General features: G+C 40.3%; 1 protein-coding gene and 1 pseudogene across 2 annotated transcripts; one reads left to right on the top strand and one right to left on the bottom strand.

Annotated features, from left to right (window-relative positions):
• Positions 1-1494: 1494 nt before the first annotated feature.
• ZNF169 (zinc finger protein 169) lies at positions 1495-51367 on the bottom strand. 2 transcript variants are annotated; one of them, XM_060301146.2, is made up of 5 exons: positions 51230-51367; positions 38443-38530; positions 21115-21241; positions 20539-20634; positions 1495-3044 (listed from the first exon to the last, which is right to left on the bottom strand). In XM_060301146.2, exons 2-5 carry the CDS (start codon positions 38473-38475, stop codon positions 1495-1497), a joined length of 1806 nt encoding a protein of 601 aa, XP_060157129.2. In that variant the 5' UTR covers positions 38476-38530; positions 51230-51367. The 2 variants fall into 2 exon arrangements, with proteins under 2 accessions (XP_060157129.2, XP_060157132.2); XM_060301149.2 differs by having other exon boundaries at positions 51127-51231.
• On the top strand, positions 51231-54780 carry LOC132597533 (heterogeneous nuclear ribonucleoproteins A2/B1-like; annotated as a pseudogene).
• Positions 54781-72089: the final 17309 nt, after the last annotated feature.

A 72089-nucleotide genomic window follows, 5' to 3' on the forward strand; every position in this document is an offset into this window, starting at 1 on the left:
AACTAAGCCTGTGTGCCACAAGTACTGAGCTTGCACTCTAGAGCCTATAAGGCACAACTACTGAGCCCTTTTGCCACAACTACTGAAGCCCACATGCCACAACTACTGAAGCCTACGTGCCTAGAGCCCATGCTCCACAACAAGAGAAGCCACCTCAATGAGAAGCACGCGCAACACAACGAAGAGTAGCCCCCACTCGCCGCAACTTGAGAAAGTGCGTACGCAACAAAGAAGACCCAACACAGCCAAAAATAAATAAAATAAATAAATAAATAAATAAGACAGAGAGGTAAGTTTGGAACCAGTCAACCATCTTAGTAGAACTAAAGGTGACCTAGATGGGACAGAATGAAGGCAGGCTGTCAGATTTCTGAGATTCTACAAGAAGGGAAAATAGAGCTATCTATCTGACTACAAACACATTATCCATCAAGAAAAGGAAAGAATGACCCCAAAGGTGAAAGAGAGACCAGCAGGTCTGCCATTTCCAAAACAGGCCCAGAGAATAAATGTCTGAGGAGCCGTATGGTTCTTCCATGGTTTCAGTGGGCCAGGTATCACCGCTGCCTTCCCAGTGAGACCAGAAGGTGGGGCTGCCACCCCAGTGGGACCAGAGGGCAGGATACATAGCTAAAGATTATTCTCAAGCCTTAACAACTAACATAATTTGCCTTGCAAGGTTTTAAACTTGCTTGGGACCCAGCAATCCTTCTTTCCACTTTTAGAATGGAAATGTGAATTCTCTGATTATCCTATCATTGTATTTTGGAAGCGAATAACTTGTCTGGTTCACAGGTTCACAGCTGGAAAGAAATTGTGCCAAAGGATGAAACATACCTCTACTCTCATCCACACTCAATTTAGAAGAGATTTAGGTGAGATTTTGAATTTAGAGTTGATACTGGAATGGGTTAAGATGTTTGCAGCTTTTAAGATGGGGTGAATGTATTTTGTATGTGAAGAATATGAATCTGGGGGGTCCAGAGGGCTGAGTTGTTAAGACTGAATTGTTCCCCCAAATTCATACGTTGAAGCCATAACCTACAATGTGACTTTTAAAGGTAAATATTATGAGGTTATAGGGTGGAGCCCTAACCCACTATGGCTGGTGTCCTCAGAAGAAGAGAGATACCAGGGAAGCACACACACAGAAAAAAGGCCATTCAGGACTCAGCAAGAATGCAATCATCTGCAAGCCAAGGGGCGAGACTTCAGTAAAAACCAAACTGCCTACACATTGATCTTAGACTTCCAGTCTCAAGAACTTTGAAAAAACAAACTTCTGTTCTTTAAGCCACCACGTCTGTGGTATTTTGTTATGGCAGCCCTAGCAAATTAAAACACAATGCTAGTGCAAGAAGTAAACCATAAATCAACTATCTTAAGATCACTGAAAGAATGCAACATTTTTTTCCTCGACTGAATTTAAGGAAAGTGGAACATTTCCTAGTGATTTCTGCCATCTACACACTCATGGGGAAAAGAAAGGAAACGTCAAGAGAACAGCTCTTGTGGCAGGAGGTGATGGCCAGACTTGGTCCTCTTATGTCTGTGGAGGTGAGACTTCTGGCTAAAGCCACGACCGCACTCCCTGCACACATATGGCTTCTCTCCTGAATGGGTCCGCTGATGTCTGATGAGGGCTGACTTGAAGCCAAAGCCACGTCCACACTCATCACACACACACGGCTTTTCTCCTGAGTATGTCCTCTGGTCAGAGGTGAGGTGGGTCTTCTGACCAAGTCTTTGCTCACATACTCCGTACACATCAGCCTCCTCCCCTGAATGTGTCCTCTGGTGTCTGGTGAGGAGTGACTTGAAGCCAAAGGTACGTCCACACTCAGAGCACAGATAAGGCTTCTCCCCAGTATGCGTCCTCTGGTGTCTGATGAGGGTGACCTTCTGACCAAAACCACGCCCACACTCAGGGCACACATAAGGCTTCTCACCCGTGTGTGTCCTCTGGTGGCCCATGAGGGAGACTTTCTGGCTAAAGCCACGCCCACACTCAGAGCACATGTAAGGCTTCTCCCCTGTGTGTGTTCTCTGGTGTCTGATGAGAGTGACCTTTTGGCGAAAGCTGTGCCCACACTCGGCACAAACATAAGGCTTCTCCCCTGAGTGTGTGACTTGATGACTGAGGAGCAGTGACTGCTGCCTGAAGCCGCGCCCACACTCAAGGCACAAGAAGGGCCTCTCAGCCGAATGTGAGCTACGGTGTTGGAGGAGTGATGCCTTCTGGCAAAAGCCTCTTCCACACTCTGGACACACAAAAGGCTTCTCCTCCAAGTGTGTCCTCTGGTGCAGGATGAGGGCAATCTTCTGGCGAAAGCCTCGCCCACACTCCTGACATACAAAGGGTCTCTCCCCAGAGTGTATCCTCTTATGGTTAGTTAGGGAGGATGTATACCTGAAGTGTCGCCCACACTCCCTACACATGTAGGGCTTCTCCCCTGAGTGTTTCCTCTGGTGTATGGTGAGGGAGGACTTCCGGCCAAAGCCTCGCCCACACTCCCTACAACTATAGGGCTTCTCCCCCGTGTGTGTCCTCTGGTGCTTGATAAGGTCTGACCTCTGGTAGAAGCTTCTGCCACATTCAGGGCACACATGAAGCTTCTGGAGGCTAAAGAGGCTTGACTTTGTGCTAAGTCCTAGTCTGTATTTTTCACATATGACTGCTCCAGATTCTGAGATGTCTGCCCCTGTCAACATTGCATCTGTCTCCTCAGGGATCACCCCCTGATCTATTCCTCCACCACTGTTGCCTTCCTGGTCTACTGGCTGACCTTGAGATGGGCTGAAGAATGCCCTTGAAGTCCCGCTCAGCCGCGGCCTCCCAAACACAGTGCAAGAGCCTTCTCTCTCTCCATCTTCTGCTTTGTTACTCGAGCAGCTTGGAGCTTCTAGTAGGAAGTGGCTTCCTGCAGATGAACCTGGGAAGATCTGAGGGAAGTGACCGCAGAGCACATACTGATGGAGGAACTGTGGACTGGAAAAACTCACTGGGCAGGAGAGATGGGGCTGGAATTCTGTTCTTGGTTCTGCTGGAGAGAAAGTGTCGGTCAGAATCACCACAGGTACCTTGTGGATGGTAACACTTGTCCAGCAGTCATTCCTCAGATGTTCCCACAGCAAAGATTTCCTTCACAGACCTACCTTTCATCCCAGGGTGACACATTAATGTATATCCTTTTACAACACATAAAACCCACACAATGAGCCAGCTCTAAATATCAGCCCAGCTTAAATAGTTTTAAGAAAGCATCACAGGCAGCTCTAGCCCTATAAATTGCTGCCATTAGAGTTGTACATCTGCCCCCAATACAATTATCTTACAAGCCGCAGTCATTAACACTGATGTAAACAATATCTGCAAATATATGCTTTTACTGAGAGTTAAACTACATAACTTATTACAAATTTCTTTAGGGACATTTCCTACAAGAAAGGATGGAGTCAAAAAAGGGAGTCACTCCACCTAGAGGCCCCATGGTGGAGGCAATAGAGAGGACAGGTCAGAGACCCATGTGGGAAATGAACTGGAAGGTGTTTCCCCCATCCTAAACAAGTATTTCCTAGAGCATTATGCAGTGGGTTCTCTATCTGGGAGTGTGAATTCAGCAGTAAAACACAAAAACATAGTCTAGGCCTGCAACCCATTAAAGGATTTTGACTCCACCAAGACCTGCTTTTCGCAGTGTTGTTTTTTTTTTTTTAACTGTTGTAAATGGAAAAATTTCCACCTAAAATAGCTCTAACAGATATCAAATTTGTATGCCTTGCTCCATTACTCTGCTTCTATCTGCCAGAAGCCTTTGCAGACCTACCTGATTCTTTCTTCATCAATCAAAAGTATTTTATGAACCATCTATAATACTGGGCTGCAAACTACAGCCAACTAGGTGTTTTGTAAATAAAGGTCTATTAGACCACAGCCACACTCTGTCTTCATGTTGTGTCTATGGAAGCTTTCACATACAACAACAAAGGTGAGTAGTTGCAACACAGAACATAAAGGCTACAAAGACTAAAATATTTACGACCTGACCCTTTTACAGAAAACTACTCATTCCATCTGGTCTAAGAGGCTAGTTTTCAATACTAATAAGAAGAGCTACCATGAAACCCCTTCCTAACACTTAAAAGCCCCTCAGCAAACAATTCAGTAAATTTAGTTCTGTGTGTGTGTGTGTGTGTGTGTGTTGCTAGACCTAGAAGCTCCTGTGAAATGGCCTTGATAATCACAAGTGCTGACCCTGCTGGACTTTCACTGTGAAAGTGAACATCCTTTCAGTCAGGGGTCCCACCATGGTTGGTCTCTAGTTCAGCTCATTGAACTATCAGTCAGTTTATTTTGTTAAGCTAGGCTGTCCACATTTTCGAAATTCGTGGCATGTATGTACGTTTCTGGCCTGCAGTTTCCAAGAAATACTTTGTTGTAATTCTAAAGTTCTGACAGCTGAGCTTTCAGTATTGCACTACGGTCTCCTTGTCTGTGATGGGGAGAGAAAAGCAGCCCCTGCCTTCTCCTTGGCCTGTTTATTCTCCTGCCTAGGCATAAAGTCTAAGGCCAGTGGTAAATGGCACATCATTACAGGTGTGCCGTTCAGTGTCTTCTGTATAAAATACGGTGACTGATTTAAATAGTTAACGCTGCCCTTATCGGAACTATAGCCTCTAATATGACTACTCATTCATCATTTTTGTGCCTATCTAGTAATGTGGCAAATTTTAGCTAAAAGTGATTAAGAATTACAAAGTTCACTTTGGTTTTAAACATCCAGAAGTTCCTCAATAGAAGGAGAAATAAAAAACAAAATGTTACCAAGGTAATGCTTTTCACTTAGTCACAAAAATTTCCATGATGTAGAAAAAAGTTAATCAGTTTATAAATTCTTTTATAATCTACAGCTGCTCTCATGCCAATTGATTTTTCAGACCAGTAACTACTTCAGTAATTGTACATGAACTTAAACGTTCCAAAGGAAAAAAAAAATCCATGTCTAATGGCTCCTTAAAGAAATTTTGCCTTCTGCAGCTGCAGTTGTGAGAAAGGAAAGTATAGCAGTGAGTTAAACAAATGACCATAGACACTGGATTACAGCAGAAGAAGGAATGCTGTGCATTCACTGCTTTTAAACAATTTAAAGAATTTTAAGACTTGGTCCACAAATGTAGAAAGGGAACATGTTCAATATTAATCAGAATTAATCCCTGGAAATTGGACAACTTTCATAATATGCCATCTCTGTGATTTTAAGAAAATATAAAAGAAATATTAGCATATGTGATGGTTAATTTTATGTATTAACTTTGCTGGTCACAGGTTGCCATGACAGAGGAAAATTAGACTTCCTCAATATTAAATATCTGCTCATCAGAAGTTATTGTTAAGAAAATGAACAGAAAAGTTTCAGACTGAGAGGATGTTTGCAAAATGTACAAATGACAATGGACTGGTATCCAGGATTAATAAAGAACTCATAGAACTCAATAATAAAAACAATGCAGAAAAATTGGAAAAAGATTTGAATGTATACCTCACAAAGTAAGGTATATGATGCATATTAATGATCAAAAAGCATACAGAAGGTTTCACTGTCATTAAGTGTCAGCAAAATGGAAACCCCCATGAGATAACTCTACACATCCATCACCAGAAATAAAATGAAAACTGTCGGGGAAGATGTGAAGTGACAGGAACTCTCATGTGTTTGTTATTCATGGAAGTGAGAAATTGTACAACCACTCTGGAAAAGTTCTAGTCGTTTCTTATAAAACTACACATACAGTTACCCTATGACTCAGTGTACTGAGTTGAATGAATATTATCCCACCAAAATTAATATCAACCTGGAACATGTGAATGTGGCCTTCTTTTGAAATAGAGTCTTTGCAGATGTAATCAAGTTAAGATGAGGTTATACTGGATTAGAATGAGCTTTAATTCAATGACTGGAATCCTCACAAGGAGAGGGTGATTTGGATACAGATACATATAGAAGGAAGCAGCCTATGTAACCACAGAGGCAGAGATTAGAGTGATACGGCTACAAGCCAAGGAATACTAGGGATTGTAAGCAACCACCAGAACCTAAGGGAGACAAAGAACAGACTCCATTTCAAAACCTCCAGAAGGAACCAGCCCCTCCAGTATGTTGATGCTGAACTGTGAAAGAATAAATTTCTTTGTTTTAAGCCTCTAAGTTTGTGGTAATTTATTACAGCAACCCTAGAAAACTAATATACCCTAGGTATTTATCCAAAGGAAATGAAAACAAAGGTTTACCAAAAACAAACAAAAAATTCTCAGCAGAAGAATGTTAATAGCAACTTTTTTTTTTTTCTTTTTGCGGTACACGGGCCTCTCCCTGTTGTGGCCTCTCCCGTTGTGGAGCACAGGCTCCGAACGCGCAGGCTCAGCTGCCATGGCTCACGGGCCCAGCCGCTCTGCAGCATGTGGGATCTTCCCGGACCAGGGCACGAACCCATGTCCCCTGCATCGGCAGGCGGACTCTCAACCACTGCACCACCAGGGAAGCCCAATAGCAACTTTTTTAAAATGACTAAAAACTGGAAGCCATCAAGGTGTCTATTAAGGAGAATGAATAAACAGTCATATATTCATATAATTGAATGCTATTTGATGTTAAAAAAAAAGAACAGACTACTGATGTATGCAACAACATGGATGAAGTTTAAAAACTATACCGAGTCGGGCTTCCCTGGTGGTGCAGTAGTTGGGAGTCCACCTGCCGATGCAGGCGACACAGGTTCATGCCTCAGCCCGGGAATATCCCACATGCCACGGAGCGGCTAGGCCCGTGAGCCATGGCTGCTGAGCCTGCGCATCTGGAGCCTGTGCTCCACAACGGGAGAGGCCACAGCAGTGAGAGGCCCGCATACCGCAAGAAAAACAAAAACAAAAACAAAAAACAAACTACTGAGTGAAAGAAGCCTTAAACAAACAACATATTAAATGATTCCATTAATGCAAAATTGTATGGTGGGCCAAACTAATCAATGGTGAAATAAAATCAGAACAGTGGTACCTCTGAGGGGTAGGAGCAGGGGTTTACTGGGATGGGCCGCAAGGGAACTATGTGGATAACAGTAATGATCTGTATTTTGATAAAGTTTGGGTTTTGGAGGTATATGCATCGTTTGAACTCACAGACCAGTACACTTAAGATTTCACGGGTATTTTCAGGAAGACGGCGGAAGAGTAAGACGCAGAGATCACCTTCCTCCCCACAGATACATCAGAAATACATCTACATGTGGAACAACTCCTACAGAACACCTACTGAATGCTGGCAGAAGACCTAAGACCTTCCAAAAGGCAAGAAACTCCCCACATAACTGGGTAGGGCAAAAGAAACAAGAATAAACAGAGACAAAAGAATAGGGATGGGACCTGCACCAGTGGGAGGGAGCTATGAAGGAGGAAAGGTTTCCACACACTAGGAAGCCCCTTCCCGGGCGGAGACTGCAGTTGGCAGAGGGGGGAAGATTCGAGGCCGCGGAGGAGAGCATAGCAACAGGGGTGCAGAGGGCAAAGCGGAGAGATTCCTGCACAGAGGATCAGTGCCAACCAGCACTCATTAGCCTGAGAGGCTTCTCTGCTCACCCGCCGGGGTGGGCGGGGATGGGAGCTGAGGCTTGGGCTTTGGTTGGAGCGCAGGGAGAGGACTGGCGGCGTGAACACACCCTGAAGGGGTTAGTGCACGACGGCTAGCCAGGAGGGAGTCCGGGAAAAAGTTTGGACCTGCTGAAGAGGCAAGAGACTTTTTCTTCCCTTTTTGTTTCCTGGTGCACGAGGAGAGGGGATTAAGAGCGCTGCTTAAAGGAGCTCCAGAGACGGGCGCAAGCCGTGGCTACCAGCGCGGACCCCAGAGACGGGTATGAGACGCTAAGGCTGCTGCTGCCGCCACCAAGAAGCCTGTGTGCGAGCACAGGTCACTATCCACACCTCCCTTCCGGGTAGCCTGTGGAGCCTGCCACAGCCAGGGTCCTGGGATCCAGGGACAACTTCCCCGGGAGAACGCACAGTGCACCTCAGGCTGGTGCAACATCATGCCAGCCTCTGTCGCCGCAGGCTCGCCCCGCATCGTGCCCCTCCCTCTCCACAGCCTGTGTAAGCCAGAGCCCCCGAATCAGTGGCTTCTTTAACCTGTCCTGTCTGAGCGACGAACAGATGCCCTCCAGCGACCTACATGCAGAGGCGGGGCCAAATCCAAAGCTGAACCCAGGGAGCTGTGAGAACAAAGAAGACAAAGGGAAATCTCTCCCAGCAGCCTCAGGAGCAGCGGATTAAATCTCCAGTCAACTAGATACACCCAGCATCTGTGGAATACCTGAATAGACAATGAATCATCCCAAATTGAGGAGGTGGATGTTGAGAGCAACATTTATTATTTTTTCCCCTTTTGCTCTTTTTCTGAGTGTGTATGTGTATGCTTCTGTGTGAGCTTTACTCTGTATAGCTTTGCTTTCACCATTTGTCCTAGGGTTCTATCTGTCCGGTTTTTTTGTTTTACTTTCTAAAAACACTTTTTTCTTAATAATTATTTTTTATTTTAATAACTTTATTTTATCTTTATTTTATTTTCTTTCATCCTCTTTCTTTCCTTCTATATTTTCTCCCTTTTATTCTGAGCCGTGTGGATGAAACGCTCTTGGTGCTGCAGCCAGGAGTCAGTGCTGTGCCGCTGAGGTGGGAGAGCCAACTTCAGGACACTGGTCCACAAGAGACCTCCCAGGTGCACGTAATATCAAACAGCAAAAATCTCCCAGCGATCTCCATCTCAATACCAACACCCAGCTTCACTCAACGACAAGCAAGCTACAGTGCTGGACACCCTATGCCAAACAACTAGCAAAACAGGAACACAACCCCACCCATTAGCAGAGAGGCTGCCTAAAATCATAATAAGTCCACAGACATGCCAAAACACACCACCAGACATGGACCTGCCCACCAGAAAGACAGGATCCAGCCTCATCCACCAGAACACAGGCACGAGTCCCCTCCGCCAGGAAGCCTACACAACCCACGTTAACAACATTAGCCACTGGGGACAGATACCAAAAACAACGGGAACTATGAACCTGCAGCCTGCAATAAGGAGACCCCAAACACAGTAAGATAAGCAAAATGAGAAGACAGAAAAACACACAGCAGATGAAGGAGCAAGATAAAAACCCACCAGACCTAACAATGAAGAGGAAATAGGCAGTCTACTTGAAAAAGAATTCAGAATAATGGTAGTAAAGATGATCCAAAATCTTGGAAATAGAATAGACAAAATCAAGAAACATTTAACAAGGACCTAGAAGAACTAAAGAGGAAACAAGCAACGATGAACAACACAATAAATGAAATTAAAAATACTCTAGAAGGGACCAATAGCAGAATAACTGAGGCAGAAGAATGGATAAGTGACCTGGAAGATAAAATAGTGGAAATAACTACTGCCGAGCAGAATAAAGAAAAAAGAATGAAAAGAACTGAGGACCGTCTCAGAGACCTCTGGGACAACATTAAATGCACCAACAGTCGAATCATAGGGGTTCCAGAAGAAGAAGAGAAAAAGAAAGTGACTGAGAAAATATTTGAAGAGATTATAGTTGAAAACTTCCCTAATATGGGAAGGGAAATAGTTAATCAAGTCCAGGAAGCACAGAGAGTCCCATACAGAGTAAATCCAAGGAGAAACACACCAAGACACATATTAATCAAACTATCAAAAATTAAATACAAAGAAAACAGATTAAAAGCAGCAAGGGAAAAACAACAAATAACACATAAGGGAATCCCCATAAGGTTAACAGCTGATCTTTCAGCAGAAACTCTGCAAGCCAGAAGGGACTGGCAGGATATATTTAAAGTGATGAAGGAGAAAAACCTACAACCAAGATTACTCTACCCAGCAAGGATCTCATTCACATTTGATGGAGAAATTAAAACCTTTACAGACAAGCAAAAGCTGAGAGAGTTCAGCACCACCAAACCAGCTTTTCAACAAATGGTAAAGAACCTTTTCTAGGCAAGAAACACAAGAGAAAGAAAAGACCTACAATAACAAACCCAAAGCAATTAAGAAAATGGGAATAGGAACATACATATCGATAATTACCTTAAATGTAAATGGATTAAAAGCTCCGACCAGAAGACACAGACTGGCTGAATGGATACAAAAACAAGACCCATATATATGCTGTCTACAAGAGACCCACTTCAGACCTAGAGACACATACATACTGAAAGTGAGTGGATGGAAAAAGATATTACATGCAAATGAAAATCAAAACAAAGCTGGAGTAGCAATACACATATCAGACAAAATAGACTTTAAAATAAAGACTATTACAAGAGACAAGGAAGGACACTACATAATGATCAAGGGATCGATCCAAGAAGAACATATAACAATTGTAAATATTTGTGCACCCAACATAGGAGCACCTCAATACATAAGTCAAATACTAACAGCCATAAAATGGGAAATCAGCAGTAACACATTCATAGTAGGGGACTTTAACACCCCACTTTCACCAATGGACAGATCATCCAAAATGAAAATAAATAAGGAAACACAAGCTTTAAATGATACATTAAACAAGATGGACTTAATTGATATGTATAGGACATTCCATCCAAAAACAACAGAATACACATTTTTCTCAAGTCCTCATGGAACATTCTCCAGGATAGATCATATCTTGGATCACAAATCAAGCCTTGGTAAATTTAAGAAAATTGAAATCGTATCAAGTATCTTTTCCGACCACAATGCTATGAGACTAGATATCAATTACAGGAAAAGATCTGTAAAAAATACAAACACATGGAGGCTAAACAATACACTACTTAATAACGAGGTGATCACTGAAGAAATCAAAGAGGAAATCAAAAGATACCTAGAAACAAATGACAATGGAGACACGACAACCCAAAACTGATGGGATGCAGCAAAAGCAGTTCTAAGAGCGAAGTGTATAGCAATACAATCCTACCTTAAGAAACAGGAAACATCTTGAATAAACAACCTAAACTTGCACCTAAAGCAATTAGAGAAAGAAGAACAAAAAAACCCAAAGTTAGCAGAAGGAAAGAAATCATAAAAATCAGATCAGAAATAAATGAAGGGACTTCCCTGGTGGCGTGGTGGTTGGGAATCTGCCTGCCAACACAGGGGACACGGGTTCAAGCCCTGGCCTGGGAAGATCCCACATGCCCTGGCAACGAACAGTGGCTTCTGCTCGCCACAGCTAGAGAAAGCCCGCATGCCGCAGGGAAGGCCCAACACAGCCATAAATAAATTAATTAATTAAAAAAAAAAAGAAATAAATGAAAAAGAAATGAAGGAAATGATAGTAAAGATCAATAAAACTAAAAGCTGGTTGTTTGAGAAGATAAAAAAATTGATAAACCATTAGCCAGACTCATCAAGAAAAAAAGGGAGAAGACTCAAATCAATAGAATTAGAAATGAAAAAGGAGAAGTAATAACTGACAGTGCAGAAATACAAAAGATCACGAGAGATTACTACAAGCAACTCTATGCCAATAAAATGGACAACCTGGAAAAAATGGACAAGTTCTTAGAAATGCACAACCTGACAAGACTGAATCAGGAAGAAGTAGAAAATATGAACAGACCAATCACAAGCACTGAAATTGAAACTGTGATTAAAAATCTTCCAACAAACAAAAGCCCAGGACTGGATGGCTTCACAGGCGAATTCTATCAAACATTCAGAGAAGAGCTAACACCTATCCTTCTCAAACTCTTCCAAAATATAGCAGAGGGAGGAACACTCCCAAACTCATTCTACGAGGCCACCATCACCCTGATATCAAAACCAGACAAGGATATCACAAAGAAAGAAAACTACAGGCCAATATCATTGATGAACATAGATGCAAAAATCCTCAATAAAAACTAGCAAACATAATCCAACAGCACATTAAGAGGATCATACACCATGATCAAGTGGGGTTTATTCCAGGAATGCAAGGATTCTTCAATATACGCAAATCAATCAATGTGATACACCATATTAACAAACTGAAGGAGAAAAACCATATGGTCATCTCAATGGATGCAGAGAAAGCTTTCGACAAAGTTCAACACCCATGTATGATAAAAACCCTGCAGAAAGTAGGCATAGAGAGAACTTTCCTCAACATAATAAAAGACATATATGACAAACCCACAGCCAACATCGTCCTGAACGGTGAAAAACTGAAAGCATTTCCACTAAGATCAGGAACAAGACAAGGTTGCCCACTCTCACCACTATTATTCAACATAGTTCTGGAAGTTTTAGCCACAGCAATCAGAGAAGAAAAGGAAATAAAAGGGATCCAAATCGGAAAAGAAGAAATAAAGCTGTCACTGTTTGCAGAAGACATGATACTATACACAGAGAATCCTAAAGATGCTACCAGAAAACTACTAGAGCTAACCAATGAATTTGGTAAAGTAGCAGGATACAAAATTAATGCACAGAAATCTCTGGCATTCTTATATACTAAGGATGAAAAATCTGAAAGTGAAATCAAGAAAACACTCACATTTACCAATGCAACAAAAAGAATAAAATATCTAGGAATAAACCTACCTAAGGAGACAAAAGACATGTATGAAGAAAATTATAAGACACTGATGAAAGAAATTAAAGATGATACAAATAGATGGAGAGATATACCATGTTCTTGGATTGGTAGAATCAACATTGTGAAAATGACTCTACTACCCAAAGCAATCTACAGATTCAATGCAATCCCTATCAAACTACCACTGGCATTTTTCACAGAATTAGAACAAAAGTTTCACAATTTGTAATGGAGACACAAAAGATTCCGAATAGGCAAAGCAAGCTTGAGAACAAAAAACGGAGCTGGAGGAATCAGGCTCCCGGACTTCAGACTATACTACAAAGCTACCGTAATCAAGACAGTATGGTACTGGCACAAAAACAGAAATAGATCAATGGAACAGGATAGAAAGCCCAGAGTTAAACCCACGCACATATGGTCACTTATGTTTGACAAAGGATGCAGGAATGTACAGTGGAGAAAGAACAGCCTATTCAATAAGTGGTGCTGGGTAAAGTGGGCAGGTACATGTAAAAGTATGAGATTAGAACACTCTCTAACACCATACACAAAAATAAGCTCAAAATGGATTAAAGACCTAAACGTAAGGCCAGAAACTATCAAAGTCTTAGAGGAAAACATAGGCACAACACTCTATGACATAAATGACAGCAAGATCCTTTGTGACCCACCTCCTAGAGAAATGGAAATAAAAAGAACAATAACCAAATGGGACCTATTGAAACTTAAAAGCTTTTGCACAGCAAAGGAAAGCATAAACAAGACCAAAAGACAAATCTCAGAATGGGAGAAAATGTTGGCAAATGAAGCAACTGACAAAGGATTAATCTCCAAAATTTACAAGCAGCTCATGCAGCTCAATAACAAAAAAACAAACAACGCAATCCAAGAATGGGCAGAAGACCTAAATAGACATTTCTCCAAAGAAGATATACAGAGTTTGAACAAACACATGAAAGAATGCTCAACATCATTAATCATTAGAGTAATGCAAATCAAAAGTACAATGAGATATCATCTCACACCAGTCAGAATGGCCATCATCAAAAAATCTAGAAACAATAATGCTGGAGAGGGTGTGGAAGAAAGGGAACACTCTTGCACTGCTGGTGGGAATGTGAATTGGTACAGCCACTATGGAGAACAGTATGGAGGTTCCATAAAAAACTACAAATAGAACTACCATAGGACCCAGCAATCCCACTACTGGGCATATACCCTGAGGAAACCATAATTCAAAAAGAGTCATGTACCCGAATGTTCATTGCAGCTCTATTTACAATAGCCAGGAGATGGAAACAACCTAAGTGTCCATCAACGGATGAATGGATAAAGATGTGGCACATATATACAATGGAATATTACTCAGCCATAAAAAGAAACGAAATTGAGTTATTTGTAGTGAGGTGGATGGACCTAGAGTCTGTCATACAGAGTGAAGTAAGTCAGAAAGAGAAAAACAAATACCGTATGCTAACACATATATACGGAATCTAAGAAAAAAATAAATGTCATGAAGAACCTAGGGGTAAGACAGGAATAAAGACACAGATCTACTAGAGAATGGACTTGAGGATATGGGGAGGGGGAAGGGTAAGCTGTGACAAAGTGAGAGAGTGGCATGGACTTATATACACTACCAAATGTAAAACAGCTAGTGGGAAGCAGCCGCATAGCACAGGGAGATCAGCTCGGTGCTTTGTGACCACCTAGAGGGGTGGGATAGGGAGGGCGGGAGGGAGGGAGACACAAGAGGGAGAGATATGGGAACATATGTATATGTATAACTGATTCACTTTGTTATACAGCCGAAACTAACACACCATTGTAAAGCAATTATACTCCAATAAAGATGTAAAAAAAAAAAAAAATTTCACATTTCCTTTTAAGTTATTTCCACCTTAAACAAATAAACAACTCTAGGTAATCATACGCATGCTACCCATTACTCCTGGGGCCAACCACCTTTCATGGGGCCCACTAAGCTGAGATGAGCTGCCAGAAGTTGGCCCTTTTAAAACTGCAGTGTCTGGAGATGCTCAAGTGGACACCCTGGAACTGAGTCCATGGGTCCCTTCCTGCCAACCACTCACATGAGCTAACCCAGGAGTAGATTCTGCCTTTCCTCTCAGCACTTGTTAGATTGTCTTTGCCAGAACGATTTGCTGTTCAGATCAGATCTTAAGACACACTTATATCTGCCAGCCACCTGGGGATAAAGATCGTCTGAGCAGAATGAGTAGATGCTAAGGACATGCCATGAAGACCTCACAAAATGACAGCAATAGCCACCCATAAACAGGGACTCATGCTTTTTACCTACCCATGGGAGAACACAAGTCTCTTTCTAAGAAGAGTAAAGCCTTGATACAGTGCACTTAACTCAGATATGCTCAGCTACTCAGCTCTCTCCAGAGAGGAACTGCTTGCACTAAACTACTTACTCTTACCAACTAAGGAGATACTGCTAGAAATCTATTAGAATGGCTAAAATAAAAAATAGTGCTGGGACTTCCCTGGTGGCACAGTGGTTAAGGCTCCGCACTCCCAATGCAAGGGGCCCGGGTTCGACCCCTGCTCAGGGAACCAGATCCCACATGCATGCCACAATTAAGAGTTCGCATGCTGCAACTAAGGAGCCCGTGAGCCGCAACTAAGGAGCCCACCTGCTGCAATTAAGACCCGGTGCAACCAAATAAATAAATAAATGTTTTTTTTTTTAAAATAGTGCTAACACCAAATCCTGGCAAGAATGCAGACAAACTGGATCACTCAAACACTGCTGGTGGGAATGTAAAATGGTTTAGCCCTTCTGGAAATGAGTATGGCACTTTATTACAAAACTAAACATATTGATATATTTATACAAGCCAGAAACTTGCACTTTTGGGCATTTATGCCAGAAATGAAAACCTTACGTTCACACAAAAACCTATACACAAATGTCCATAGCAGCTCTATTCATAATAGCCAAAAACTATACAGAACCCAGATGTCCTTAAATGGATGAATGGTTTAACAAACTGTGGTACCTTCATACATTGGACTACTACTCAGCAATAAAAGGAATGGAATACTGATACATGCAACAATTTGGATGGATCTCAAAAGAAAATTATGCTGAGTGAAAAAAAGCAATCCCCAAAGGTAACATATGATATGACTTCTTCCATATAACATTCTTGAAGTGACAAAGTTATAGAGACAAAGAACAGATTAGTGGTTGCCAGAAGAAGAGAAGGGGAGGAGTGAGGGAGTTGGCTGTGACTATAAAAGGGTAGCAGAATGGATCCTCGTGATGGAACTGTCCTGTATCTTTGAATATAGTGGTAGTTACATGAATGTACATGTATAAAATTTCATAGAACTAAATAAACACACACATACACAAAAGTGAAGGTCAAACTGGTAAAATCTGAATAAGGTCAGTGCATTGCATTACAGAAATACAAGGCTGGTTTAAGAAGAAAAAAAACCCCTGTAATTTACCAAATTAAAAGACTAAAAAAGAAAAACACACATGATCATCTCTAAAGATGCCAAAAAAAAGTGGACAAAATCCAGCATTCATTCCCAATAAAAACTCATCAAACAAGGAATAGAAGGGAAGTTTGTCAAGCTGCTGAAGGGCAGCTATAAAACTTCCACTTAGGAGGACAGTATTCCCCATAAGATCAGGAAGAAGGAAAGGATGTCTACTCTCACCATTTAAATTCATCATTGCACTGATTTTCTCACCATGCAATGAGGCAAGAAAAAGAAATTAAAGACATAAAGAATGGAAAGAAGTAAACTATACTTACTTACAAATAACTTAATCATCTATTTAGAAAATCCTATACAATCTACAAAACCTGCTAGGACTGAGAAGTAAGTTTTGAAAATTTACCAGATACAAGATCATTATACATAAATTAATTGTATTTCTATATACTATCAACAAACAATTGAAAACTGAAATTTTAAAGTACCTTAAATAGCACCAAAAATATGAAACACAGAGGGATAAATCTGACAAGATGCATAAGACCTGTGTATGAAAAACTACAAAACAATGCTGACAAAAATTAAGAAGTCCCATAAAAATAGAGATCGACTGTGTTCATATACTGGATGACAGAGTATTATTTACACGTAAATTCTCCTCAAATTGATGTACATTCAACTCAGTCCCAATCAAAATCCCAGCAGGCCTTTTTTTTGTGAAAATTGCCAAGCTGAGTCTAAAATTCATGTGGAAATGCAAAGAATCTAGCACAACTTGAAAAAAGAAAAAATGTTAAAGGATTTATACTAAGTTCCAGACTTACTATAAAGCTTCAGTAATCAAGACTACATAGTATTGGGACTTCCCTGGTGGCACAGTGGTTAAGAATCTACCTGCCAATGCAGGGGAGATGGGTGTGAGCCCTGGTCCAGGAAGATCCCACATGCCACAGAGCAACTAAGCCCGCGCACCACAACTACTGAGCCTACTCTCTAGAGACCGCAAGCCACAACTACTGAACCCACATGCTGCAACTACTGAAACCCGCATGCCTAGAGCCTGTGCTCTGCAACAAGAGAAGCCACCGCAATGAGAAGCCCACACGCTGCCCCTATTCGCCGCAACTAGAGAAAGCCCGCACGCAGCAACAGAGACCCAATACAGCCAAAAAATAAATAAAATAAATAAATAGGGCTTCCCTGGTGGCACAGTGGTTAAGAATCCGCCTGCCAATGCAGGGTACATGGGTTCAAGCCCTGGTCTGGGAAGATCCCACATGCTGTGAAGCCACTAAGCCCGTGCACCACAACTACTGAGCCTGTGCTCTAGAGCCCGTGAGCCACAACTACTGAAGCCCGCGTGCCCTAGAGCCCATGCTCTGCAACAAGAGAAGCCACCGTAATGAGAAGCCTGCACACCACAATGAAGAGTAGCCCCCACTCGCTGCAACTAGAGAAAGCCTGCGCACCGCAACTAGAGAAAGCCCACACACAGCAATGAAGACCCAATGTGGCCAAAAAAAACCTAATAAAATAAAATTAATTAAAACTAATTAATTAATTAAAAAGACTATGTGGTATTGACATCAAGATAGATAAAGAAAGGAGTGAAAAAGAGTCTGGACATAGACCCATACACAACTGATTTACCACAAAGGTTCACAGGAAATTCAGTAAAGAAAGGGTTGTCTTTTCAATAAATGGTGCTGGAAAATTGGATATTTGTATACAAAAGAAAAGAAAGAAAGAAAAATTGTACTTAAATCCAGACCTGGTACCAAGTATAAAAATTTATTCAAGATATAGACCTAAATGTAAAGTAAAAATTATAAAACTTTTAGAAGAAAAAATATATGAAACTCTTTTTGGCCTTCATTTTGGGAAAGATTTCTTAAATATGTCACCAAAAGTGAAATTCATGAAAGAAAAAATTGAAACTTTAGACTTCACCAAAATTAAGAAATTCTCATTGAAAGACACTATTAAGAGAATAAAAAGCAAGCCACAGAGAAAATACTTGTAAATCAAATATCTGATACTGGAGTTCTATACAGAATATATGAAAAACTTGCAAAATTCAATAATAAAAACATAAGAAACCAACTTTTCAAATGGGCCAAAGATTTGAGAAGACATTTCACCAAAGAAGATACACAGATAGCAAATAAGCACTTGAAAAGGTTCTCAACATCACTAGTCATTAGAAAAATGTCAAGTAAAACCACATAAGATGCCACTACATGGCTATGAAAATGCTTAAAATTGAAATCATAATACCTAAGCGTTGACAAATATGTGGAGCATCCAGAATTCTCATATACTGCTGGTGGAAATGTGAAATAGTGCAGCCACTTTGTGAGTTTCATAAAGTTAAATATACCCTGTATCATCCAACCCCAGCCACTCCAGTCCCAGGTATTTATCCAAAAGAAATAAAAGCGTATGTTCACACAAAGACTTTTCATGAGTGTTCATACAGGCTTTATTTGTATTCATCAAAACTGGAGACTACTCAAATTTCTTTTAACAGGTGAGTGGCTAAATAATTGTGATATCTATATTACTACTCAGCAATAAAAAGAAATGAACTATTGATACATGCAACATTATGGATAAAATTCAAAATAATTATGTTAAGTGAAAGAATCCAGTATGTATTCTACATGATTCAATTTATATGAATTCTAAAAATGCAAACAAATCTATGACGGAAAGCAGATCAGTGGTTGCCTGGGTATGGGAGGAAGGGGAGGACTGGGAGAGGCAGGAGATAGAGATTACAGTGAGGCACAAGGAAACTTTGGGGTGAAAGGTATGCTCAGGATATCGATCATGACAATGGTTTCATGGCTGTGTAGATGTCAAAACTTACCAAATTATACACTTTAAATATATGTAGTTTATTACACTTTGATAATATACCTTACAATTATCCCTTAACTATTATACCATAATAACGTTTTTCTATTATAATTATAGTTTATATAATAGTTCTTTTTTAAAAAAAAAAAAGCACTGAGTTTGCTGTAAAGTACAAGTACAGATATATGGTTGTACTTAGAAGCAAATAAATAAATAAATAACAGAACAAAAATAAAATGCCAGGAATGTTGAAAATAAAAGAATGAAAAAAAAGGGCAGAAATTTATCCTTACCTCCCAACATTCACATAAAACTAATTCCACTTGGATTAAAGACCTAAATGTTCCCAGAATGTGTATGGAATTTCTACAAGTCAATGACAGAAATGGCCCAAATCAAAAGTAGGGAAATACCCTGAACAGTCAAATCACAGAAAAGGAAACACCGATGGCCAATCAACACAGGAAGAGATGCTCTTGCTCACTGGAAAGCAAAACCCATATGAGATTTCACCACAAACCTAACAGATGGGTGAAAAATGTGAGGATGTGGAACAAGAACTCATCACTGCTGCTGGGAGTATAAAATGGTGTTGAACAGCTTCAGAACACAATGTGGCAATCTAATCAAGTTGAGGCTACCCATGCCCATGAACCAGCCACTGTGCTCCTAGGTATGCATCTTGAGAGAAACTCTCGCATGTGTTTCCAAGGATGTAGCAAGAATATACAGCAACGTTATTTCATAGCCAAAAACTGGAGGTAACTCAAATGTCCAAAAGAAGGGACAAGATAATTCATTTGCATTAAAATATTCATATAATAGAATCATATATAACCATTTTTAAAAGTATAAACTAAACCTACACATTTTAATATGAATCTCACATAAAACTGGTGAAAAAAGGCATGTTCCAGAAGGAGGTATACAATATGATACTACGTGCAGAGATGTTTACAGACATGCAAAACACCTCTCTATATGGTTGAAAGACCTGCTGAATGGTTAAAAGGCTAAAGGCAATCATGGGCATGCTAATGCAGAAGTCGGATTCTCAGGGGCAGGAGGAGTGGGACATAACCAGGGGGTGTCACCTGGTCTTATAATGGTCTATTTCTTAGGCTGCAGGGAAGGCAGATTGGCACTCGTATAATTCTTCATACCCTGTTGTAATCTTAAATAACCCATCACTGAAGAAACAAAGTAATGGGGTAGAACCAATGCACAAAAACGTTACCAGGTTACTGGACAGAAATCTAGCAGGGTAGATGACTTAGTCTCAGAGGATAAGTGCTATGTTAAAGGTCAGGCCAACCAACAAAAGTTCAAGAATGGAGAGATCCTAGAAGTGCTGGACAAGGGACACCAAATGAGCGGAGTGTGGCTCTATGGGGGAGGAAAGAGGGGGTTGCCAGGGAAGCCCTCTCTGGGCTGAGTGGGATAGCATAGAAGGGAGGCCTGCAGAAGAGCTTTCTCCCCAGAAGCTCACAGATGCTCCTCTTTCCTCACCTGCTAAGCGCCTCACTGCCTTGTCTCCTTGTATGCCTGGTGTTTCCTACTTACCTGGACAAAGGTCCAAAAGACTTTCACTCTCCTCTCTCCAGGGCTCGTCCCCTTGCTCCAGTTGTATGATGAGTTTTGGTTTAGGAAAGGCAATTCCTACTCACAGGGGAAAAAAAACAAGGTGATCTTGGGTTAGTGACTTAAGAGGCTATCACAGAACTTGGACTCAGCTGGGGAATGCAATGACTAAGAGGGTAGGGAAGCATGCCAGGGCGGGTGGAGGGGGACAAAGTTTCTCTGAATGCTGAGAAAAGATGACTAAGGGGAGGGAGGAATCCTGGATCTAAAGGCAGTATATGATTCTCCCCTGTGCTTGAGTAAATACAAATATTTACCCATTTGAAGCAAGATCACTTTGGAGGAGGGCCCAGCCTTGGAAGAGGCCTGGAAATGCAACATCATAACCCCCCAGCAACACACACACACAAAACTTCACTATTTCCAACTCTATAGAATCCAGATACTCTCTGGGTGTAGGGAAAATATGTTTCTTTCTAAGCCCAAAGAATGGTGCCTGCTCCACAAAATCTTAAGATGCCCACAGGCAGTCTGAGACATGAGACAGGCCAACCTTACCCAGCGACACCATATGGCTGTAGTTCTCCAGCATTACATCCCGATACAGGGTCCTCTGAGCAGGACTCAGTAGCTTCCACTCCTTCTGGGTGAAGGCCACAGCCACATCCTTGAAGGCCATTAATGCCTGTAACACAAACACATCCCTGCTCACCCAGAAGCCACCCATGCCCACTAGTCAACTTAACCTAAGCCACTAACCAGAGCCATGGCAGCAGTAAGGCTAGCGTGGGGCACGCGGGTGAGATAGATAGATAGATCCTGCTTTCAACCTGAACCCTTTTGCCATGTGTTCAAGACTACTAATCCTTCTCCCACATTGCTGGTGGCTCTATTCAGGGGTTCTCTATTCTGTTGATCTTTATGTCTATGATGTTGTGAAAATCAGTTTTGATTACTGTAGATATCCTGTAGGTCTTGAAATCAGGTAGAGTGTTTCCTCCCCCTTTATTCTTCATTTTAAAGATATCTAACCTATTCTAAGGCATGTGCCTTTCCATATAAATTTTAGAATAATCTCATCTATATCTACCAAAAAACCCTGCTGGAATTTTGACAAGATTTGCATTAAACCTGTATATCAATTTAGGAAGAAATGACATCTTTACCATGTTGACTCTTCAAATCTATGAACATGAGATGTCTCTCCATTTACTGAGATGTTCTTTGATGTTTTTCATCAGCATGTTGTGGTTTTCAGCATACAAATCCTAAGTAGGTTTTGTTTAAAAACTGATCCCTAAAAATTCCTTCATTTTTCTTTTTTTTAGTGATTTTAATGGTATTATATTTTTAGTTCAGTTAAAAATGATGTAGATTTTGTTCATTGCTATGATATAGAAATAAATTGTATGCTTATCTTGAATCCTGCAACATGGCTGAACTCACTTATTAACTCTAGGAGTTTTTCTTCTCCTAGATTCCTTAAGATTTCCTATATAGACAATCATGGTATTTGCATATAGGGACAGATTTATTTCTTTCCTTATAATCTATATGTATTTTATTTCCTGTCTTGCCTTACTATAGAATTTCTAGCACAAAAGTGAATAAGAGTGGTGGGGGCTTCCCTGGTGGCGCAGTGGTTGAGAGTCTGCCTGCCGATGCAGGGGACACGGGTTCGTGCCCCGGTCCGGGAAGATCCCACATGCCGCGGAGTGGCTGGGCCCGTGAGCCATGGCCGCTGAGCCGGCGCGTCCGGAGCCTGTGCTCCTCAACGGGAGAGGCCACAACAGTGAGAGGCCCGTGTACCGCAGAAAAAAAAAAGAGTGGTGGGAGCAGACATCCTTTCCTTGTTCTTCATATGGGGAGGAAAACATAATGTCTCAAAGCATTAAGAATACTGTTCCACAAAGATACCACATCACACCCATTAGGATAGCTATTACCAAAGAAACAGAAAAAAACAGGTTTTGGGAGGGAGTGAAGAAACTGGAACCTTTGTGCACTGTTGTGGAAAAAGTAAAATGGTATGGTTTCTGTGGAAAAGAGTTCAGCAGCTCCTCAAAAAGTTAAACAAACAAAAAAAAAAAGTTAAACATACAATTTACCATATGATCCAGCAATTTTAATCCTCAGTATATATACCCCAAAGAATCAAAAGCAAGGACTCAGATACTCATACACCAATGCCCATAACAGCATTATGCACAATAGCTCAAAGGTGGCAACAACCCAAATGTCCATCAACAGATAAATAGATAAGAAAATGTAGTACATATATACAAAAAACTGTACATTATTCAGCCTTAAAAAGGAAGGAAATTCTGATACATGCTACATCAGAGATTAGCCTTGAAAACATTATGCTAAGTGAAATAAGCCAGTCACAAAGGACAAATATTGTTTGATTCCACTTATAGCAGGTACCTGGAATAGGCAAATTCATAGAGACAAAGTAAAATAAAGGTTACCAGGAGCTGGGGGGGAGTGGAGAATGGGGAGTTATTATATAATGGATAGAGTTTCAGTCTAGGAAGATGAAAAAGTTTTGGAAATGAAGAAAAGTGATGACTGCACAATGGTGTGAATGAACTTAATGCCAATGAACTGGACATTTTAAAATGGTGAAAATTTTGTTATGTATATTTTATATTTTAAAAAAAAAGAATTATGCTACTTATAGATGTTTTTGTAGATGTCCCTAATCAAGTAGAGGAGTTCCCCTGTTTCTATTGTTCTAAGGTGTTTTTTTCCCCCACAAATGGTTATTGAATTCTGCCAAATACTTGTACTGAATAAACTGATATTAATATAATCATGTGGTCTTTCTTCTTTAGCCTGTTAATATGGGGGATTACACTGATTGAGTTTCAAATATGAAACCAGTCTTGTGTCCCTGGAATAAATCACACTTGATAATGGTGTACAGTTATTTTTATATATTGTTGAATTCAATCTGCTAATAATTTAAGGATTTTCATGTCTATATTCATGAGAGAGGTTGAACTGTAGTTTTCATTTTTCCTATTATCCTTGTCTGGTTTTATTACCAGCGTAATATCCATAAAGTGAATTAGAAAGTGTTCCCTCCTATTTTCCGAAACAAAAATCATGTAGCATTGGTGTTTAAGTCTCCTGTAAAAATTTGGCAGAATTCCACAGTAAAATCACCTGGGCCTATAAATTTCTTTTGTGGAGTTTTTAAATTATAAATTGGATTTTCCTAATAGTTATAGCCCTGTTCAAATTATCTACTCCATATTGGTCAAGTTAAAGTACAACAGTTTGTTTTTCAAGGAAACCAGTCCTGTTTCATCTAAGTTGTCAAATTTATGGGTGGATATTCTGTTGATGGCTACAGAGTATGTAGTAATACCCCTTGTTTCATTCCTGATACTGGTAATTTGTGTCTACCCTTTTTTTCTTAGTCTTGCTAAAGTTTAGTCAATTTTATTGTTTTCAAAGAATCAGCTATTTCACTGATTTTCTCTATTCTTTTTATTTTCAATTTCATTGATTTTTGCCTTTATCACTATTATTTCCTTCCATTTTGTTCTGAGTTTACTTTGCTCTTATTTTTCTAGGTTCTTGAGGCAGAAGCCTGGATTATTGACTTGAGACTTCCTGTGTTCTAACATATACATTTAGTGCTACAGGTTTTTCTCTCAAGACTGCTTTAACTGCATCCCACATACTTTGATATCTCATAGTTTCCTTTTCATTCACTTTCATGCAGGTTTTTTTATTTCCCTTGAGATGTCATTTTTGATGCCCAGATTATTTAGCAGTGTGTTATTTTCTAAGTGCTTAGAGATTTTTCTGTTAACTTTCTCTTATTGATGTCAAGTTTGATTCCATTGTGGTCAGACAACATACTTTGCATGATTTAAATTTTTTTAATTCACTAAGGTAAACAAATTTTTTTGTTTCACGTGTTGTTTTGTGGCCCAGAATACATCTATCTTCATACAGTCATCCCTCAGTATCCACAGAGGACTGGTTCCAGAACCCCGCCTCAGATACCAAAATCCACAGATGCTCAAGTCCTGTATATTAAATGGCATGGTATTTGTATATAACCTCATACATCCTCCTGTATACTTTAAGTCATCTCTAGATTACTTATAATGCCTAATACAATGTAATGCCATGTAAATAGTTGTAAATATAATGTAAATGCTATGTAAATAGTTGCTGGCACACAGCAAATTCAAATTTTGCTTTTTGGAACTTTCAGGAAAAAATTTTTTTTTTAATTTTTGATCTGCAGTTGGTTGAATCTGCAGATGTGGAACCCATGGATATGGAGGGCTGACTGTAAGAATATGCATTTTGCTATCGTTAGGTGGAACGTTCTGTAAATGTTGATTAGATTCTGTTGGTTGATGGCGTTGTTGAGCTCCTACTGATTTGGGGTCTAATTATTCTATATAACATTGAGAGAAGGGTGTTGAAGTCTCTAATTGTTGATTTGTCTATTTCTCCTTTCAGTTTTCTCTTCACATCTTCTGAAGCTCAGTTATTTGATGCATACACATTAAGGATCCTATCTTTCTGATGAATTGACCAATTTATCACCCTCTGTATCTGGTAATTTTCTTTGAAGTCTATCTTACCTGATATTAATATAGCCACTCTTGCTTTCCTTTGATTAATGTCTGCATGATGTATCTCTTTTTTATGATTCCTCTTCATTTGTGAAAAATATTTTCATTTCATACAGGATTTGGCGTTTACAATTCTTTTACTTCAGTGCCTGAAAAACATCACACCACTTTCCATCTAGCCTCTCATTTCTGATGAGAAATTCACTACCATTCTAATAGTTTTCTTCCTCTGTAAGAAATGTGTTATTTTTTTTAGCTGATTTCAAGATGTTTTCTTCATTTTTAGTGTTCAGGAGTTTCATTATAATGTATCCTGGTGTGGATTTCAGTGGGCTTATCATGTTTGGTATACACTCAGCTTTTTGAATCTGTAGGTTTACATCTCTTGCCAAATTTAGGAACTTTTCAGCAATTAATTATTCTAATACTTTTTCAACCCTGCCCTTCTTTGCTTCTTCTTCCAGAACTGCAGTAACACAAATGTTAGATATTTTGTTATACTCTCACAATTCTTGAGACTCTGTTTGTCTTTTTCCCCATATATTTTCTTCCTGTTGCACAGATTGGGTAATTTCTATTATTCCATCTTATAGTCCAATAATTTCTCTGTTAACTCCAATCTGCTCTTAAGCCCATCTTCTGAACTTTTTCTTTCAGGTACATATTTCTCAGTTCTGAAATTTCCATATGCTTATTCATTACATCTTCTATTTCTTTGCAGAGGCTTTCTAATTTTTCATTTTTCTCAAGTCTGTTCTTTTAGTTCTGGATATCCAGTTGTCCAAGCACCACTTGTATAGACCGTTCTTTTTCAATTGAATAGTTTTGGCATCCTTGTCAAAAATCAATTGATCATATGTAAGAGGAATATTTTTCTGGGCTCTCAGTTCTATTCCAATGATCTATATGTTTATACTTATGGCAGTATAACACTGTTTTGCCGCTGTTTGTAGCTTGGAGCTAAGTATTGAAATCAAGCAAAGTGAGTCCTCCAACTTTCTTTTCCTTTTTCAAGATTGTTTTGACTATTCAGGGTCCTATGAGATTCCAAATGAATTTTAGGATAGGTTCTTCTATTTATGTAAAACATGAATGGTACTTTGATAGGGACTGTATTGAATCCATAGATCACTTTGGATATTACTGTCATCTTAGCAATATTGTCTTCCAATCCATAGCATGGGAAGTCTTTCCATTTATTTAGGTCTCCTTTAATTTCAGCAATGTTTTGCACTTTTCAGTGAACAAGGCTTTTGCCTGCTTGGTTTATTACTGAATATTTTATTATTTTTGATGCTATTGTAAGTGGGATTTTAAAAAATATTTGCTGTTTGAATAGTTCTTTGAAAACGTACATAAATACAACTGACTTTTGTGTGTTGATTTTGTGTCCTGAAACTTCGCTGAATTCATTTTTAGCTCTAACAATTTTTTTTGTGGATTCTAGGGTTGTATAGATTTGAGATAATGTCTGGAGGAAAGAAATAATTTTACTTCTGTTTGAATGTGGATGCTGTTTCTTTTTCTGCCTAATTATTCTGGCTAGAACTGCCAGTACTATGTTGAACAGAAGTGGCAAAAGCTGACATCCTTATCTTGTACTGTTTTTCAGGGAAAAGCTTTCAGTCTTTCACCATAAAGAACAACATTAGTGTGGATTTTTCATATAAGGCCTTTATCACGTTGAAGAAGTTTTCATCTATTCCTAGTTTACTGAATGTTTTTACCATGAAAGGGTACTGAATTTTGTCAAGTGCTTTTTCATCATCAATTGAAATGATCATGCAGTTTTTATCCTTCATTCTCTGAATGAAGTATATTATAGGATTTTAATATTTTGAAACATCATTGTAAATCTCACTTGGTCATGAGTTACAGCATTTTGGTGAGGATTTTTGCCCCTATATTCATAAGGGATATTAGCCTGTAGTTTTCTTTTCTTGTAGTGTCTTTGTCTGAGACCTCTGTAGTCAGAGCAATGTGTCACAGAATGAGACAGAAAGTGTCCTCCAGTATTTTGGAATAGTTTGAGAAAGATTTGTGTTAACTCTTCTTTATATATTTAGTAGAATTAACAAGTGAAGCCATCTCATTGTGAGCTTTTCTCTGTTGGGAGGTTTTTTTAATGACTGCTCCAATATCCTCACTAGTTACAGATCTATCCATAATTTCTATTCTTTCCTGAGTCAGTTGAGATAAACTGTGCATGTCTCAAAATTTGTCCATTTCACCTTGGGTAGCAAATTTGTTGGCATACAGCTGTTAATAGTATTCCCTTATAATCCTCTATATTTTTAAAAAATTGATAATAAAGTTTCCAATTTCATTTCTGATTTTAGTAACTTGAGTCTTTTTTGGTTAGTCAATTTAGATAAAGGTTTGTCAATTTTGTTAATCTTTTTAAGGAACCAACTTTAGGTTTTGTTGATTTCTCTATCATTTTTCTATTCTCTATTTTGTCTTTGCTCTTTTATTATTTCCTGCCTTCTGCTAGCTTGAGTTTAGTTGGTGCTTCTTTTTCTAGTTACATAGGTTATACAGTTAGGTTATTAATTTGAGTTTTCCCTTAATACATGTATTTACAGCTATAAATTTCCCTCTAAGCACTGTTTTCACCATATTCCATAACTTTTGGTATGTCATGTTTTCATTTCCATGTCTCCTAAAGTATTTTCTACTTTGTGATTTTTCTTCTTGACACATTAGTTGTTTAAGAGTGTCCTACTTAGTTTCCACATATTTGTGAATTTTCCAAAGTTCTGTTATTCATTTCTAGTTTCATTCCATTGTGAACAGAAAAGTTACTTTGTAAGATTTCAATCATTTCAAACTGAAGACTTACCTGTGGCCTAACATATGGTCTATCCTGGAGAACATTCCATGTGCGCTTGAGTGGAATATATATTTTGCTGTTGTTGGGTGGTGTGTTCTGTACATATGTTAGCTGAAACTGATTTACAGTGTAGTTCAAGTTCTATATTTCCTTGTTGATTTCCTGTCTGGCTGCCCTATGCAGTATAGAAAGCTGAGTATTGAAGTCACCAACCATTATTGCAGACCTATTTTTCTCTCAATTCTGTCCATTTTTACTCCATATATTTTCGGACTATATTGCTAGGTTATGTTTATATTTATAATTGCTATATATTATTTCTGTAGTGAATCTTTTATAAATATGTCTTTCTTCATTTTATTATCTTTTCCTAATTTAAAATCTGTTTTGTCTCATGATACAGCCATCCCAACTCTCTTTTGATTACTATTTGTATGAAATATATTTTTCCATCCTTTTACTTTCAACCTCTTTATGTCCATATTATCTAAAGTGAGTCTCTTGTAGGCAGTATATGTATAGATCTTGGGTTTTTTTTTTAATCCAAACTGCTAACCTAGGCCTTTTGATTGGGGAGTTTATTCAATTTATATTTAATGTGATTACTGAAAAGGAAGGATTTACTTTTGCCATTTAGCCTTTTGTTTTCTGTGTATATCTTTTGTTCCCCAGTTCCTCCATTACTGCCTTTTAAAATATTTATTGATTTTTTTCTTGTATTTTTTTCACTTTTATCATTTCTTTCATCTTCTGTATATTTTTAAGTATTTTCTTAGTGGTTACCATGTTAACATGTTAAGCTTGTAAAAATCTACTAACTTAGTTTCAATAGTATACAAACACTCTGCTCCTATACTTTTCCATCCCTCTCCCCTTATTTTGTAATTGTCCAAGATTACATCTTTATACAGTGTATGCCCATTAACATAGATGTATATTTTTTGTGTTTGCCTGAAATCATACAGAAAAAGCAGAAGTTATAAACCAAACAAAAAGCACAATAATACTGGCTTTTATAAAAGCCTCTGTACTAGTGTTCACTTTTCTTTCTTATGGTTTAGAGTTACTATCTAGTGTCCTTTTCAAATCAGCTTGAACGTTTTGGTTTGGTTTGGTTTGGTTTTGGGGTTTTTGTAGAGCAGATCTACTGTTAATGAGCTCTCTCAGATTTTATCTGGTAACATCTTAATTTCTCCCTCATTCTTCAAGAATAATTTGCCAGATATAGAATTCTTAGTTGACAGTTTTTCTTCCAAGACTTAAAGTGTGTTATGTCTCTGACTGGTGGCCTCCATGGTTTCTGGTGAGAAATTGGCTGTTAATCTATCTGAGGGTCCCTTGTAGGTAACAAACAACTTCTCACTTGCTGCTTTCAAAATTCTGTCTTTGGGTTTTGACAATTTGGTGTGGATCTTTTTGAGTTTATCCTACTTGGAGTCTGTTGAGTGTCAGGGATATATAGATTTGTTCTTTTATCAAATTTGGGAAGTTTCTGGATATTATTTCTTGAAATTTTCTCTCTCCCCTTTCCTTCTGCAATTCCCATTATGTGTATGTAAGTAAACCTGATGGTGTCACACAGGTTTTTCAAGCTAATCTTTTCTTTCTGTTCCTCACAATGGGTAACCTCAGTTGAAATATTTCCAAGTGTACAGATTTAATTTTACCTGTTTAAATATGCTGTTGAACCCCTTTAATGAATTTTTCCCTTCAGTTATTGTACTTTGCAGCTCCAAGATTCCTATATGGTTCCCTTCTATAATTTCTCTTTATTGATAATCTCTATTGGTTCAAACATTGTTGACATATTTGTTGACCTAGTTCCTTTCGTTCCATGTCCATGGTTTTCTTTAGCTCTTTATGCATATTTAAGATAGTTGATTTAAAGTCTTTGTGCTGGGGCTTCCTCATGGATAGTTGGTAGGCAGGCAGTTTAAAATGCCACAGTACTCTCCTGCCACAAACTAAGGAGCTTCTTTCTTCACCAAATCTTCCAGTTTTGACTAGATTCCAAAGTTTTACAAAAGTTAATTCTGACAGTTTCTGGCAGCCCATTAGTTGCTTTTGAGCAGGTACGATCATGGATTTCCCTTACTCTGTCATTTTTCATATCACAAAGTTTTTTTGTTAATTGTATGATTCCATTTATATGAAATATCCACAACAGTTAAAACCACAGAGACACAAGAGGGTTAGTGGTTGTCAGTATCTGGGAAGAGGAGCAAATAGGGAGTGATTGCTTAATGATAAAAATGCTGGAACTAGATAGAGGTGATGGTTGCACAACACTGTGAATGTACTAAATGTCACTGAATTGTACATATTAAAACGGCTAACTGGGCTTCCCTGGTGGTGCAGTGGTTGAGAGTCCACCCGCTGATGCAGGGGACATGGGTTCGTGTCCCTGTCCAGGAAGATCCCACATGCCATGGAGCGGCTGGGCCCGTGAGCCATGGCCACTGAGCCTGCACGTCCGGAGCCTCTGCTCCGCAACGGGAGAGGCCACAACAGTGAGAGGCCTGCATAATGCAAACAAAAACAAAAACAAAACAAAACAAAAAAAAACGGCTAACTTTATGTTATGTGAATTTCACATCAACAAAAAATTTTAAAGTCACTTTTGAGGAGATGTGTTTCCAAGGGCACTTTCCACATCCTAGTAGATGGCCCAGACCAATACTTTCAACAAATTGGAAAGAGATTATTCACAGGGCTCTCATGATCTTACATACACTGAATATCATCAGAATCTTCCTCATGTTCCTTACACTTCCTGGTGTCAACACTCTGATGTGGAGTCAGGCTCCATATGGGCTTAGCACATTGAAGCTTCCTACATGTCACTTGTATCTATGGCCTTTCTCCCTCTATCAGTCTTCTTGACACTGAACAAATCCAGAGTTTCACATTCACTGTATTTAAGGGTTCTCTCCACCCCTGTGAATTTTTACTTGTGTACTCTATGATGCTTGTGAATTTTGACTAAAGGTTTTTCCACACTCATAACATTTGTGGGGTGCTATGGACTAAACTGTGTCCTCTCAAAATTCATGTTGACCCCTTATTCTCAATGTGTCTATATGTGGAGATATGGCATGCAAGGGATAAGTTTAAATGAGGTCAGAAAGGTAGGGCCCTGATAGGGTTGGTACTTTATAAGACGAGACCAGAGCTTACTCTCTTTCTGATGCTGCTGTGTGAGCACACAGCAAGAAGGCAGCAGTATGAAAGCCAGGAAGAGAGCCCTCACCAGGAACCAAATCAGCCAGTACCCTAATTTTAACTTCCCAGCTTTGAAAACTGTGAGAAATAAATTTCTGTTGTTTAAGTCACCAGTCGATGGTATTTTGTTATGGGAGCCCTAGCAGACTAATACAGATTTTGGTACTGACAGTGGGATGCTGCCGTAACAAATTCCTAAAACTGTGGACATGGCTTTGAAACTGTATGATGGGTAGAGATTGGAAGAATTTTGTGGTGCATGCTAGAAAAATCTGAGATTGACGTGAAGGGACTGTTGGTAGAAATACAGACATTAAAGGTGATTTTTATGAGGGCTCAGAAAGAGAAGAGCTGAAAAGAAAAGTTCCACCTTCTTAGAGAATACATAAATAATCATGAAAAAAATGACGGCAGAAATATAGATGTTAAAGGACATTTGGTGATGTCTCAGATGGAAATGAGGAACAGGTTACTGGAAACTGGAGGAAAGGTGATCCTTGCTATAAAGTGGCAAAGAACTCGAGTGAACTGTGTTCTAGTGTTCTATGGAAGGTTGAACTTGTGAGTAATGAGACTGGATATTTAACCGAGATTTCAAAGCAGTGTTAAGGAGTGGCTTGGTTCCTCCTGACTACTTATGGTAAAATGTAAAAGAAGAGAAATGAAGTGAAGAAGGAATTGTTAAGTAAAAATGAACCCATACTGAAGACTGGAAAATTCTTAACTTATCTACATTGTAAAAAAAGAGAGAGAAAACTTGTTCTGAGGAGAACACTGAGGGCATGTCTGAACAATTTGATAAGGTAATTAGTATGGGTGTGAACCATGAATTTAATCAGCCATCTCAGCAGAAGCCAGGAAGAGATGGACATATACCCACAAAAACACTGCAGCTGGCACTAAAGTAGGCACAGAAAATGGGATGAAACAGGAAGAGTGTGAATATGCATTATCCTTCAAGGAAAGAGAGGCTAGTCGTAAGTTGTCAGGGCTGCTAATCCCACCACAGGCCCAGAGGGCAAGGCTGCCACTCCTTGCTTACAGCAGGGCCCTCTCAGAAAGCCACAGAGGCAGGGTCACCCCTCTGGGCCAAAGGGGTACTGCCAATCCAGTGGGCCTGGAGAGTAGAACATCAAACCAGAGGGTTATTCTCCAGCCTTAGGATCTAATACAATTTACCTTGCTAGGTTTGGACTTATTTAGAATCCTTCACCCTATCTTCCTTCTGATTTCTCCCTTTTAGAATGGGAATGTGTATCCTACTCCTGTCCATCATTTTATTTTGCAAGTACATAACTTGCCTGGTTTCACAGGTTCACAACTGGAAAGGAATTTTACCTTAGGGAAATGGTACCTTTACTCATGTCTCACCTGTATCTGATTTAGATATTTAGATGAGACTTTGGGCTTTAAAGTTGATACTGGTATGAGTTAAGATCTAGGGGGCTGTTAAGATGAAATACTGTATGTTCATGTCAGAAGGACATGAATTTTGAAGGGCCAGGTGTGGAATGCCATGGAGTGAATGATGTCCCACAAAATTATGTTGAAGCCTTAACCCCAATTTGATTGTATTTAGAGATGGGGCCTCTAAGGAAGTATTGAGGCTAAGTGAGGTCATAAGGGTGGGGCCCTGATCCAATAGGAATGGTGCCTCATAAGAGGAAGAGATACCAGAACTCTGTCTCTGCCATATGAACACACAGCAAGAAGCCAGCCATCTACAAGCCAGGAATAATCCTCACCAGGAACTGAATTGGCTGCACCTGGATCTTACATTTTCCAGCCCCCAGAACTGTGATAAAATAAAATTTCTGTTGTTTAGGTCACCTAGTGTGTGATACTCTTTTATGGCAGCCCTAGCAGTGTAATACAGAGAGTTTCTCTCCAGTATAAACTTCCTGATGCTGAATAAGATTTGCAATTTGACAAAAGGCTTTCCCACACTTATCACATCCATAGAGTTTCTCACCAGTGGGGATTCTGTGGTGGTAATGATGGTAGAAGCTCTGGCTGAAGCACTCCCTATAGTACTACATTTGTATGGCTTTTTTCCCATGCTGTAACTTCTTTGGTGCTGGCCAAGTTGTGAGTTCAAACAGAAGCCCCTCCCACATTTATCACATCTGTAGGGCTTCTCTCTGAAGTAGATTCTTTGGTGTTGGGTTAGATATAAGCTATAGATAAAGGATTTCCCACACACCTTACACTCATAGGGCTTCTCCCTATGAGTTTGTAAGTTTGCCTATGTGGAACAAGGTATGAGTTCTAACTAAAGGCTATCTATCTCACACTTAACAGATTTTTAAGTTTCTCTCCCAAATGGATGCTCTGGTGCTGAAAGAGATTTGAGATGGATTTAAATCCTTTCTTTTCCTACACTGTTACATCCATAGGGTTTCTCTCCAGTGTGAAATCTCTAATGCTGAAGATTAGAATTTTGACTGAAGCTTTTCAAATATTCAGTATACTTGTAATGTTTCTCTCCAGTATGAATTCTCTGATAGTAAGTTTTGAGCTTTCAATGAAGCATTTACTTCCATTATCACACACATAGGGTTTCTCAACAAAATGAATTTTCTGATGTTGCCCGAGTTCATAATTGAATCTGAAGCCTCTGCCATAAATGACACAATTGTGGGTTCTTCTTCCTGAAGTATCACTCTCCGTGTAGGAAAGTCTGAGTTTAGACTGACGTTGCTCCTACACTCATCAAATCCCTTGGTTCTTGTTCCTGCAGAATTTGGGGAGGCATGGTCACTTGCCAGAAATACAAGAGAATTCCTCAGGGAGGGTCTTGAAGGAATCTAACCTGAGCCAATGTTACAAGCTTTCCCCAAACCAGGCTCCCAAGGACCATGCCTCAAGACCATCCCCAGTACCAAGAAGGAACCATTATCTGAGATTTCTTCTCTCACAAAATAAGATTATTTATCTCCATCTTTATTGCAGAATTGCCTGTTTTGATTTAGGTTGTATACATGAATTTTCTCCTATTCAACATTAGTCCACTGAAGGCAGAGCCTACGATGTTTCTGTCCTGAAGTTCTTTCTGATTAGGCAAAGGAGATCTTGCTTTTGGGCGCAATGTGCCTGATACCAAAGTAATTCAGATAAAGTCCAGAGTGGCTCATCAGCCAATTGGCGAGCTAGCACTGTGGCCACATGTAGCTGCCTCTATCCCAGTCTAAGAAAGCAAGCAGGTGATGGCTCTGGGGTGTTCATTCCAGTCACTTCCCAACTGCTAATCCTTGTAACCTCATCAGCAAATCACAGACCATGAGCTTCCCCAACAAGGAACAGAAAGTCAAGTGAGAGAGAGAATATGGGGGCCCAATCAGCAATACTCTGTCTTCCTCTCAGTCCCTCTGGGGACACTGCATGGGTCTCCAAGTTGGATGTCAGAGGTGGGGCTAGCACAGAGACCCTAGCCCCAGAAGTGGTGGAGGGCACTGCTAGAGGGCTGGCAAGGGAGAACTACCCAGGTTAGCCTCCCACAAGCTTTGATATGTTGTATTTCCATCATCACTCTGTTCTAATTTCTCTTACAATTTCTTCTTTGATGTAAGGATTAGTAAACAGTGTGTTGTTTAATTTCCAATATTTTAAATTTATATTATTGTTGACTTCTAATACAATTCTCTTGAGTCATAGAATATACTTTGTATTCTTTAAATCTTTTTAAATTTATTAAGACTTCCTTTATAGACCCCTCATGTAGTCTGTCTTGGTGAGCACACCAAATGTACTTGAAAAGAATGTGTATTCTACAGTTGTAGGGTGCAGTGTTCTATAATTATCAACCAGGATAACACAGTTGCTAGTTTTCTTCAGATCATCTATGTCTTTACTAATTTTTTACCTAGTTGTTCTATCAATTACTCAAAAGGGGGCCTTTTTCTCCCTTTAATTCTGACAATTATTTTGAAGCTTTGTTATTTTGAACAGTTATATACACACATAACTCTTATGTCCTCCTGATGAAGTGACTCCTTTATCATTCCGAAATGGTCTTCTTTCCCTCTGTCTTGAAGTTGATTTTATCTGATAGCTGATAGTGAGTGCTATGTTTTCCTTTCCTCATTGGGCATAGTTAATGTAGACACTTTAAAGTCCTTGTCTGATAATTTCATCCACAGGGTGAATTATGGTATATTGGTATATATATATATATGGTATATATATCAGAAAAAATTAAAATTTAAAAGATGAGTAAGATTCAGAATAGTTGAGGAAAAAGCAGAGGGCTAAGAATCAAGATGAGGCATGTAGGGAGGAAGGGAACACAGATGCGATGAGCAGGAGAGGGAGAAAGCCTATGATATGGGTAGGGTAAAACATCTGGCAGGAGGGAAAGGTAAGCTAGTGGTAGAACAGAGAGCAGAGGTGTTAGAGCATCTTGTGGATGGTTTTGAAAGCAGACAAAAGAACACAGATACTCTACTATAGAGTTGTAGCTCATATGATTTAAAACACTCATGTCTCTTCACTTGGCCATATTTTGTGGTAAGTCCAAAATTCATTTCATGAACAAAATTTCCTACAGAAATAGGTTCTCAAACATTGAGAACAGGTTAAATTTCCAATGACTGAGAAACAGTGGGATGGAATAGTGAAAATCTGTGAATAATTTTAACCTGTAGAGTCATTGATTTCAATATGAATGTTTGTGGTTTCTTCACTTTAAAGGTATGACAGTGGGGTAGTCACTAGTTTTAATACACTACAATTTTATCATTAAAATCAGATGCACACAGACCAAAAATATTAATTAAATTCAAGTGATAGGAATAATTGAAATGTCTATCAATAGATAAATGAATAAACAAAATGTCTCATAGCCATACAATGGAATACTATTCAACCTTAAAGCAGAATGAAATATTACTGATTTGGGCTACAATGTGGATGAATCTTGAAAATATTACGCTAAGTGAAAGAAAACAGACACAAAAGACCACATATTATATGAGTCCAATTATTTGAAACATCCAGAACAACCAAATCTATAAAAATAGATAAGTGGTTGTAAAGAGCTGGGGGAGGGGAGAATGGGGAGTGACTCCTAATGCGTGCAGGGTTTCTTTGGGGTGGGGGTGGGTCTGAAAACATTATGGAATTAGATAGTGGTGAATGTTGCACAACTTTGTGAATATATTAAAATCTACTGAATTGTACTCTTTAAAAGGGCAAATTTTATTGGAAATGAATTATATGTCAATGAAAACTTTTCAAAATATTTAATTCCAGTGATTGGTAAACCCCTAAAAAAGCTGGAAGTCTTATAAGAATGGAGGCTGTGCTACAGGTAACACTGTAAACCATCAAAGGCTCCTGCACACAGCAGACATTCAAAAAAATTTTTTGAGATTAAATAAAAGAGTGCTAATTTCCTACTAGTTAATAGCCTCTAGGTACAACCCCCTTCTATGTCACAACTCTAATGCATATTCCAATTTCTCCTCTCAGGTAAAAGCCCTTAGGAAAAAATGCCTAAATGTCATGATGTATATATAGGTCAGAAAATTCTATATAATTCAGAACTGACACATAACAAAGTACCTGAAAATGCAATTTAAAGAACCCTAAAATATATAATTTCTATGCCTCAAATAACAAACATAAAAACAAACAAACCCCTTTGTTCTTTTGTACTTTCAAAGTAAGTTAAGATAGGGTCCATTTATGAAACAGCTATGTTATAAGTGTCTTACATTTGCAGGTACGGAAACTTCATCTTAAAAAACAAACCTACTCAGATGCTCATGCCCTGGAATCAATTTTTCATGAATGAATAAAAGAAAAAATGTATACTGAGAAATGTTGGTCATAGATAGGATAAGGTTCAGGGTGTGCTAAGGATCCCACAGGAAGTGGCAGAATAGGGACAGGAAAAGTAATGTTCCATTTTGGCCAAGAATGCTTCTCTATTAACATCAGAAATGGTAAAGTGAAACATACAAAAGCCCCCCACCCCCACCCCGGGAACATTCTGAATTGCATGCACTACATAAAACATTTTCTCTCAAAGGTATAAAAGATTTGACAACTGAGGGACATACAACCCTCAACGATATCTGATAACATCAAAACCAATCATTTTTAACTGATACAGTAACAGACAAATATCCACTATATGAGCTCAGTATTAAGATCAAGTTCAGATCTTACAAAAAAATTCTACACTTGTCATATTTTTAGGACAGGCAAAGCAAAACTTAATTAGCCCAACTGACACTATTTTTGGTAATTGATATAATCATCATAAGCATCCCACCTGGCATCTGTTTAGGTGGTCAGTAAATGTTAACTCCATTTGATTACGTCATGTTCACAATATGCCTAGTCTCAGGGATTAGAAAATCTTCCCTTCGGGACATACATTCATTCGATTACCATTTATGGCAAATTCCTTCTCAGAATCCTTCAAAACCGAACTTGTTCCAGGCTCAAGTCCACACTCCTCAGCCTGGCTTTCAGGATTCTGGCTGAACTACTTCCATCCAGGCTCAGAGGGGGTGAAAGCAAAGCCTTCAGGGGCAAGGCAAGTAATGAATGAATCAGGCACCTCAGCCATGGGGTTAAGGGGCACAAGGGGGTGTGACTACACCATAGAGACGCCATTTGGCTCCAGCTACTTGTCATACACACCAGGAGTGTGGACTCAGGACTTAGGTGTAATCTTCCAGTTTTTAAGTGTGGAAAATATAAAGCATGGGGTCAGCAAACTAAATCTACCCACGAATCACCAGCAGACAGCAGATCAGCATCCTCACCTCTAAACAGAGAAAAATGATGTGACGAAAGGACACTCACTGCTCCAAGCTTCCCATATGATGAGGGACAGTCTGCAGGTCACCTGCTCTCTGAGACGTGCTAGGCTTCCAGCCACATTCCCACAAGAATGCATTCCCTCAGCTCTTCAACTTGCCAAATCTGTCAGGGGCAGCTCAGGTAGCTTCTTCCTTGAAAGCCTTCCTTCACTTTTTTAGGCCTTGGGAGTCACTGGGCACATAAACATGATTGTGTTTTAACTGTATTGATAACACTTTACTACTTGATGAATGCATAGGTCATGAATGGAGCAGAGGAATCTGAGAAAAGGCTCCAGGTAAGATGAACCACACCTCCAAGATCAGGGCTAGGTACCAACAAGGCAGCTCCAAGACAAGAAAAGGCAATGGGTCCATCCTGCAAGAGCTAGGAAGAAATTTCAGGACTTACCTCATCCCTGGTTGTCAGGAGCCCTGGGGCCATATTCTTGGTCTGCTGAGTGCTCTTCCTAGACAAGAGTCAAGTTGCAGAGGCAGAGCTGGGGAAAGAGAAGAGAAGTGAGGGGGTGCTTGGGAGAAGTACCCTTCTATCCAGCCTCCAAGTTCAGCATAGGCAAGAAGGAGGTAAGGAAGGCAGGTTGCAGAGGGCATCAGAGCCATCCATTCTTAACCAGTGTCCTGTAAGTAAGGCTCCCAGAGCTGGGCCAGCAACAGGTTTAGTCCCAATCTCCAGCTGGGAAATGAAGTCCACAGCCCCAGCAGCTGGATGAGACTCTATTAAGTCACTGTGTGGACTCTATTAAGAGGAAAGGGCCTCATAGTGCCCACAGATAAGCATTCACATTGAGAAATAAAGTGACCTATCATAGTGAAAATAGAAGCTCCCCATCCACATCAGCCCTGAGGCCAAAGGACAAGGCCTAGGAAATTCAAAACAGAAAGACCACTACAGCTCAGGACAGAATGTAGATTTGGGGGACAGGGAGACTTGAAGCACAGAAGAAGCCATAACCTGGCTGCACCTTCCCCTTCACATATATACCTAAGATTTGAAATGTGACTTGAAATTTAAGAATGGGCGGTCATAAAATACCTTAGGTCTTCAACAAGTCAATTTCATGACAAATTTTTTTTTTTTTTTTTTTTTTTTTTGCGGTATGCGGGCCTCTCACTGTTGTGGCCTCTCCCGTTGCAGAGCACAGGCTCCGGACACGCAGGCTCAGTGGCCATGGCCCACGGGCCCAGCCGCTCCGCGGCATGTGGGATCTTCCCAGACCGGGGCACGAACCCGTGTCCCCTGCATCGGCAGGCGGACTCTCAACCACTGCACCACCAGGGAAGCCCCCATGACAAAATTTTTAAGAGGAGAGATTGTCCTTAATGCAAATCCACTTAAGAGATAAACCATTCTTCAGATGTCATCTATTAGCCTTGACTGACTAGTCTGCACAAATGAACTGAAGAACATTCTGGGGACTATGAAGGCCAATTCAAATGAACTGGGTATTAGATGATGTTAGATAATTATTGTGAATATTGTTAGGTAGGATCATGATATTCTGGATATAGAGAAAAACAAGTCACAATTAGAAATGATGCTGAAGTACTGAGGGCGAACTGACATAATTTGTAATTTTTTAAAAATACGAAGGTTTCAACAAGTTAATAGCATAAAAAGAGGGAGGTCTTATGGAATAAAAGGAAGACTTAAGTGACACAGCAATCAAATACAATGTGTGGACCTTGTTATATGAACACTGATAAGATATTAGATGACATTAAAGAATCAGTATTAATTTTGTTAGGATTAGGCTAAAAATGGGCTGTGCTGATACTCTCTGCAAATAATTGTGGCTATATAATAAAAAGTGCAAAATCTACAACTAACATCGTATTTAATGCTGAGAAACTAGATGCTATCCACTAAGATCAAAAACAAGGCAAGAATGTCACCTTTCACCACTCCTATTCAACACCATGCTGGAATTCCAAGCTAATGTAAGACGATAAGAAAGGGAAATAAAAGGTATACTGATTGGGAAGGAAGAAATAAAACTGTCTTTGTCCGCAGATGACCTGATTGTCTATGCAGAAAATCCCAAAGAATCAACAAGAAATTTCGAGAGCAAGTGATATATCAAAGCTGCAGGATACAAGGTAAAAATCAGCTGCTTTCCTATACCAGCCATGAACAGATGGATTTTGAAATCAACAACATTAGCAACCAGAAAAATGAAATACTTAGGTATAAATCTTTTTAAATTTTTCATATAAGATCTATATGAGGAAAACTACAAAACTCTGCTGAAAAAAAATCAAAGATCTAATAAAATGGATAGTCCATATTATGGATAGGGAGACCTGATATTGTTAAGATGTCAGTTCTTCCCAACTTGATCTATACATTCAATCCATTAAAATCCCAGCAAGTTACTTTGAAGATATCAACAAGCTGGTTCTAAAGTTTATACAGAAAGGCAAGGGCCCAGAAGAGCCAACACAATACTGAAGAACAACAAAGTCAGAAGACTGACGTGACCAGATTTTGCAACTTACTATAAAGCTACAGGAATTAAGAAAGTGTGGTATTGGCAAAAAATAAATTTAAAAAGTAGACAAATGGATCAATGGAACAGAATAGAGAGCATAGAAATAGACTCACATAAATAAAGTCAACTGAGCAAGGAAAATTTAATGGAGAAAGGACTATCTTTTCAATAAATGGCAGTACTGGAACAATTGAACATCCACATACACAGACCTTATACCTTCCACAAAAATTAACTCAAAATGGATAGTAGGGACTTCCCTCGTGGAGCAGTGGTTAAGAATCCTCCTGCCAATGCAGGAGACACAGGTTTGAGCCCTGGTCTAGGAAGATCCCACATGCTGCGGAGCAACTAAGCCCGTGCACCACAACTACTGAGTCTGCACTCCAGAGCCCGCAAGCCACAACTACTGAGCCTGCGTGCCACAACTACTGAAGCCTGTGTGCCTAGAGCCTGTGCTCCAGAACAAGAGAAGCCACTACCATAAGAAGCCTGCATACTGCAATGAATACCCAACACAGCCATTAATTAATTAATTAATTGATTGATTTTTTAAAAATGGATAGCAGAGCTAAAGGTAAAATATGAAACTATAAAACTCCTAGAAAATAACATGGGAGAAAATTTAGGTGACCAGGGACTTGGCAGTGTCTCTTCAGATATAACACCAAAAATACAACCAATGAAAGAAAAATATTGATAAGGTGGATTCTGTTAGGATTAAAAGACTTCTGTTCCGCAAAAGATACTGGCAAGAAAATAAAAAGTCAAGTCATAGACTGGAAAAAATACATGAAGGAAAAAAATGACAGAGTGGAAAAGAAAACAATCATAATCACAGTTAAAAAAAACTTGATACACCTCTCAGTAAATGAAAAAGCAAACTAACAGTAAAGAATAAAAACAGAAGGTTTAAAAAATACTATCAGGCAGTATTGATCAAATTGACATTTATAGAATGCTAAACCCTGCAAGTGTAAAAGGGGCACAAAGAATATTAACCAAGGAAAATGAAATTCCAAGGCATATAAAACAAGTCACCAATTTCAAAGGACTGAAACTTAAAAAGAGTATGTTCTTTGCCCAAGATGGAATTAAAGTAGGAATCAGTAAAGCAACGCTGGTCTAAAGGAGATACGGATGAAAGAAAAAATTCCATGGGACATTTAGAAATACTTTTAACTGAATGATTCTAATAAACACAACATATCGAAACATATGACAACTAACCAAATTTGTGATATAGATCTATTACAGGTGTATTGTGTCCCCTATGAAATTCATATGTGAATTCATAACCTCCAGTGCCTTAGAATGTGATTGTATTTTTAGATAGGTCTTCAAAGAGGTAATTAGGTTAAAATGGCATTATTAGGGTGGGCCCTAATCCAATATAACTGGTGTCCTTATAAGAGGAAATTTGAACACAGACAGGTCCAGAGGGAAGCCCATGTAAACAGGGAGAAGACAGCCAGCTACAAGCCAAAGAAGGGCCTCAGAAGAAACCAACACTGCCAACACCTTGATCTTTAACTTCTAGCCTCCAGAATTGAGAGAAAATCGATCTCTGTCGTTTAAGCCACCCAGTCTGTGGTGCATTATTATGGCAATTCTAGCAATAAACACAGCAGCTAAGGCAGTTCTTAAAGGGAAACTTATAGCTTTAAATGAATACACCAGAAAAGTTTTAATTTAAAGAAACAACTCCAGCTCCCACCTTAAGACGCTAGGAAATGAAAAGGAAAAAAAAATAGAAAATAATAAAGAGGAAAAAATATCAATGAAATATAAATGAAACTCCAAAGAAAATTAAAAAGCCAAAGGTTGATTATTTGCAAATATTAAAATTGCTAAACCCCAGGCCTGAAACTATAAAACTCCTAGAAGGAAACATAAGGGAGAAGCTTCATGACATTGGAATAGGCAATAATTTCTTGGATATAACACGAAAAGCACAAGCAACAAAAGCAAAAATAAACAAATGAGACTACATTAAACTTAAAAACTTCTGTGCAGCAAGGGGAACAAACAACAAAGTGAAAAGGCAATTTATGGAATGAGAGAAAATCGATGCAAACCATGTATCAGATAAAGGGTTAATATCCCGAATATATAAAGAACTCCAGCTCACTAACAAAAAACATATATCCAGATTAAAAAGTGGACTAAGGACTTAAATAAACAGCATATGGCCAACAGCATATGAAAAGACACTAAGCATTACAAATTATCAGGGAAATACAAATCAATACCACAATGAGATAGCACCTCTACCCATTAAAATGGCCATTATTTAAAAAAACAACACACACACAACAGACAAAATAACAAGTTTTGGCAAGGATGTGGAGAAACTGAAACCCTAGTGCACTGTATAGACACTGTGGAAAACACTATGAAGGTTCTTTGACTTGAATGGAATTGAATAAGAAATCAGTAACAATAAATTATCTAAAAAAATCCCAAATAGCTGGAAATTAATTAGAGATTGGGCAGAAAAAAACTGGACTATCAAACATAGTAAACTCTCTTGCTGATTTCCATTCTAAAGGAGAACACAGAGATGAAGTAATAACTGAAGGAGGAAATGATAAGCCTTCTCTGCTCAAAACCCTGCAGTGGGTCCCAATGACCACACAAAAAGGTCCACACCTATTATCTTGGCACCCACGGTCTACCCCAATAATAGCCTAACCCTCTTTTCTACTTGAGTTTCCATCAGTCCTCCTACAAACCTTTCCAGGCAGAAAGGACAAACCCTCATATCCTCACAGTTGGGTGCCAATCAGTGACCCATGAGGAGCAGACAAGGTGCCCGTCCCTCAAAGCACCATCTCAAAACCAGTGGGACAAACAGGATATACCATGCAAGCCCTGGAGTCCTCACGTATAAGGTGCTCTGGGGCTAAAGGGAACAATAGGAGTAATTCTGCCAGAGAACATTCAGAAATCTTTGCACTGGAGAAACATCTGAGCTACTTAGATAACAAGAGTGAATCTGTGAAGCATAAAGGCATGAAGGAAGAGATTGGTTCAAGATGGCAGAGTAGAAGGACATGCTCTTGCTCCCTCTTGTGAGAGCACTGGAATCACAACTAACTGCTGAACAATCATTGACAGGAAGACACTGGGACTCACCAAAAAAGATACCCCACATCCAAAGACAAGGAGAAGCCACAATGAGACGGTAGGAGAGGCGCAATCACAAAAAAATCAAATCCCATAACTGCTGGGTGGGTAACTCACAAACTGGAGAACACTTATGCCACAGAAGTCCACCCACTGGAGTGAAGGTTCTGAGCCCCAAGTCAGGTTTCCCAAGCTGGGGGTCCAGCAACAGGAGGAGGAATTCCTAGAGAATCAGACTTTGAAGGCTAGCGGGATTTGATTGCAGGACTTCGACAAGGCTGGGGGAAACAGAAACTCCACTCTTACAGGGCACACACAAAGCAGTGTGCTCATTGGGACCCAGGGGAAGGAGCAGTGACCCCATAGGAGAATGAACCAGACCTACCTGCTAGTGTTAGAGGGCCTCCTGCAGAGGCAGGCAGTGGCTGTGTCTCACCATGAGGACAAGGACACTGGCAGCAGAAGTTCTCGGAAGTACTGCTTGGCATGAGCCCTCCCAGAGTCCGCCATTAGCCCCACCAAAGAGCCCAGGTAGGCTCCAGTGTTGGGTTGACTCAGGCCAAACAACCAACAGGGAGGGAACCCAGACCCACCCATCAGCAGACAAGTGGATTAAAGTTTTACTGAGCTCTACCCACCAGAGCAACAGCCAGCTCTACCCACCACCAGTCCCTCCCATCAGGAAACCTTCACAAGCCTCTTAGATAGCCTCATCCACCAGAGAGCAGACAGCAGAAGCAAGAAGAACTACAATCCTGCAGCCTGTGGAACAAAAACCATATTCACAGAAAGACAGACAAGATGAAAAGGCAGAGGGCTATGTACCAGATGAAGGAACAAGATAAAACCCCAGAAAAACAACTGAATGAAGTGGAGATAGGCAACCATCCAGAAAAAGAATTCAGAATAATGAGAGTGAAGATTTAATTAATATTTATAGGACATTCCATCCAAAAACTGCAGATTACACTTTCTTCTCAAGTGCACACGAAACATTCTCCAGGACAGATCACATCTTGGGTCACAAATCACACCTCAGTAAATTTAAGAAAACTGAAATCATATCAAGTATCTTTTCTGACCACAACACTATGAGATTAGAAATCAATTACAGGGAAAAAAACGTAAAAAACACAAATACATGGAGGCTAAACAATACGTTACAAAATAACCAAGAGATCACTGAAGAAATCAAAGAGGAAATCAAAAAATACCTATAGACAAATGACAATGAAAACACGACGATCCAAAACCTATGGGATGTAGCAAAAGCAGTTCTAAGAGGTAAGTTTTTAGTGATACAAGCCTACCTCAAGAAACAAGAAAAATCTCAACAAACGTTCTAAACTTACACCTAAAGGAACTAGAGAAAGAACAAACAAAACCCAAAGTTAGTAGAAGGAAAGAAATCATAAAGGTCAGAGCAGAAATAAATAGAAACAAAGAAAACAATAGCAAAGATCAATAAAACTAAAAGCTGGTTCTTTGAGAAGATAAACAAAATTGATAAACCATTGGCCAGACTCTTCAAGAAAAAGAGGGAGAGGACTCAAATCAATAAAATTAGAAAAGAAAAAGGAGAAGTTACAACAGATACCACAGAAATACAAAGCATCCTAAGAGACTACTACAAGCAACTCTCTGCCAGTGAAATAGACAACCCGGAAGAAATGGACAAATTCTTAAAAAAGCACAACCTTCCAAGACTAAACCAGGAAGAATTAGAAAATATGAACAGACCAATCACAAGTAATGAAATTGAAACTGTCATTAAAAATCTTCCAACAAACAAAATGCAGGACCAGATGGCTTCACAGGTGAATTCTATCAAACATTTAGAGAAGAGCTAACACCCATCCTTCTCAAACTCTTCCAAAAAAATTGCACAGGAAGGAACATTCCCAAACTCATCCTATGAGGCCACCATCACCCTGACACCAAAAAGAGACAAAGACACTACAAAAAAAGAAAATTACAGACCAATATCACTGATGAATATAGATGCAAAAATCCTCAACAAAATACTAGCAAACAGAATCCAACCACACATTAAAAGGATCATACACCATGATCAAGTGGGATTTATCCCAGGGATGCAAGGATTCTTCAATATATGCAAATCAATCAATGTGATACACCATATTAACAAATTGAAGAAGAAAAACCGTATGATTATCTCAATAGATTCAGAAAAAGCTTATGACAAAATTCAACACCCATTTATGATAAAAACTCTCCAGAAAGTGGGCATAGAGGGAACCTACCTCAACATAATAAAGCCCATATATGACAAACCCACAGCAAACACCATTCTCAATGGTGAAAAACTGAAAGCATTTCTTCTAATATCAGGAACAAGACAAGGATGTCCACTGTCACCACTATTATTCAACATAGTTTTGGAAGTCCTAGCCACGGCAATCAGAGAAGAAAAGGAAATAAAAGGAATACAAATTGGAAAAGAAGGAGTAAAACTGTCACTGTTTGCAGATGACATGATACTATACATAGAGAATCCTCAAGATGCTACCAGAAAACTACTAGAGCTAATCAATGAATTTGGTAAAGTTGCAGGATACAAAATTAATGCACAGAAATCTCTTGCATTCCTATACACTAATGATGAAAAATCTTAAAGAGAAATTAAGGAAACACTCTCATTTGCCACTGCAACAAAAAGAATAAAATACCTAGGAATAAACCTACCTAGGGAGACAAAAGACCTGTATGCAGAAAACTATAAGACACTGATGAAAGAAAATAAAGACGATACAAACACATGGAGAGATATACCATGTTCTTGGATTGGAAGAATCAATATTGTGAAAATGACTCTACTACCCAAAGCAATCTACAGAATCAATGCAATCCCTATCAAATTACCAATGGCATTTTTTACAGAACTGGAACAAAAAATATTAAAATTTGTATGGAGACACAAAAGACCCCGAATAGCCAAAGCAGTCTTGAGGGAAATAAAACAGAACTGGAGGAATCAGACTCCCTGACTTCAGACTATACTACAAAGCTACAGTCATCAAGACAATATGGTACTGGCACAAAAACAGAAATACAGATCAATGGAACAGGATAGAAAGCCCAGAGATAAACTCATGCACCTATGGCCAACTGATCTATGAAAAAGGAGGCAAGGATATACAATGGAGAAAAGACAGTCTCTTCAATAAGTGGTGCTGGGAAAACTGGACAGCTACATGTAAAAGAATGAAATTAGGACACTCCCTAACACCATACACAAAAATAAACTCAAAATGGATTAAAGACCTAAATGTAAGACCGGACACTATAAAACTCTTAGAGGAAAACATAGGAAGAACACTCTTTGACGTAAATCACAGCAAGATATTTTTTGATCCACCTCCTAGAGTAATGGAAATAAAAACAAAAATAAACAAATGGGACCTAATGAAACTTAAAAGCTTTTTCAAAGCAAAAGAAACTACAAACAAGATGAAAAGACAACCCTCAGAATGGGAAAAAGTATTTGCAAATGAATCAACGGACAAAGGATTAATCTCCAAAACATACAAACAGCTCATGCAGCTCAATATTAAAAAAACAAATAACCCAATCCAAAAATGGGCAGAAGACCTAAATAGACATTTCTCCAAGGAAGACATACAGATGGCCAAGAAGCACATGAAAAGCTGCTCAACATCACTTATTAGAGAAATGCAAATCAAAACTATAGTGAGGTATCACCTCACACCAGTTAGAATGGGCATCATCAGAAAATCTACAAATAGCAAATGCTGGAGAGGGTGTGGAGAAAAGGGAGCCCTCCTGCACTGTTGGCGGGAATGTAAACTGATACAGCCACTATGGAGAACAGTATGGAGGTTCCTTAAAAAACTAAAAATAGAATTACCATATGACCCAGCAATCTCACTACTGGGCATATACCCAGAGAAAACCATAATTCAAAAAGACACACGCACCACAATGTTCACTGCAGCACTATTTACGATAGCCAGGTCATGGAAGCAACCTAAATGCCCATCGACAGACGAATGGATAAAGAATATGCAGTACATATATACAATGGAATATTACTCAGCCATAAAAAGGAATGAAATTGGGTCATTTGTAGAGACGTGGATGGATCTAGAGACTGTCATACAGAGTGAAGTAAGTCAGAAAGAGAAAAACAAATATCGTATAGTAACACATATATGTGGAACCTAGAAAAATGGTACAGATGAACCAGTTAGCAGGGCAGAAATTGAGACACAGATGTAGAGAACAAACGTATGGACACCAAGGGGGGAAAGTGGTGGGGGTGGTGGTGGTAGTGGTATGAATTGGGAGATTGGGATTGACATATATACACTAATATGTTTAAAATTGATAACTACTAAGAACCTGTTATATAAAAAAATAAATAAAATAAAATTCAAAAATAAAGGCATGAAGGAATACAACTGCATGGAATAGAATATATTCCCATATGACTGTAAGACAGAGTCCAATCAGTGTGAAGAGTAAAGGATAATTCTGGAAAGGTGGGTTGGGGGGGCAATTCAGAATTGATAATCATCACCACAACTCACTTTTCCCTGAGCACTCACTGTGCGCCAGGCACCCTAACCACTTCAGAAGCACAGGCGCACTTCCACCTCACAACAACCCTGACATTGCTATCAACCCCATTTTACAGATAAGGAAAAAGGAGGCACATAGAACAGAAGCAATATCCAAGGTCACAGAGTCAATAGGTGGTGGAGGCTAAGAGTCCAGCTTCAGAGCCCAAAGGGCGGGTCCTTTTTTAACAGACAAACTAGAACATGGGGAAAGACAAATTATGCTGAGCTAACACAAAGGTGAGGGGAGAGGAGAAAGGGAAGAATTGACAGGATTTAACAGCTCATCAGATTAGTGAGAAAATCTGTGAAACACAAGGAGGCAAGAAGAACGCTGAGGTCAAGGAGCAAGTGCCCAGAGGTGGACTCCTGCTATTAACAAAGATCAGCAAGGCAAGAGTGGGTATAAAGAAAGGGGAAGGGGGGATTCAGAAGACAGAATTCCAGATATTTCCCTGTTCATGCCTCTTAACTGGGTTAAGAGAGTAGGATTTAAACTGTAGAAAGGCATTTTGAGACAAATGGGGTAAATGAACACAGGCTGAATATTAGATGACATTGAGGAATTATGGTTAATTTTGTTGGGTGTGCCATTTGGTATAAAGGTTATTTTCTATAAAGTCCTTATTCAAAAACGATGCACACTGAAGTATTTACAGGTAAAATACCTGGGATTTGCTGCAAAATACTACAACAGAGAAAACTAAAAGAAAGAGAAGAGCAGAATGTTAACAACTGCTGAAGCTGAGTGAGAGGTACAAAGATGCTCTATCAGTATTCTCACTAATTTTGGCTGCATTTGTAAAATTTTCATAATAAACTTTAAGTGTGATAACTCCATCTCCTTCTATACCCCCAAAAAAGGAAAGGAGAAAAAACTTTATGGGGGTGGGGGTAGGGGTGGGTGGTATGTGGACTTCAAACACTGGTCTGATTCCAGCCTTCTGCTGGTGTCATTAATGTCACCATTACTGTTAGGGGCTGAGACCAATGATCAGGAGAAAATGAACATATATTTTATCTTTATCAGCATTAGATGTATGAGACAAACGTGAAAAATAGAGCAGCTCCTTTTAAATTTTCATTAAAACTTTGAAAGTTTTAATAGCTCCAAAGTAAAAGTTACTTAATCCTCTACTACACCATTTCCCTCTCTAGAAAATGAGAATTCAACTACCTAATGTGCAAGGTGACTGAGAAAATAAAATATGGCAGTGAATAGAAAGCACACTGCCAACACAGGTCTACTGCTAACAAAACAGTACTTTTCACCATCGTTGTTTTGGCAGCACTCTAAGGCCCTGAGAATACAACAGTGTGAATGTATATGGAGAGAAACAATGCAGGACAATGCAGGAGCAACTCCGGAGAAGATAGAAAGCCCTGAATGAGGGCACAGGAATGTGCCCCTTCAAGAACAAGCCTGGCTTCCTGGGAGACCACCTGCAGCTGTGCCGCAAAGGGATTATGACTTTGGCATAGGATATCAAGGACACACCCTCCATTATGACCAAAGACAAGAACACAACAAGGAAGTGGTACCCATCTGAGGCAGGGCTGCCAGGCCCCTAGGAGTTCCCTCCTCCCTAACGGGCAGTGCCCTCTGGATGTGAGGGAGCAGAGTGCTCCAGGGCAAACCTGGTACAACAGAAGTGGTTCTGGCCTCAGGATTCTCTCCCAGCACAGAGAGCAGGCTGGAAACCCCCAAGCCTGCAGATGGCTTCACTAAAGTAAGGTATCAGAACCAGGTATGGAAGGGAAGGACAATACGCGGGACAGAATCAGTGTATGGGTTTTAGAATAAGCCTTCTCTCATGTCATGCTGATGTCCAGCATGACATTAATCTTCTATGTGCCTATGGGGGTTATTGAACCCTATTGAAATGAACGTCATATTAGCATGTACCAGACACCCGTTTTCCCCTTTCCACACTCCCAACAGCCCCAGGAGGTTCAGTACCTTGCTTAAAGTGACTATGAGAAAGAGGCAGACCTGGATTTGAACTCTCTCTATGGAGGGCGGGGCTCCCACAGCAGGCCTGGGATAGGCCCCGAGGGAAAGGCAATGCCCAAAGAGATGCACACCTGAGGTTGCAGATTTGGAAGAGAAAGATAGGGCTCTTATTCGTAAGTGGTGAATCTGAGCGATGAATCCAGGAGACCTCACGGCTACTTCTGTGTATATTTACAACGTTTTCATAATGCAAAATTTAAAATAAAACTTAAGTCTGGACGTCTTACCACCCACTCCTCTCTTCCATCCCCAGTAATTCAGGGAGTCAGCCACCAGCCCCCTGGGGGTTGAGGAAAGTTCCCTGCCCCGTGGGCTGCACTCCACTTGCTCCACCCCAAGCTCCTGGAACAGCCCCAGCGCCGCAGGAGCCAGACAACTTCTGGAGTCGTAGATCTGGGCACAAGGACGCCCCACACAAACCCGGGGATGTCTGACTCCCACCAGGCCCTTCCAACTCCCCCAGGAGCCTGCGGGCCCCGATGCCGCTGACCCAAGTCGTCCTCCCCACCCCAATCAAGGCAAGTCTGGGTGTTTGCCCAGGCCAGTCCTTCCCCCAAAATCCGGGACATCGAGGCCAAGCGGCGCCTCCATCACCATGGTTGGCACCACCCAGCCGCGCTCCCCAATTAAGACCCAGGAAGGATGCCCGAGCCGCGCGCCCCAGCAGTGGAGACGTCTGCTCCGGGCGAGGGGTACTTATGTCCTCCAAATCACCTGCACCAGTCCAGACCCCTCCGGGACAGGACGCTGGCTCCCCAGCACCGCCGGACAGCACGAGACCCGAGACCCAGCCCACAACCCCTACTAGGCGGACTGCGTCCGACCCCGTCCGGAAAACAAACCTCAAGGAACCCGCGGACAGGGCAGACCAACCCCGCCTGCCCTCGCCAAGGTTTCCCAACCCTCTATCCCCGGGACTCAGCGGCCATGGTCGGGCTTGCTCACCATGAGCTTTAAAAGATGGTCACAATGTCCAGAAATACAACAGCGCGAAGCGGAAGTGCGATACCCACAATACCTCTGGGAGGGACTACAATACCCAAAATGCTCAGAGGGCGCCGAAGCTCAAGATCGTACTCGCCAGATCACTGGTGGGCGCGGGACTACATTACCCACAATGCGCCGGGGGCGCGGGCACATTTCCCCACTGGACCCAGTTGTTGAGCTCCAGTACGCCTCCCTTCTGCTCCGCTGGAACCCGCGCTCAAGATACATAATTACAGCCACTTGGGCTCTGGGAGAAATTGTGGAAAATTAGATAAGTAAAGTCTAGTAAAGTGACTTTCAGGTGCATTAGAAGGGTGGTTCAGGTGAGCACTAAAATCTTTCCTTTTTAACTTGTGGGGTCCTCTTAGTTTTTAGTCACCTGGGTGTGTACTTGTCCTCCATACTGCAGATTCACCCTAGTGTTTTTATATTTAAATAACAGCGCGTAATGAATGAACTTCTAAAATATGCCAAAGGTCCTGGCATTTTTCTTTCTCTTTTTTTTTTTTTTTTTTTGCGGTACGCGGGCCTCTCACTGTTGTGGCCTCTCCCGTTGCGGAGCACAGGCTCCAGACGCACAGGCCCAGCGGCCATGGCTCACGGGCCCAGCCGCTCCGCGGCACGTGGGATCTTCCCGGAGCGGGGCACGAACCTGTGTCCCCTGCATTGGCAGGCGGACTCTCAACCACTGCGCCACCAGGGAAACCCTATTTTTCTTTTTCAAAGAGGAAAAATTCTGAAGTTTATTAAAAATAATAACAATCAGAAGAAAAAATGAGGAAAAACTAAGCATGAAGACATTTAAAGCTACAGTAACTAAAATTAAAATTATTTTACTAATACAAAAATCGCTGATTAGATGTAACAGAATAGGAAGCTTAGAAACATTTCAAAGTATTAATAAACAGGGCTTCCCTGGTGGTGCAGTGGTTAAGAATCTGTCTGCCAATGCAGGGGACACAGGTTCAAACCCTGGTCTGGGAAGATCCTACATGCCACAGAGCAACTAAACCTGTGTGCCACAACTACTGAACCTGTGCTCTAGGGCCCGTGTGCCACAACTACTGAGCCCACGTGCCACAGCTACTGAAGCCCGTGTGCCTAGAGCCCATTCTCCACCACAATGAGAAGCCCATGCACAGCAGAGTATCTCCCGCTTGCCACAACTAGAGAAAGCCTGCGTGCAGCAACGAAGACCCAACGCAGCCAAAATAAAAAATAATAATTTATATTAAAAACGTATTAATAAGCAGACATACTCTTTTTCTAGGAATTTGATGAAAGTGTTTTCAAATTACTTCCTATTTACTCAAAATGAAGTAATGAGAACCAGATTTAACCTCTTGCCTAAATCAACTTTAAAAAAACAAAATATATGAAATGACAGGTTTGAAGACATCGGACATAAGACAATGAAGAGCAATGAACCCTGAGAAAGAGGTAAGAAACCAGATGAGACTTTGAACATCACTAGATGGAGAGAAATTTCAGGCCACAGGACAGAGAAGGGAAATCCAAGTGGAGGGTCCTCTTCCTCAAGTGTCAGTTGAGTGCCAACCAATGTGCACATGTGCAACCCCCCAAGAAAGAAACTGAAAAAGATTAGAGAGAAATACCGTGAGCTCACATAGGGCCAGGAATAGTGCCTGCTCCTGCCAGACAGTGGAAATCTTCATAATTCACATGGTGTGGAGTAAAGAATTCTCACAAGAATTTTGCCTCAATGACAGGGGCAAAATTAGGCCTAAATGCCTGATTGAGAGAATCTTTATGTTAAATTTAGGGGAGAAGTGTGTCAAATATGTTTCAGAAATCTTAAAAGTCACTTCCATTTTTATATGAATCGTGTATGCAGAAATATACATATTATATAAAAACATTTTGAACAAACTAGGTTCAAGATTTCCCATAAAATGAGCAGTAAATTTAATAAAATTCACTTAAAATAGCATTTGCATATATTTCAACACCACAAAGTAATTCTAATATATATCTGGATGACTATATTGATGATATTATCAAAAATGGTGATAAATAATAAAACCCAGTTTGCTCTATTATTAGCATTTTAATGTGAAACTATAATAATCAGTGTGACAGTAATGCAAGTCAGCTGAAAGGAACTAAAGGGAAAGTCAATACAATGGAAGGGAGAGAGGGAGGAAAATTGAGAAAGATGGAAAACTTCAGTTTGGAAAGTGAGAAAAAATAGTTATTTGGGGAAATTAAGCTAGCTCACAAAACAAACATAAAAAGAGAAATCAGAGATCTAACATGAAATATAAGTGATTTTGAAAACCATCTTGTGGTACGAAGGTCTCTGCATGCATTACACTGAAGCAGAGACCATCAAGAAAAGAATGCCTCAAGAGAACAGTGTCAGGACAAGTATGCTCATGCTCATTGGTGGATATCTCTCTCATCTGTCTGGGTTGAAATCCAGCTGAAGTGACTGAGTCTGCTATTGAGAGAGAAAAGGGACATTTCTATAAACATTATTGGTGGCTTAAGCTTTGAAACCACAGAAGAAAGCTTGAGGGACTACTATGAGCCATGGGGAAAACTTACAGACGCTGGTAATGAGAGATCCTGCAAGCAAAACTCAAAAGAGTATTTGGTTTTGTAACTTTTCCATCCATAGATAAGGTTGATGCTGCCATGGCTGCAAAATCTCTTTCAATTGATGGAAGAATGATTGAGCCAAAATGTGCCAGAGAGGAATCTGGACAACCTGGCACTCATGTAACTGAAAAGCTGTTTGTTGGTGGAACTAAAGAAGATACCAAAGAACATCAGCTTAGAGATTACTGCAAGGACTATGGAAAAGCTGATGTCATTTGAGATGATTACTGATAGGCAGTGTGGAAAGAAAGGAGGCATTGACAGTCTGGAAAGAAAAGAAGCATTGGGTTTATTACTTTTTTTTTTTGGCTGCGCTGTGCAGCACATGGGATCCCTCATCAGGGATTGAACCCACATCCCCCGCTTTGAAAGGGCAGAGCCTTAACCACTTGACCACAAGGGAAGTTCTGGGTTTACTACTTTTGATAACCATGATCATGTGGATTAAACTGTACTGCAGCAATACCATACCATCGGTGGTCAGAAGTAAGAAAGGCTTTATCTAGACAAGAAACACAGGAAGTCCAAAGTTCTAGGAGTGGCAGAGGAGACTTTGAGGGATTCGTGCAGAGGCAGTGAATTTTGGGACCAGGATCATGAGGCAAGTGTAGAGTAGGATCTGATGGATATGGAAGAGGACATGGATTTGGGGATAGCTATAATGGGTATGGAGGAAGATCTGGAGGTGGCAATTTTAGAGGTAGCACAGGTTATGAAGAAGGAAGATGAAGATATACTAGTGGAGAACCTGGATCTGGCAGCCGGAGGCGAGTAGTGGGGAGGCTACAGAGGTGATTATGACAACTATGCAGGAAAAATTTATGGAAGTAGAAATTAGAATGTTTTTAGAAGTTATAATTAGCAACCTTATATCTATGGTCCAGTGAAGACTGGAAATTTTGGTGGCAGTAGGAACATAAGAGAAACTTACGGTGGAGGAAACTATGGTCCAAGAGGCAGTGGCACAGTAAGGGATATGAGGCAGGAACCAACACTCAACTTCTTCCCATTTGCCCTGGGCTTTACTGTGTAACTTGGAGAGGACAAGAGCCCAGAAGTAACAACAGGTTCAGGTTATCAAAATAAGAATGTTTAGAACACTTATTATCTCACACATGCATAAATATAGAATGATATGGTAGAAGACACTACAGCAGATATGGGGAGCTGTTTGTGGATGGACTAGATTATTTAATAGCATTACCTTACTATAAAGGAAGGACTGTAAAAAAATGCCTTTGAGATAGTTTCTTTTTGTTTCTTTTAAACATTTATGGGAGTATAATTGTTTTACAATGTTGGGTTAGTTTCTGGTGTATAAAAAAGTGAATCAGCTGTATGTGTGTGTGTGTGTGTGTGTATATATATATATATATCCCCATATCCCCTCCCTCTTGCGCCTCCCTCCCACCCTCCCTATCCCACCCCTCTAGGGGATAACAAAGCACTAGGCTGGACTCCCTGTGCTGTGCAACAGCTTCCCACTAGCTAGCTGTTTTACATTTGGTAGTGTATCTATATCAGTGCTACTCTCTCATTTTGTCCCAGCGTACCCTTCCCATCCCGTGTCCTCAAGTCCATTATCTATGTCTGTGTTATTATTCTGGTTCTGGCTGTAAATTCATTCAAGCAATTTTTTTTTTCTGGACTCCATATATATGTGTTAGCATACAATATTTGTTTTTCTCTTTCTGGTATCCTTCACTCTGTATGACAGACTCTAGGTCCATCCACCTCTCACAAATAACTCAATTTCCTTTCTTTTTTATACCTGAGTAATATTCCATTGTGTATATGTGCCACATCTTCTTTATGCATTCATCTGTCGGTGGACACTTAGGTTGCTTCCATGTCCTGGCTATTCTAAATAGTGCTGCAATGAACATTGTGGTACATGTCTCTTTTTGAATTACAGTTTTCTCAGGGTATGTGCCCGGTAGTGGGATTGCTGGGTCATAGGGTAGTTCTGTTTTTAGCTTTTTTTTTTTTTAACATCTTTATTGGAGTATAATTGCTTTACAGTATTGTGTTAGTTTCTGCTTTATAACAAAGTGAATCAGTTATACATATACATATGTTCCCATATCTCTTACCTCTTGCGTCTCCCTCCCTCCACCCTCCCTATCCCACCCCTCTAGGTGGTCACAAAGCACCGAGCTAATCTCCCTGTGCTATGTGGCTGCTTCCCACTAGCTACCTATTTTACGTTTGATAGTGTATATATGTCCATGCCACTCTCTCGCTTTGTCACAGCTTACCCTTCCCCCTCCCCATATCCTCAAGTCCATTCTCTAGTAAGTCTGTGTCTTTATTCCTGTCTTACCCCTAGGTTCTCCATGACATTTTTTCCCCTAAATTCCATATATATGTGTTAGCATATGGTATTTGTCTTTCTCTTTCTGACATACTTCACTCTGTATGACACACTCTAGGTCCATCTACCTCATTACAAATAGCTCAATTTCGTTTCTTTTTATGGCTGAGTAATATTCCATTGTATATATGAGCGACATCTTCTTTATCCATTCATCCGATGATGGATACTTAGGTTGTTTCCATCTCCGGACAATTGTAAATAGACCTGCAATGAACATTTTGGTACATGACTATATTTGAATTATGGTTTTCTCAGGTTATATGCCCAGTAGTGGGATTGCTGGGTCATATGGTAGTTCTATTTGTAGTTTTTTAAGGAACCTCCATACTGTTCTGCATAGTGGCTGTACCAATTCACATTCCCACCAGCAGTGCAAGAGTGTTCCCTTTTCACCACACCCTCTCCAGCATTTATTGTTACTAGATTTTTTTGATGATGGCCATTCTGACTGGTGGGAGATGATATCTCATTGTACTTTTGATTTGCATTTCTCTAATGATTAATGATGTTGAGCATTCTTTCACGTGTTTGTTGGCAGTCTGTATATCTTCTTTGGAGAAATGTCTATTTAGGTCTTCTGCACAATTAAGGATTGGGTTCTTTATTTTTTTGTTATTGAGCTGCATGAGCTGCTTATAAAATATGGAAATTAATCCTCTGTCAGTAGCTTCGTTTGCAAATATTTCTCCCATTCTGAGGGTTGTCTTTTGGTCTTTTTTATGGTTTCCTTTGCTGTGCAAAAGCTTTTAAGTTTCATTAAGTCCCATTTGTTTGTTTTTATTTCCGTTTCTCTAGGAGGTGGGTCAAAAAAGATCTTGCTGTGATTTATGTCACAGAGTGTTCTGCCTATGTTTTCCTCTAAGAGTTTGATAGTTTCTGGCCTTACATTTAGGTCTTTAATCCATTTTGAGCTTATTTTTTGGTATGGTGTTAGGGAGTGATCTAATCTCATACTTTCACATGTACCTGTCCAGTTCTCCCAGCACCACTTATTGAAGGGGCTGTCCTTTTTCCACTGTACGTTCCTGCCTCCTTTATCAAAGATAAGATGACCATATGTGCGTGGGTTTATCTCTGTGCTTTCTATACTGTTCCATTGATCTATCTTTCTGTTTCTCTGCGAGTACCATACTGTCTTGATTACTGTAGCTTTGTAGTATAGTCTGAAGTCAGGGAGCCTGATTCCTCCAGCTCCGTTTTTCATTCTCAAGATTGATTTGGTTATTTGGGGTCTTTGTGTTTCCATAAAAATTGTGAAATTTTTTGTTCTAGTTCTGTGAAAAATGCCAGTGGTAGTTTGATAGGGATTGCATTGAATCTGTAGATTGCTTTGGGTAGTAGAGTCGTTTTCACAATGTTGATTCTTCCAATCCAAGAACATGGTATATCTCTCCATCTATTTGTATCATCTTTAATTTCTTTCATCAGTGTCTTATAATTCTCTGCATACAGGTCTTTTGTCTCCTTAGGTAGGTTTATTCCTAGATATTTTATTCATTTTGTTGCAATAGTAAATGGGAATGTTTCCTTGATTTCACTTTCAGATTTTTCATCACTAGTGTATAGGAATGTCAGAGATTTCTGTGCATTAATTTTGTATCCTGCTACTTTACCAAATTCATTGATTAGCTCTAGTAGTTTTCTGGTGGCATCTTTAGGATTCTCTATGTATAGGATCATGTCATCTGCAAACAGTGACAGCTTTACTTCTTCTTTTCCGATTTGGATTCCTTTTATTTCCTTTTCTTCTCTGATTGCTGTGGCTAACAATTCCAAAACTGTGTTGAATAAGAGTGGTCAGAGTGGGCAACCTTGTCTTGTTCCTGATCTTGTTGGAAATGGTTTCAGTTTTTCACCATTGATGCCGATGTTGGCTGTGGGTTTGTCATATACGGCCTTTATTATGTTGAGGAAAATTGCCTCTAGCCCTACTTTCTGCAGGGTTTTTATCATAAATAGGTGTTGAATTTTGTCGAAAGCTTTCTCTGCATCTATTGAGATGATCATATGGTTTTTCTCCTTCAATTAGTTAATATGGTATATCACATTGATTGATTTATGTATATTGAAGAATCCTTGCATTCCTGGAATAAACCCCACTTGATCATGGTGTATGATCCTTTTACTCTGCTGTTGGATTCTGTTTGCTAGTATTTTGTTGAGGATTTTTGCATCTATGTTCATCAGTGATATTGGCCTGTACTTTTCTTTCTTTGTGACATCCTTGTCTGGTTTTGGTATCAAGGTGATGATGGCCTCGTAAAATGAGTTTGGGAGTGTTCCTCCCTCTGCTATATATTGGAAGAGTTTGAGAAGGATAGGTGTTAGCTCTTCTCTAAATGTTTGATAGAATTCACCTGTGAAGCCATCTGGTCCTGGGCTTCTGTTTGTTGGACGATTTTTAATCACAGTTTCAATTTCAGTGCTTGTGATTGGTCTGTTCATATTTTCTATTTCTTCCTGATTCAGTCTTGGCAGTTTGTACATATCTAAGAATTTGTCTATTTCTTCCAGGTTGTCCATTTTATTGGCACAGAGTTGCTTGTAGTAATCTCTCATGATCTTTTGTATTTCTGCAGTGTCAGTTGTTACTTCTCCTTTTTCATTTCTAATTCTATTGATTTGAATCTTCTCCCTTTTTTTCTTGATGAGTCTGGCTAATGGTTTATCAATTTTGTTTATCTTCTCAAAGAACCAGCTTTTATTTTTATTGATTGGTGCTATTGTTTCCTTTATTTCTTTTTTGCTTATTTCTGATCTGATCATTATTATTTCTTTCCTTCTGCCAACTTTGGGGTTTTTTTGTTTTTCTTTCTCTAATTGCTTTAGGTGCAAGGTTAGGTTGTTTTTTTGAGATGTTTCCTGTTTCTTAAGGTAGGATTGTATTGCTATAAACTTCCCTCTTAGAACTGCTTTTGCTGCATCCCATAGGTTTTGGCTCATCGTGTCTCCATTGTCATTTGTTTCTAGGTATTTTTTTATTTCCTCTTTGATTTCTTCACTGATCACTTGGTTATTAAGTAGTGTATTTTTTAGCTTCCATGTGTTTGTATTTTTTACAGATTTTTTCCTGTAATTGATATCTAGTCTCATAGTGTTGTGGTTGGAAAAGATACTTTATACCATTTCAATTTTCTTAAATTTACCAAGGCTTGATTTGTGACCCAAGATATGATCTATCCTGGAGAATGTTCCATGAGCACTTGAGAAAAATGTGTATTCTGTTGTTTTTGCATGGAATGTCCTATACATTTCAATTAAGTCCATCTTGTTTAATGTATCATTTGAAGCTTGTGTTTCCTTATTTACTTTCATTTTGGATGATCTGTCCATTGGTGAAAGTGGCTTGTTAATGTCCCATACTATGATTGTGTTACTCTAGATTTCCCCTTTTATGGTTGTTAGTATTTGCCTTATGTACTGAGTTGCTCATATGTTGGGTGCACAAATATTTACAATTGTTATATCTTCTTCTTGGATAGATCACTTGATCATTCTGTAGTGTCCTTCTTTGTTTTGTAATTGTCTTTATTTTAAAGTCTATTTTGTCTGAAATGAGAATTGCTACTCCTGGTTTCTTTTGATTTCCATTTGCATGGAATATCTTTTTCCATCCCCTCACTTTCAGTCTGTATGTCCCTAAGTCTGAAGTGGGTCTGTTGTAGACAGCATATATACGGGTCTTGTTTTTGTATCCATTCAGCCAATCTGTGTCTTTTTGTGGGAGCCTTTAATGCATTTACATTTAAGGTAGTTATCCATATGTATGTTCCTATTCCCATTTTCTAATTGTTTGGGGTTTATTATTGTAGGTCTTTTCCTTCTCTTTTGTTTCTTGCCTAGAGAAGTTCCTTTAGCAGTTTTTGTAAAGCTGGTTTGGTGGTGCTGAACTTTCTCAGGCTTTGCTTGTCTGTGAAGGTTTTAATTTCTCCATCAAATCTGAATGAGATCCTTGCTGGGTAGAGTAATCTTGGTTGTAGGTTTTTCTCCTTCATCACTTTAAATATGTCCTTCCACTCCTTTCTGGCTTGCAGTTTCTGCTGAAGGATCATATGTTAACCTATGTTAACCTTATGGGGATTCCTTTGTGTGTTATTTGTTGTTTTTCCTTTGCTGCTTTTAATATGTTTTCTTTGTATTTAATTTTCATTAGTTGACTTATATGTGTGTTGGCATGTTTCTCCTTGGATGTATCCTGTATGGGACTCTCTGTGCTTCCTGCACTTGATTAACTTTCCTTTCCCATATTAGGGAAGTTTTCGACTATAATCTCTTAAAATATTGTCTCAGTCCCTTTTTCTTTTCTCTTCCTCTTCTAGGACCCCTATAATTCGAATGTCAGTCTTTTTAATGTTGTCCCAGAGGTCTCTGAGACTGTCCTCAGTTCTTTTCATTCTTTTTTCTTTATTCTGCTCTGTAGTAGTTATTTCCACTATTTTATCTTCCAGGTCACTTATCTGTTCTTCAGCCTCAGTTATTCTGCTACTGATCCCTTCTAGAGTATTTTTAATTTCATTTATTGTGTTGTTCATCGTTGCTTGTTTCCTCTTTAGTTCTTCTAGGTCCTTGTTAAATGTTTTTTGTATTTTCTCTACTCTGTTTCTAAGATTTTGGATCATCTTTCCTATCATTCTGAATTCTTTTTCAGGTAGACTGCCTATTTCCTCTTCATTTGTTAGGTCTGGTGTGTTTTTACCTTGCTCCGGCATCTGCTGTGTGTTTTTCTGTCTTCTCATTTTGCTTATCTTACTGTGTTTGTGGTCTCCTTTTAACAGGCTGCAGGTTCGTAGTTCCCATTGTTTTTGGTGTCTGTCCCCAGTGGCTAAGATTGGTTCAGTGGGTTGTGTAGGCTTCATGGTGGAGGGGACTAATGCCTGTGTTCCGGTGGAGGAGGCTGGATCTTGTCTTCTGGTGGGCAAGTCCACGTCTGGTGGTGTGTTTTGGTGTGTCTGTGGACTTATTATGATTTTAGGCAACCTCTCTACTAATGGATGGGGCTGTGTTCCCATCTTGCTAGTTGTTTGGCATAGGGTGTCCAGCACTGTAGCATGCTGGTCATTGAGTGAATCTGGGTGTTGGTGTTGAGATGGAGATCTCTTGCGGATTTTCACCATTTGATATTACGTGGAGCTCGGAGGTCTCTTGTGGACCAGTGACCTGAAGTTGGCTCTCCCACCTCAGAGGCACAGCACTGACTCCTGGCTGTAGCACCAAGAGCCTTTCATCCACACAGCTCAGAATAAAAGGGAGAAAAAATAGAAAGAGTGAAAGAGGATAAAATGAAATAAAATAAAGTAAGATAAAATAAAGTTTTTAAAATAAAAATAATTTTTAAGAAGAAATTTTTTAAAAAAGTAAAAAAAAAAAAAACAGATGGACTGAATCCTCGGAGAAATGGTGAAAGCAGAGCTATACAGACAAAATCTCACACAGAAGCATACACATACAGACTCACAAAAAGAGGAAAAAATATATTTATCTTGCTCCCAATGTCCACCTCGTCAATTTGGGATGATTCGTTGTCTATTCAGGTATTCTGCAGATGCATGGTACATCAAGTTGATTGTGGAGATTTAATCCCCTGCTTCTGAGGCTGCTGGAAGGGATTTCCCTTTCCCTTCTTTGTTTGCACAGCTCCTGGTGTTCACCTTTGGATTTGGCCCCACCTCTGTGTGTAGGTCACCTGAGGGCGTCTGTTCTTCGCTCAGAGAGGACAGGGGTAAAGAAGCAGCTGATTCGGGGGCTCTGGCTCTCTCAGGCCTGGGGGAAGGAGGGGTACGGATGTGGGGCGAGCCTGTGGCGGCAGAGGCCGGTGTGATGTTGCAGCACCCTGAGGCACGCCTTGCATTCTCCCAAGGAAGTTGTCCCTGGATTACGGGACCCTGGCAGTGGCGAGCTGCACAGGCTCCCATTAGGGGAGGTGAGGATAGTGACCTGTGCTTGCACACAGGCTTCTTGGTAGTGGCAGCAGCTGGCTTAGCGTCTCATGCCCATCTTTGGGGTCCACGCTGATAGCCGTGGGTCGCGCCCATTTCTGGAGCTACTTTAAGCAGCGCTCTTAGTCCCCTCTCCTCACGCACCAGAAAACAAAGAGGGAAGAAAAATTCTCTTGTCTCTTCGGCAGGTCCAGACTTTTCCCCAGACTCCCTGCCAGCTAGCTGTGATGCGCTAACCCCTTCAGGCTGTGTTCACGCCACCAACCCCAGTCCTCTCCCTGTGCTCCAACCAAAGCCCGAGCCTCAGCTTCCAGCCCCTGCCCACCCCGGTGGGTGAGCAGACAACCTCTCGGGCTGGTGAGTGCAGGTCGGCACCGATCCTCCGTGCAGTAATCTCTTCATTTGCCCTCTACACCCCTGTTGCTGTGCTGTCCTCCGCAGCTCCGAAACATCCCCCCTCCGCCACCCGCAGTCTCCGCCCGCGAAAGTGCTTCCTAGTGTGTGGAAACCTTTCCTCCTTCACAGCTCCCACCCACTGGTGCAGGTCCCGTCCCTATTCTTTTGTCTCTGTTTTTTCTTTTTTATTTTGCCCTACCCAGGTACGTGAGGAGTTTCTTGCCTTTTGGGAGGTCTGAGGTCTTCTGCCAGAGTTCAGTGGATGTTCTATAGGAGCAGTTCCACGTGTAGATGTATTTCTGATGTATCTTTGGGAAGGAAGGTGATCTCCGCATCTCATTCTTCTGCCATCTTCCTCTCTTGTTATAGTCTTTATTTTAAAGTCTATTTTGTCTGTTATGAGTATTGCTACTCCAACTTTCTTTTGATTTCCATTTGCATGGAATATGTTTTTCCATCCTGTCACTTTCAGTCTGTATGTGTCCATAGGTCTGAAGTGGGTCTCTTGTAGACAGCATATATACAAGTCTTGTTTTTGTATCCATTCAGCCAGTCTGTGTCTTTTGATTGGAGCATTTAATCCATTTACATTTAAAGTAATTATCAATATGTATGTTCTATTACCATTTTCTTAATTGTTTTGGCTTTGTTTTTGTACGTCTTTTCCTTCTCTTGTGTTTCTTGCTTAGAGAAGTTCCTTTAGCATTTGTTGTAAAGCTGGTTTGTTGGTGCTGAATTCTCTTAACGTTTGCTTGTCTGTAAATATTTTAACTTCTCCATCGAATCTGAATGAGATCCTTGCTGGGTAGAGTAATTTTGGCTGTAGGTTTTTCCCTTTCATGACTTTGAATACGGCCTGCCACTCCCTCTGGCTTGCAGTTTCTGCTGATAGGTCAGCTGTTAACCTTATGGGGATTCCCTTGTATGTTGTTTGTTGCTTTTCCCTTGCTGCTTGTAATATTTTTTCTTTGTGTTTAAGTTTTGATAGTTTGATTAATATGTGTCTTGGCGTGTTTCTCCTTTTATTTATCCTGTATGGGACTCTCTGTGCTTCCTGGACTTGATTAACTTTCGTTTCCCATATTAGGAAAGTTTTCAACTATAATCTCTTCAAATAATTCCTCAGTCCCTTCCTTTTTCTCTTCTTCTTCCGGGACCCCTATAATTCAAATGTTGGTGCATTTAATATTGTCCCTGACATCTCTGAGGCTGTCCTCAATTCTTTTCATTCTTTTTCCTTTATTCTGCTCTGTGGCAGTTATTTTCACTATTTTACCTTCCAGGTCACTTATCCATTCTTCTGCCTCAGTTATTCTGCTATTGATTCCTTCTAGAGAATTTTTAATTTCATTTATTCTGTTGTTCATCATTGTTTGTTTGCTCTTTAGTTCTTCTACATTCTTATTAAACATTTCTTATAGTTTTCTTCATTCTACTTCCGTGATTTTGGATCATGTTTACTATCATTACTGTGAATTCTTTTTCAGGTAGACTGCTTATTTCTTCTTCATTTGTTTGGTCTGGTGGGTTTTTACCTTTCTCCTTCATCTGCTGCATATTTCTCTGTCTTCTCATTTTGTTTGACTTGCTGTGTTGGTTCCCCTTTTCAAAGGCTGTAAGTTTATAGTTCCCTTTTTTTTTTTTTTTTTTGGTGTCTACCCCAGTGAGTGAGGTTTGTTCATTGGCTTGTGTAGGCTTCCTGGTGGAGGGGACTAGTGCCTGTGCTCTGTTGTGTTGGGCTGAATCTTGTCCTTCTGGTGGTTAAGGCTGCGTCTGGTGGTGTGTTTTGGGGTGTCTGTGAACTTAGTATGACTTCCAGCAGCCTCTCTGATAATAGGTGAAGTTGTATTCCTGTGTTGCTAGTTGTTTGGCATGGGCTATACAGCACTAGAGCTTGCTGGCTGTTGAGTGGAGCTGGGTCTTAGTGTTGAGATAGAGATCTCTGTGAGAGCTCTCACTGATTGATATTACATGGGGCTAGGAGATCTCTGGTGGTCCAGTGTTCTGGACTTGGCTCTCCCACCTCAGAGGCTGAGGCCTGACACCTGGCCAGAGGACCAAGACGACCTTGCCAGCCACATGGCTCAGAAAAATGAAGGAAAGAAAGAAAATAACAAACAGGTATAATCCCAAACAAAATGGTAAAAGCAAAACTAAACAGACAAAAATCACACAAAGAAACACACAAACACACTCATAAAAAGAGAAAAAAACAAACAAACAAAGAAAAACCCAGACAGAACCCTAGGACAAATGGTAAAAGCAAACCTAAACAGACAAAGTCACACAAAGAAACGTACACATACACACTCACAAAAAGAGAAAAAGGGGAAAACAATAATAATTTTAAAATAAATAAATAAGGAAGAGAGCAACCAAACGAATAAACAAACCCACCAGTGATAACAAGCACTAAAAACTAAACTAAAATAAACATAAAACCAAAAACAAATCAGATGCAGAAAGCAAACCCCAAGTCTACAGTTGCTCCCAAAGTCTACCACCTCAATTTTGGGAACATTCGTTGTCTATTCAAGTATTGCGCAGATGCAGGGTTTATCAAGTTGATTGTGGGGATTTAATCTGCTGCTCCTGAGGCTGCTGGAAGAAATTTCCCTTCCTCTTCTTTGTTTGCACAGCTCCTGGGGTTCAGCTTTGGTTTTAGCCCTGCCTCTGGGTGTAGGCTGCCCTCAGGCATCTTTTCCCCACCCAGACAGGAGGGGGTTAAAGCAGCAGCTGATTAGGGCTCTCTTGCTCACTCAGGCCGGGAAGAGGGAGGGGTATGGTAGTCATAATTGGAATGCAGGGTGAGCCTGCAGCAGCAGAGGCTGGCATGACATTGCAACAGCCTGAGGTGCTCTGTATGTTTTCCCAGGGAAGTTGTCCCTGGATCATGCCCATCTCTGGAGTTCACTTAGGCAGTGCTGTGTCTTCTGTGGGCACACCAAACAGGAATCCCCTCTCCTCACGCACCCCAAAACAATGGTCTCTTGCCTCTCTGGCAGGTCCAGACTTTTTTCTGGACTCCCTCCTGGCTAGCCTCCTTCAGGTTGTTTTCACACAGCCAATCTAGTCCTCTCCTTGGGGTCTGACCTCTTAAGGTGCAAGCCTCAGTTCCCAGCCCCCACCCACCCCAGCGGGTGAGCAGACAAGTGTCTCAGGTTGGTTAGTGCTGGTCAGCATTGATCCTCTGTGCCAGAATCTCTCCGCTTTGTCCTCTGCACCCCTGTTGCTGCACTCTCCTCCATGGCTCCGAATCATCGCCCCCCCATCCAACCCCCATCCCTGCCAGTGAAGGGGCTCCATAGTGTGTGGAAACTTTTCCTCCTTCACAGCTCCATCCCAGAGGTGCAGGTCCCATCCCTATTCTTTTGTCTCTGTTTATTCTTTTTTCTTTTTCCCTACTCAGGTACATGGGGATTTTCTTGCCTTTTGGGAAGTCTGAAGTCTTCTTCCAGCGTTCAGTAGGTGTTCCGTAGGAGTTGTTCCACATGTAGATGTATTTTTGATGTATTTGTGGGGAGGAATACATCTTATTCCTCCACCTTCCTGAAGGTCTCTCAGCATTCCTAAGATAGTTTCTTACCTTTTTAATTCTTTTTTTTCTGTATCAGGTCTTAGTTGTGGCACGTGGGCTTCTCTCTAGTTGTGGCATGCGGGTTTTCTCTCTCTGGTTGTGATGTGCAGGCTCCAGAGCACGTGGGCTCTGTAGTTGTGGCACACAGTCTCTGTAGATGTGGTGCATGGGCTTAGTTGCAGGATGTGGGATCTTAGTTTTCCAACCAGGGATCAAACCTGCCTCCCCTGCATTGGAAGGTGGATTCTTTACCACTGGACCACTCGGGAAGTCCCTAATTGTTGTTTCTTTCTAGTGGCCTTTGTAAGAGTATAGAAACATTCCTTCGTTGGTAGTGTTAAATGTGTAAATTTTAGGTTTCATGTGAAACCTTTTAAAACAATTTTCTGAAAATATTGAAAAGCTACTAGCCAGGATCACGTTTTCCTTTTTAAAAATTTAAATACAGGGCTTCCCTGGTGGTGCAGTGGTTGAGAGTCCGCCTGCCGATGCAGGGGACATGGGTTCGTGCCCCGGTCCGGGAAGATCCCACATGCCGCGGAGTGGCTGGGCCCGTGAGCCATGGCCGCTGAACCTGTGCGTCCGGAGCCTGTGCTCTACAATGGGAGAGGTCACAGCAGTGAGAGGCCCGCGTACCACAAAAAACAAAAAACAACAACAACAACAAAAATTTAAATACATATGTAGAGTTAGGAAGCTATTGTACATTTATGATTTAATAAAATAAATGAAAAAATGCCTCTTGAATTCCAGCCAAAATAGAATTAGCCCCCTTCCTCCCAGGTTCTTCCTCTTACCACTAAAAAACTCTGGACATAACACAACAAAAAAGCATAGGCAGAATCTGAATGTGGAAGGAAGAAGGAAGACTGTCAATGGGCCATGGGATTTGAGGATCCATACAGTAGTGGATTCTCTATGTTTCTGCTGCCTCTTGTATATACTGGACAGGGTGCTGAAGAAGCCTCCAACCAGGAACAGCCCAACAGGCATGGATAAAAAAACCCTCCAAGAGCAAGAAAATTTTGTTCTCCCTAGCCAAAGGACCAGGAAAAGATTTAGTTACCATCAGATAACCTTTTCCGCAATACCCACCCTACTCTACCCAAACACCAGTGAAAAAAACCTCATCCTGCTCCATAGTTTCATAGAGCCAAGCAGAGAGCTGATCTTCCACCTTATTATCTCCCACTGTGCAAGTAGCCCTCCAAGTCCAAGTGGTGTCAGTAGGCTGATGGAGAGTTGATCTTCCAACCTCCACTAGGTGGAAACACTCAATGCTCCAATTTCCCCCACTTTCTTACGCTTACCCCTAGAGTAGTGTCAGTGGAGTCCTACAGAAATTTGAACCTCCTCCCCACCTGGCAGTAACAAAACTTAATGAGAAGATGCAATATGAGGCTAGTCACACTACACTAATACCAACAACAACAACAACCCTCCACCCAATCAGCAAGGCCCACACCCATATCCAGCATCCAGACTGAACAACGCAATGCAATTCTGGCCCAGTGAGCATTCCACTCTACTCCACCCCCACCTGGTGTCAGCAGAGCCCAAGAGGGAGCTAAACCTCCACCCCCACCTGCCAGCAATGAGATTGAACAGGCAGAATGAAGCACAGCTAGTAAGCAATTCACTCACCCTAACCTCCCATGAAGAAGACCCCTTGGGAACTGAAGCCATCACCCTAGGTGGCATTATTAAGGCAGAACAAGGTGGTGCTGGGGAGGTGGTCATCACTCTGCTTCACTCCTCTCCTGGTACCAGGGGGCCAAGTGGGAAGGTGAGTTTCCCTTACCCTGGGATTAATGAAGTAAAGTAAGGTGGTAGGTGGTGGGACTAACTAGCACTTTGCTTGCCCCCCTTTCTCCAGGTGTCAGTGGTGCCAGCCAAGAGCTGAGCTAACACTTTCACTCAGAGGCAATAAGTAGATATGAGTTGGTGACCCCCTTTGGCTAGAAAGGTGTCAGCAGCGAAAAGGGGGAGCTGAACTTTTACCTATCCATTGCAATGGCACAATGTAAGTGCTCCATTTTCACCAGGGTAGTGTTTCTGGGGTCCAGTGGGAAGCTGAACAGCTACACTCAGCTGGTCCTCATTCTAAACCCCAACTTCTAAAAGAAAAAGAAGGTAGTATCCAGAGTCTCTAATCTAATATCAATCACCCAAAATGGCAAGATAACCAAACCCCAGAATGAATCAGATAATGGAATTTATGACAAGAATTTTAAAGCAGAGATTATAAAAATGCTTTAACAAGCAAGTACAAAGTCTTTTGAAAAAAAAGAAAAAATAGAAAATCTAAGTTATGAGATAATTTATTTTTAAAAAGCAAATGAAAATTATATAACTGAAAAATATAATAACCAATACACGCACACACAAGAAAATGTTTGACTGAATGAGCTTGCTAGAGTCTTCATCTGCACCATCAGCTCTCCTGGGTCTTAATCCTGCTGGCTCCCACTGCAGATTTTGGACTTTCCAGCTTCCATAATTGCATGAGCCAATTTCTCATGATAAATCTCAATAGCTCTCCCTCCCTCCCTCCCTCCGCCTCTCCCTTTCCTCCCTCTCTATTTCCCTCTCCCTTTCCCCCTCCCTCAATAGATAGGTAGATACATACATACATACATACATACATAGATTCCTCTCCTATTGATTCTGTTTCTCTGGAGAACCCTGACTAATACAGTATGGTATATGGATTATAGCCCCATAAAGCTGTTATGAAATAAGTGATAGAACTGGTAGAGGTAAAAGAGGATAGAATCAGTGAAATAGAGGGCAGATCAACAGAATTTACCCAATGTGAGCAATGGGAAGAAAATAGACTAAAGCAAAGAACAGTCTCAGGAAACTGCAAGAAAACAAAAGAACTTTTTCATATTCATGTATTAAAATTCCCAAAGAGAGTCTGACTAGAAAGTATTTAAAGAAATTTACAAGAATTTGACTATGTTCACATTATCTATTTTATGTTATTGATTTAGAGTTTGATTGAGTTGTAGTCAGAAAACTTACTCTGTATTTCAATTATTTTGAATTTGCTAGAATATTATCTACCTTGGTATATTTCTGTGAGTACTTTTTTTAAGTACAGTAAGTCCCCTTCATATAAATGAGTTCCATTCCGAGAGTGCATTCGTAAGTCCAATTTATTCATAAGTCCAACAAAGTTAGCCTAGGTACCCAACTAACACAACTGGCTACATATTACTGTACTGTAATAGGTTTATAATACTTTTCACACAAATAATACATAAAAAACAAACACAAAAAATAAAACATTTAAAATCTTACAGTATAGTAAGATTAAAAGTACAGTAGTAATAACAGCTGGCATAAAGGGGCTGGCATCAAGTGAACAGGCAAGAAGATTTAATGACTGGAGGATGGAAAGGAGGTGGGAGATGGTAGAACAGAAGGATCATCAGCAATAGGAGACGGAGGGCAAGCTGCAATTTCACTCACACCCGACGTTAATGGCATGCATGTTTGTATCTTTGAAAGTTCACAACATGGAGGTTCATATGTAGGGGACTTACCTTATGTATTCTTCGGCTGTTGGATAGAATGTTCTGTAAATGATGATTAGGCCTTGTTGGTTGATGATTTTCTGTATGTCAATTGCTGAGAGATAGGTGTGAAGCATCCAACAATAATTGTGCATTAGTCTACTCCGTTTACCTCCATCAGTTGTTTCACACACACCCCACACCAACATATTCATAACAAATAAGGAAGAAATAACCATGTCAAGTATGTTTCTGTAACTGGTCACATGGTTGCAACTGGTATTTATAACTACCTTCTTCCACTACCCACTCCATATTCCCTTTCCTCTCCACAAGCACCTCAGCTGGTCATGGTTCTTTACCTGGTAGAGTGACCCAAAACTTCATTCCTGGAGGGTTTGGCCAGTAGTACTGCTGCCTAGATGATGTTGTTGTAGTTTTCCATTGACATTAATCACAGAGCATGGCAATACTAAGAGACCCTAAGGAATCTCCTATATTCCAGACATACTCACTTACCTCCATTGTGGAGTAGCAGTTCAATTTCTTTTGACAGTCAAGATCAATCACGCCAGCCAGCATAGTAACTCCCTTCTTTGTCTCTTGATTCAGAGGCATGAGGAGTCCAAAATGGCCAAATGGCTGTCTTAATTTCACTGTCTCCTGGTGGAATCATTTATTCCTTTGGAACAAAGACCTCTAAGCCAGCAGAGAATAAGGTTGTGGGAACAGTGGGTCGCTAGGGGTAATAGTGAGTGCTGCCACTCCCGATTCCACCCAATTCCTGGACCTATGAATCCTGACAATGGAAGAAACAGCACCATATATTGGTTACTAATTCAGAGCATATACAGCTTCCTGGAGAACCTTGTCTCACTGCTATAAGGTTTTGCCACTTGAATGGGGATTTGGTGTGAAGCACCACCCCTGCATCTTTCCAGTCCTTCATGGTTGCACTAACCTCTCCAATCCCTCCAGGAACGTAGCACTGTTACCCCAAAACTGGATTCACTTCTTGTTGGATGTTAAGCCAAAAGACACACCAAACTGAAGATCAGGAGAAGGAAAGATTTATTACTTGCAGCAAGTAAGGAGAACACCAGGGATCTTTCCCAAAGTGGTGTGTTCCTGAACAGCAAAACTAGGGAAGTTTTAAGCTGAGGGTATATGTATATTCATGAAGGGGCTTAGGCAGTAGGCAGAGTCCAAGCTTTAGTTGATTGAAGTCATGAGGGTCAGAAAAAATCAACATCATCATCCCTTCGGTTCCATTTGATCTGGTGTTTGAGTGCTTCAGGCTAAGTTTACCATTGAAACACAACTGGGAGTCTTTACAACTGATATATTATCTTTGCTATTGCTATTCTCTTCCTGATAACATAATGTTCCTTCATTCTTTTGTTCCTTTAAGAGTATTAATTACTGGGACCTGTTCAAGGGCAAGCATTGTGGTCTAAGCTTGCTTAGATCACAAAATGTCTTAGGCCAAAAATGGCTTCCCTTATGTCAAGAAAGCCATGCCTATTCTCTTTCTCTGGGGACCCCTACCCTATTTGCTTACAGTACTACTTTTACTTTACTATTTTTCTAGGTTGAGGCAGCTGTAATTGGCTTCTACTTGGTCTTTCCCATGATGGTAGCCCTTATTCCATAGGTCAGGGAATCAGTGTGAGAATTCTTCCAGTTATTGAGTAAATCTATTCCAATTATGCATTCTAGAACAGGGGAAATAACCAGAGGATGGGTTTTGGTACCCACTGGACCTGAGCTAAATCTTCATTCATCATGTGACCTCCATAAGCCCTTACTCTGGTGGACCACAGTGACATTTTGAGTCTCCTGAGTTAGTTCAGAGACAATGTCCAGTAGTACCCAAAAGGTTTGATTATTCAATTTTCCCCAGTGCACATAAACCTTGGTATAGGCTATAGGTCCCTTTGGGAAAGGCTGGGAGAATGATTAACATATTAAAGTTTTGGCAATAGACCAGGGTCCTTCCTCAAGCCTCCCCTTCATTCAAGGAGTTCTGGATTGTAAACTGGCTTAAGTCTGGGAATTGATTCAGGGGCTATGACTCTGTTTTATGAATCAAGTTTGACATTTGTTCACTTGACTTAGAACTTTTCTGCTTATAAAGTCAAGTAAAAATTTAGTAGGCTTTCTATCTATTTCTAGGAAACTGGCAATCAACTAGCCAATACCATAGGTCTAGAAGCAAAGAAGAGTGGTGGGGGTGGATTCTGAGGAGAACTGGCATTGTCTTGCAAGGCAACTGCCCCAGGGCAGGCTGTTAACGTTTCCTGAAGGAAGGCAGGGCTAATCTCAGACTGGGGTAGAGAAGCTGCTTCCATTGGCAAAGAAGATTCATCAGAATTTAGGCGTTTCCTCA

Source organism: Globicephala melas, chromosome 6, assembly GCF_963455315.2.
Source record: "Globicephala melas chromosome 6, mGloMel1.2, whole genome shotgun sequence".
NCBI lineage: Eukaryota > Metazoa > Chordata > Mammalia > Artiodactyla > Delphinidae > Globicephala > Globicephala melas.

Excerpts from the sequence above, each read along its gene's own strand:
- ZNF169 (XM_060301146.2), bottom strand. The coding sequence starts at position 38,475 with ATGGCCCCAGGGCTCCTGACAACCAGGGATGAG. Across the intron at positions 21,242-38,442 it reads TCCTGACAACCAGGGATGAG|GCATTAATGGCCTTCAAGGA; the intron begins GTAAGTCCTGAA and ends TTTGTGTTACAG. Across the intron at positions 20,635-21,114 it reads CAGCCATATGGTGTCGCTGG|GAATTGCCTTTCCTAAACCA; the intron begins GTAAGGTTGGCC and ends CCCTGTGAGTAG.